The sequence below is a fragment of the Bidens hawaiensis genome, unplaced genomic scaffold (genome assembly GCF_021521415.1).
Source record: "Bidens hawaiensis isolate Kalapana, Puna unplaced genomic scaffold, B.hawaiensis_p1.1 tig00011192_1, whole genome shotgun sequence".
Classification (NCBI taxonomy): Eukaryota; Viridiplantae; Streptophyta; class Magnoliopsida; order Asterales; family Asteraceae; genus Bidens; species Bidens hawaiensis.
The window spans coordinates 611734-679692 of record NW_027491870.1 but is presented as its reverse complement, the minus strand read 5'-3'; the positions used below and the strand labels follow the sequence as shown (position 1 = coordinate 679692).

Here is a 67959-nt window from a genome sequence, read left to right as displayed (position 1 = left end):
GCCAATAATTTTCCTAAACCCTCTACTTGGTTTCCTTTTGTCCACAATATTATTCACTAGAGAGCAAAAGACTGCATTACTACTACAATTTTACACTTCCTAATCAACATGGTTGTCAATAGCGGCTATAGCTCGTTATCACAACTACTCATCAGGTTTGGTCTTCCTTTATATCGTTAAACATGAAATGACGGACGCTATTTCATGACTAACGCTACTTAGCATATAGGTAGCTTGTTGGCATTGACAACTATGATAATCAACAATATACACAATCAAACAGACTTCTATATTCACCCATAGCTGCTTACATCACACCATAGGCATAAACACTTAGGTAACCAAATAATTAAGTTTAACTAAAGACTCAATTAGCACACAAAATGTATAGCATTAGCATACTTCATCAAAATCAAATTATTCATCATCATCACCCAAAGAGTCAACTTGCCGCAACTCACAATTACATGAAACACAGTTACATGAAAATATATCAAAAATAAAATATCAAAATAGTACTAAAATTTCACTATTATTAGTTACGTTAAGGCAAAATAGTACTAAATTTTCACACTACATAATCAATAATATACACAATATTGATCAACGACTGCATACAGCAAGCCATTAGCATAAACACTTACGCAGCCAAATAATTAGTTTAAACTAATGACTCAATTAGCAAACAAAATGTATATTATCCTTCATCAAAATCAAATTATTCATCATCATCCAAACATAACAACAAAATATCAAAAGCACAATTCAGGCTTCTTACTGAACCAAACAATTAACGGCTACATGAGCCATTAAGACGTGCTTTTTTAGTGAACCGAACACACTTAATGCTGACTGACACAGAGACCAGACAACTCCTCACTAGAGGAAGATAAATGCCACTACATTTCAACAATACACACCACTAAACAGTCTTCTATGTTCATCATTAGCTACATACAACAAGCCCTAGGTCTAAAGTATTTATCAATCAGCAAATGAAACTCACGATAACATGAAAAGATATCAAAAGTTATTAACAATAAATAATCAAAAGCACAATTCAGGCTTCTTAGTTTCTTAGTACCTTTTGTCAATACTATTAACTAGAAAGAGGCAAAATAGTACTAAATTTTCACACTACATAATCAACAATATACACAGTATCAAACATCATCATCATCGTACTCACTAAATCCCACCAATAGCAAAGCTATGGTAGGGTCTAAAGAGAATAAGATGTAGACAACTTTACCTCTACCCCGTAGAAACAGAGAGGCTACTTCCGGTGAGACTCCCAGCTCAATAGTAGTTTTGCATCAAGCCTTGGACATAAGGCACATAGCACTCAACCATCGGAACACCAGCTGATCGGTGCATGTACCCTTGTCTTTCGGCCATCAATGATACACAATAATAAACAATCTTCAATACAACAAGCTATGCAAGCAATCTCGTTGGTATCTCGGTTATCGATCCTCATGTAAAATATTGTTCAAAATATCGGTACCGATATTATTGACCGATATTTCACCGATTTATCACCGATATTTCCGATACCAGTGTTTTAAGTCTTAGTTTTCAACTTTTAGTGTTGAATGTCAGTGTTTTGAGTCTTAATCAGTTCCTACTTGCGACAATTGTTAGTGTTTTGCAAGTTGCATAAGGATAATTTGTTAATAGTAAAGGAATATACTGAATTGAAAGTGCTAAAGTGCTATATATATAAATTATGAATGACATTAAAATTACCGATATCTCAAATATCAGTCCTCAACTGATATCATAAATAAGTTTAACTAAAGACTCAATTACCAAATAAAATGTATAGTATTAGCATACTTCTTACTTCAGGTATAGTTTTCTTTGGTTATAACACATCTCTCAAACCCTTAACCAAAACTTCTTACTTCCGATTCATCCTCAACGCATTAGTCAATGTTTTTCCATGATTCCACCATTTCATAATCGTTTTTAGTTTGTTCGTTCTCTCTTGAGTAACTGGGTATTTTAGGCCCTTTTGAGTAACTGGGTTTGATCGTGGTTGGATTTCTGTTCTTAAATAATAGTCTTTTTACATCGACTTTTTTTTAACATTGACTGAATACACGACGTCAAAACGGGAATCTCAAGTTTGATTATACGTTTTTTTTTATTTATTGTTGATTTGTTTTATACAAGATTTTTTGAAATTTTGTTGAACATTATTATTTTTTTTTTCAAAATTTAATTGGAGCTTTCAAAAGCTTTTGTTAATAATACCTCTTTTTTTTTTTTGTATGAAGATGGCAATTTGAATCTTTTATGATAATGCCCCTATAATCTGTTTGGATGTGTTCAATAAGATTTTTTTTTATGGTAAATTAGAATTTTAATATTTATCTGCTAAAATTACATCAAAGTCCATTTCAGATACAGGTTTGACTTTGGAATTCAAACAACTATCAAGATGTATTGAATTCTAGATCCAGTTGGAAAACAAAAGGTTAGGTCGGAATTATGAATTTGTTAATGTGTGTAGATTTTGAAAGTTATGAAGTTTAAAATTTTAACTGATTGTAACTTGGCTGCTATGTGTATTATTTGAATTTGTTTCTGTCAACATCTTTCTATGATTGTTATTAATTTTTTTTTTTATAATTTCTGCTGTCAAGCTATTAAATTTACTAGCATAGATAATGAATACCGCTAATACTGATTGTTTATGCTAAGATTATTTCAAAATTCATGCAAGGCCAAATGACTAATTAGTTATGTTTTGGACATTAACATTTTTATTTCTTGATTTAAAATTGTCAATATTATTCATCCGTATTTTTTTAAATTCCATTACGGCAGTGGTGGTGCTTTATAGTTTATACTTTATAATGCAGACGAGGGGAAGAAGCATGATCAAGAAATTGAAAGCATAACGGACTTTGGCTACAAATTCTAATAAGGTATGTTATGCATCATGTGTAAAATGAACCTTTATTAAAACAACCCGTTTAGATCCGAGCTCGGCATGACCCGGAAGTATTTTGGTCAGACTCCAACCTTTTTTGTAATGAGTATTGATTAGCAAAAAAATTATTCATTTTAAGTAGGATTCTATTCTCTCTAAATTGTGATCATATTTTTGAATTAATATTCTTTGTTTCTAATAAGGAAAATGAGTGTTGTTTTGTTTACTTGATGTTTTTATTGCCGAGAGGGAAAATAACTTCTTTGCATCATGTGTAAAATGAGTTCTTTAAGAAAAAAATTCTTGATTTGTGATTATTTATATTATTCTTTTGCGCAATATAAATCTTGGTCTGCAAAGCAAATCAGATTATTGGTTTACAATTTGTTGGTCCCATTTTTTGTTTCTCTTAAAGTTATAGTAACATTTTCTCTTCTCATATCTTATAAATAATACACATATAAGAATGCTTTCTAAAAAGGGAAAATGAAGCAGTCAAGTATATAGAGGTCCAATTTTCACTTTGAAATCACAAGTTGTGGTCCAGCTTTCCAAATGACAAGTTTTTCCTATGGATTAAAACATGCTTTCTCATTTTAGTTGGTCTTTAAATAGGTAATGGCAACAACCACTTAACACACCAAAACAGATTAACAGTAGCTTTAAATTGCTCTTTATATGGATAGTAGGCATGTAAACCAACCGAATGTTCAGTGAACTATTTGTGAACTGTTCGGCAGAAAGTTCGTTTATGATCGTTTACTTAATAAACGAACAAACATGAACAAAAAACTTGTGTTCATTGCATTAATCGAACGAAGATGAAAACTTTTTTCATTTGTTCATTTATGTTCGTAAAAGTTCGTTTATGTTCTTTCATTTGTGCTAATTTATGCCCTCTTATTTATGTTCGTTTACGTATTAATAAAAAAAATACATATTGTCTGGATGAGTTATCTACTTAATGATTTTATATTTGTTTGTTTGTGTTCATTTATGTTCGAATATGTTTGTTTGTGTTCGTCAACAAACTTGACCTCTCAGGTAGTTTGACTTTTGTGTTATATTTTAACCAAAGTTGGAAGATCAAGCTAATAATGGGCTTGGAAATTCATAAGAGGAATGCATTACAGACAAACCTAATACTACCATACATTGCTTTTGTCAGGTAATTTTTTTTTCCATAGGTAGATAATTTACTTATACCTATACTTATACGCACATGAATGGTCATATGAAATATGAAATTGGTATCGAGACACTTCTTCAGGTTAAATTATGATTAACATTATATAAATGGCTATGATTTAGTTGGAGTCCTTAATGTTTTCCAACTTTGATTATCTGTTTAGCTGTTTGTATAGGGGAATTGCAAATTCAATTGCTGATGATCAATTTACAAAATTTTAGTCTTATAACAGATTTAAAAATGAATCGGTTTTTAAATTTATTTTCTTTCGTATGGTGTTCTTCTTTCTTCAACTTTCCATTCATGTTTGCTAATTACCATGATTCAATTGCAGTCATTAATTAATGTTTGCTAATTTCATTATCTATTTTACTGTTTGTAATTGATTTTCAATTTGGAATTACTACGTGTTGCTGCTATGTTAGTGTTTACAATTTAAATTTTGAACATAATATTTATATCTTGCTTACTTTTATGTTTATATAAATCATTATCCTACAGATTTAACTTCTACTAAACAATGTTTTCATTGTTAATCTGTATTTTATGTCAACAATTCATTTTTATTGAGGTCAACATACTTTGTCACCTACATTAATCAGCAAAAGTCAGATACTTTTTTCACGTCTATCAAATATTTAGAAATGTTAAGTTTTTTTAATCCTTGATTTTTCTATCTATACTTTCAATTATATAACTTTGCCATTATTATGAAATTCTATGATGACTTTAGCTCTGTTTAAATTTTCTTTTTTTGCAAGGTTACACAAGAACCAAATTATCATCTCATTGAATATGTAAAGAAGGCAAAAATGTAGGTACTTTGTTGGTTTCACAAGTTGATCATTGAAAGAAATCGCTAGCATTGGTGTTTAGAAGGGATGTGGATGTGAAAAGTTTGTTTTGGTAATTGTGGAAACAAATTTCAATGGTTTATTTGGATGTTTAGATGTTTTGTATTGATACACGTTGCACTTTGTTGTGCTGAATGTTGGTTTGGTTTGGTTTGGTTTTAAATGCTTTTATGTTAATCGATTTGGTATTTTAGCTTTTCATTACGAATGAGTTATTTTTTTTTAATCTAGCTTCTCATAACCTAAATCGTCAATTTATGAAATTTTCTTTCTCAGCCCGTATGTCACACGGGTATATAGCCTAGTAAGATATAAAAAAAATACACATCACATTGTGGTTAGGGAAGCAAACGAGCCGAGTCGAACGAGCTTGTTTTTGACTTACGAGAGATCGAGCCGAGTCGAACAAGCTTGTCCCTTTATATCTCAACTCGATTTTTTCAATTTTTCACTTCAGCTCCTTCTCATAAGCTACAAGTTAGGGTTCACTCGCAACTTTCAAGTTCCGCATCTTTAGTTCTTTAAGTTCCGGTTTTGACAAATTATACCTTTATAGTTATTATGAAATACAAAAACAACCAAAGTTAATTAATAATTAGTTTTACACAATTAAATTGGGTTAAATATTAACACTTTTTTAAAAAATATATAAAAAAAACTCATCATTCTCACATAAAGCATTTTCTGATAACTTCTTTTAAACAAGTATATGAAGATAATAAAATGAGACAAGTAAAGCGTGAGGTGATGGATCATCAAATTGAAATTGTAAGCTGGCGAATCGAAGATGTACAATTAGAATAAGATTATGGGATTGAAAACTTATACATGAATAGAGAATGGATAGAAGACTTATAGGACTACCCAACGTTGGGGCATTTAAGTGCACTTAGCTGAGGTGGTAGACGCATGCCAGGAGTATAGCATTGGGGCTACATGTATTTGGATGAGATGCACATCACCACAAACGCCCTAAATGCATCTATGGTGGGTCACAATGTATATAAAGTATACCTTTTTTTATTTAATCAAACCTTTTCATAGTTTTGTTAAAATAACTAAGTTTAATAAATAATAAGTAATTAAGAGTTTTAACCCAAAAATTAAAATAATAAATCACATGAATAAAATGGCTTAAATAAATAATAACTTATTACAAAATTAAGTAAAATTCAAATATTGTGCTTATGAAATTTTGATTGAACACTTATTATTACTACATAATAAAGCCTTATTTTTTAAGCTTTCTTCCTTTTTGATCTCGTGACAACATTTCGTTATTTTTTCAAGCCAACAATCATTTGTTTGGGCCTATTTTTGCTATACACAAAACCTTTAATCATAACTAAAACAGTTGGATTTGAAAGTTACTTTTTTGTATATTTAAAAAGGCTAAAAATTGGGAGGATGGGTTTTGCTGATGTGGGACTCATCATTTTTAGAGTTCCTTTTTGCCTGTTTCTCTTGTTTGATCAAATTTTGGTTGTGGATGATTTTAATACTTAATAAATCATTCTAATTCGTTACAATCTTGTTTATGTCACCTTAATATTTGTATCAATATCAAGAGGATCGCTCAACCTTTTTAGGAACAAAAATTGGGATTTATAAGTCCCAACCGGGGTTGTTTTTGGAAAAAGAAAATATTATTCTCTTAAAGTTTTAACACGTGTGACCACTATGCCACGCATTTATGCATACGAATTCTGAAAAGGCACATAATCACACATATTTGTGTTGGAGTGAGTCTCGTTACACCAAGTTAGAGAGACGGACCATGACTCACTCCTTCGGGATAGCGGATGTATAGCCGTCACAATCAACGGTTGCATGATTATTGGTTATTTGATGGGGAAAATCGACTAATGTTGTTGGTAGTGTGGTAGAAGCAATTTCAACAGAAAGATCCGGGATATTGGAAGTTGAGTAAGTTGTGACAGGGGTTGAAGAATCACACGTAACTAAACCCTAAAACAGTTGAAGACGCCTTAAAAATACAGTTACCACGAGTTATCTTATTGTTTTATACAATAAAATAGTCGCTAGTGTAAAAATTGTTTTGACTTTATGCATAATAGTTGTAATGACAACAATCAATTAGGATCATATTTTAATCAAATTAGTTACTAAGACTAAGCTTATTATACATAAAAATATATTTAATTTCAAAATTAAAAGTATATCCGGGTTATTCGGGTTGATCCGAAACTTACAAATCAAACCCGAGAACCAACCCAAATTATTTCGGTTCGGGTTCGGGTTAGTCTTTTCTCGGGTTCGGGTTTTTCGGGTCGGGTTAGTTCGGGTTCGGGTACGTGTTTTCTCGGGCTGGGTTTCGGGTAAAAGTGACAGCCCTAGATATGACCGGAGACCATGGGCATTAAAGTGAAAATTTGGCTAGAGACGATAAGGTCTCAAGTTCTAATCCGATTCCAACCGGAGTTTTAGTGTAGTTTGTCTTTGGGCGACGGGTTTTCCCCATAACAGAAGATGGTGGGTTGGGACACTCAGCGTTGTCTGCAATCGCGAACGTATTGAGTCGATCATCTTTAATAACCATTAGGTTATCTTGAATAGTTAAGCTTTATTTGTTGATCGTGAAGGGAAAAAAAAGGACACTATGAAGACAACAAGAATATAGACATGGACAGAGAGAACATGGAGAACCAATGTATGTGGTTATTGAAGAAACACTAAGTGACCCCGGGCAGATTATGGATAATCTGGGGGCTAGATAATGTTTCCCACGAAGGTTAGGTCCAGCAGAGTAAGTTGTACTTTAGGGAACCTGCAAAACAGACACCGTAAGCTCGTCACTGAGAAGGGGGGGGTTCCTCCTTGTGACCACCCTCCGGCGTGAGAATCAGTCTATATTGCTCTTTGAATATAAAAGTATATGAATACTATTAGAGCAATTATCAAGTAAGTTATACGAGATAGTAGATGATCTTACCATTCCAAGATATTGGAGTATTTATAGCCGAAGGTAGGTTTTCTAGAAGGTACAGCCGGCTGAATAGTATTCCTGTTCAACCAACAGTGGATTACGCACAGGCCATACTGGTTGGTGGGTAGGTTACAGCCAACAGTAATAAAGTCGGCTGCACTATTCCACCAACTGTAGACCATGCACGTCCCCCTGACTGTGGATTGTACGCAGGCCATGCTGGTTGGTGAATAGGTTACGGCCAACAGTAATACTATTCCACCAACTGTAGGCTGCGCCTGCTCCACAGTGAGGGTTGGTGAGTAGGCAGCGGCTAATAGTGACAAACAGTACTAGAGGGTGCTCCTCCTCGCACTGTTGTCGGTGAGCTGTCACCCTGTGATTGGCTCATGGGCTGTTCTGGTCAGATCGTCTGTCCTATCCATACCTTGGTAGGTATGGTACAAAAGATCTTTCAGAATCAGACTGGCTCATTTGGGCGGGATTGTTCCCGCCTTGCTCATGCCTTCATGTGACTGCTGAAGTAGCTAGTCTTGTACGTGTAGCCCTGCTGTCTGCGGGTAGCCTTCCCTGATGGCTTGTATCCGCAACTGCGGGAACAGGCGGGGTACTTCACCATTGGGAGGCTTTCCCTGCGTGTACAGCTTGCGTACTGCGCGTAAGATTCTATGAGCATGGTGGGTCCTGCGGGAGCAGATGGCCTTTGCGCAGACAACCCTGTTCAAGGTGAGTCTTGCGGGACCAACTGGTCTCTGCTGGGACCTACCTCTTCAAGTCCCCCCAGTCCAATGTTCTTCTCATGCGTGTTTAATAAAGTGAGGTGAACTTTTGGACTTAAGCAAAGGGTTTTGAAAAGGGTTTTGTAAGGTTTTCCATGGGAAGTCCTTGTCACTTGCAGAAATGCCCGAGTTTTCTGCTTGGTCTTTGGGTATGATGCGGGTAGGTCTGTAACCTCCTCGCAAGTCAGGAGCATTGAGTCCCAGTTGTATGTATTTTCCATGAGGTTTTGGTAGTTTCGAACATAGTGATCAATTATGTTAAGACCACCAATTCCATCTTGGAGCTTCAAACAACGTAGTTCTCGACGCTCCCGCTATGCGGGGATGTTATTTCCGTTTCCGCAAGCATTGCCCAGAAGATCCTTCTTGGTTTCAATTCCCAGCGGAGCGCTAGGTATGTGAAGGGTTTTGCCTTAACACTGTACCTGCGCTCGTCTTACGGTTACTTTACTTCCAAGGTATTCCTGGCGTTAATTCCCTGCGGGTGCTAGGTATGTGAAGGATTTCGCCTTAACACTGTACCCGCATCCGTCTTACGGTTACTTGTTTGCCAAGGTAAGGGGGGATTTTCCCGCTTACTTTTTAATATTTTCGAATTTTGAATTTTGAAATTCGAAGAGTTGGTGAAAAGATAAGAACAGTCCAAACCTCTGAAACGTCGCGCGACAGTTTCTTCTGACTGTGTCAGGACGTGCAGGAAGTTATGGTGACGTGACAGAACATGGTCATTCCAGTCTATTTTTCAGGCGCGTGGGCGTGATTTTTCTGGCGCGTGGCCGCGAAATTACTGGCACACGTCCTTTCAACAGCTGTTGCCAGCCTGCTTTTTGCCACGTGTCATAGTTTCATTGCACCTTTGATTTCTCTCTCCTCCGTATTAAATTCACCGCATTAATTGCGATTACTATATAAAGGGGAAGAGAGTTATCTGTAATTCACACTTTCACCTTTCTTCTTCTTCTCAAGTAATTTCCGGCAAATTTTTCTGTTCAGTAAAGCCTTACTCTGAAATCTTTTTCTTTTTTCCACCATGTCTTCTCATGATACTGATGATCAGAAGACTGCTGGCGAATGCCAGTGTTCTCTTCCTGTCGATCTGTACCAGTATATCGTCAGGAAGTTCATGCTCGAGTCTCTCGAGCCTGAGTTTCCTGAACCCCACCATACTGTGTACGATGCCCCTAGTGGCAAGATCGGGGTTTATGCTGCATTCTTTGTCTACGGAAACCTTAGGTTTCCGTTGACAAAGTTTGTGTACCGTGTCCTGGAGAGGCACGGTGTGCACCTGACAGAGGTGCACCCCATGGCCATTGCCAAGGTCCGGCACTTTGAGTGGGTGTGCCGGATACTGGGCCTTGAGCCCTTTGTTGACCGTCTGATGACCTTCTACACTTGGAGGTGCATCCAGGGGTGGTACACTCTTACAACCCGTATAAAGGGTTTAAAGATTTGTACCACCGAGCGGAGTCTTCGCTCATGGAGAAGAGAGTTCTTCTTCATATCCGCTCGCGCCGTCCCCATCGCCATGAAGTTTAAGAATGGCCAGGCGCTTCCGAACCTTCCCGCCCTTAACTACGAGGAGGCGGAATGGTTTTCGAAGATATCCCGGGTCCAGTCCCCGGTTTTCCGTTTTCCGGAGTCGGCGATGGTGATGCTGGGGATGAGCCGGGTGTGGAAGGCGGCGAATGCGGATAAGGTTCCGATCGTCCTTGAATATGGTTCGAACTCTACCCCTTATGGTATGTCTTGTTTCTTTTTTGCTGGCTACGATTTTTTCTAACTTTCTTGTTGATTTCAGAGGGTAACGATCTTCAGTCGCTCCTGAATCCGCGGGAGGAAGATGGTCCTGCGCGGATGGGTACTCGTGCTCTGGACGAGAACGAGTTGCCCATCCTCGAGCAGACTGCGGGTCGGTTTGTGGAGGTTTACCCGCCAGGCCAAGAGATCCTGAGCCACCGTCGGCCAGGTAAGCCTATCTTCTACCCTGAACCTCTCAAAGCTGTGCCTGCTGCTGGAGTTCATGACATTTCTTCTTCTGAGGAATCCGCAGAAGGTCCTCCACTGGTGCGGAAGAGAAAGGCTGCCGTCGCGAAGGGCAAGGAGAAGGTGGCCTCTACGGCCGACCCGGTAGTCCTATCTGACTCGGAGTCAGATAATGCAGAGGTGGCGGGGAAGCCCGGTGGTGAAGAGACCACCGCTCCGGAGGCTGCAGGTGTCACCTCCGAGGAGGCAGCGGCAACGACGGTTACCGGTGGCAAGAGGCCGGCTCCATCGGGTTCGCCCCCGCTCGTCCGTGCGTTCAAGCTCAAGAAACCCCGTAAGTACCCCCATAATTCTTGTCTAGATTTGTTGTTTAAAATAAATTTTTCTAACACTTTTGCTTGTGTAGGTGTGGATGTTGACGCATTCCAGGGTGGAGTTGGAGCAAGTATTCCCCCGCCAATGACGGTAGGCTCGGTCAGCCTTCCCGAGGCATCGACCCAGGCGTCTACGCCTGCTTCCGCTGGTTCCAGCCTTCCTGAGGCTGTTCCAGCTGAGAAGGTGTCTCCGCCGGCCGTGAGTGCAATTTTTACAGCATCTTTCACGGAGCCGGCGGTTACTGTTGCTGAGGAGGTGGCGCCAACCATGGCTACCACAGCGGCTGCCACTATACCTGCGCCACCGGCACCGACGGCCGGACCTTCAGGTATGCGCCAGGCTTCCCGCCGATCTATGCCACCTTCCCGTCTGCCTGACCTGTTGGATGGATTTCCTTTAGGTTCAGGTGATGGGTTTGGCGGCTATCGGCCTGTTATTGACCCTACAGGTACGTAGGGTTCTTTTTCCTTTACATATTTTTATCATCTTTTCCTAACTGCCTTTGTTTCTTTTGCAGTGTCGGATTCCAATGAAGTGTATGTTCCAAGATGGAACATACGCCGAGGAACAACCCTTCGCACCCCTGTGGAGTGCGTGGACTGGGCTCGCCACGCTGCTCCTCATGGTGCGTTGGGGGAAGCCATGGCTAGCTACCAAGAGGGTAGGCTAACCAATGAGCTTCGGGTTCTCCAGGCCCGAACGCAGCCCCGCGTCGAGCTGCTTTGTCGTGAAAACGACAAGTTAAAAGCAGCTCGCGCCAAAGATATATCTGAAGCGCGGGCTCTTCGGGAGGAGAACCGGCAGTTGGCCGCTGCCGCAGCCGAGAAGGAGAAGGCATTCAAGGCCCTTGAGGTTGAAGTCCAGGCGCGACTCGAGGCCCGCTCCAAGGCTGCCCAAGCTGTGAATGAACAGCTTCGGCTGGCCAAGGAGACTGCGCGAAACTCAACTGAGAGGGCTGCCAAGGCTGAAGCTGTTGCTGAGCCACTTCGCGAAGAGAATGAGCAGCTTAAATGCAAATTAAAGGCTCTTCAGCATGCTCATGACGCCTTGGCAATGGAAGATGCCAAGAAGCTGCAGGAGATCCTTGACCAGAGGGGGGTGCTTGACCGTACTGAAAGGAAACTCAAAAGCGTCGAAGAAGCTGCCGCCAAGGAAGTTCAACTTGCCAACCTTGATAAAAGCGGAGCCGAACGTGCTTGTAAAGAAAGTCAAGCTACCCTCCAATGGTTGCTTCGAGAAGCGTTGCCTCAGGTATCCTCTTTTTCTTTACGCTTTCTGCTCGTAATTAGAAAATGTTCTAAGTATTCTTTTGTAGGTTGTGCGTCAGGTCCTCTCAGAGACCTCTTACGACGATGCAATGAGCGCAGCCCTCAACGCTTCTCATGAGGATGGGCAGAAGACTGGCTTCCTGCTTGGTCTAGGGTTTGCTGAGAGAGGCTTTCCGCCCTCCAACTTCCCTTTATTCAATGTTAATACTGAAGCTGCTTATGACCAAGCTGTGAATCAGTATGCTGCCTTCCCGCATCCAGTGGTGGAGAAGGTGAATGAAGTCGCTGCTGCTGATGATGGGCTAAACATCCTTAAGGCTTTCCTTGGGCAGCCGCGCTCTGATGGTGCTGGCCCAAGCGGAGGTGGCCCTGAAGCCTGATCCTGAAGATCCCTTCCCGCTGCTAGGATAGACTTAGCTTTGTATAGATTTCTTTTAGGCGGGTAGTTACCCAGCCCTTGTAATTGATTGTGAAATATTAATCTCTTTGCGTATAAGATTGTTATTTCCTTGGGTTCTTTGCTTTATAAACTTATGACTTGCATACTTAGTTTAAATTAGCAATTTCCCAAGTGCTTAGAATAAGAACCTTTGAACGTGGTTGATAATGGGTTAAAGTTTCGCCTCCTCCTGGGTAAAACCGTCACTTGCACTTGGTAGGATGGCTAATCTTTACCCTTTATCTGACCTGCGTGTAGGTTTTTCAAAATTTCTAAGGCATTAAGTTAAACCTTTGAACGTGGTTGATAATGGACTAAAGTTTTCGCTCCCTCTTTCGTGATTGTGCGGGTGTAACCGTCACTTGCACTTACTAGGATGGCTTTAACTTTAGACCTATATCTGACCTGCGTGTAGGTTTTTCTTGTCCTTTTTTTTTTTAGTGTTCATAAGTTAACCTTATAACGTGGTAGACGGTAAGTTAAGTTTGGCTTCCTTGTTCGTGATTGTGCGGGTAATACCGTCACTTGCACTTCCAAGGATGGCTAAACTTTACCTACATCTGACCTGCGTGTAGGTTTTCCTTAGGAACTTTAACATTTTGGCGTTGTGTTTATGCGGGTATTGCCGCCTTCCACACGCAACTACTTCTTCCCGTAAGGGAAGTTCATAGGTTACAAGCTATCAATACATCGTGAAAGGAGAATCATTTCCATTAGAAGTGGCTCTAGGCCTTTTCTTTACAAGTTGGAATTGATCTACATATAACATTTGCGTAATTGAGCTCCATTCCATGTTCTAGGGATGGGAGTGCCATCGAGCCTTTCGAGCCGGTACGCGCCCTTTCCCAGAACTTCTTTGATGATGTATGGCCCTTCCCAAATCGGGGCCAACTTTCCTGGGCGTTGTTGGTTCGAAGCCTCGTTGTTACGCAGTATGTAGTCTCCTTCCTTGAAGTTGCAGAGTTTTACCCGCGTGTTGTAGTACTTTTGCATTTGTCGTTTGTAGTTTTCTTCACGCACGGCGGCTAAGTCTCTGCGCTCTTCGGTTAGCATAAGGTCTAACCGTCTTTCCGCATCATTGTCTTCTGGTTGGATTAAGACCCTTGGTGAGGGTAAACCGATTTCGACTGGGATCATGGCTTCAGTGCCATAAGTGAGACTGAACGGGGTTTCTCCCGTACTGGTCTTCTTCAGCGTTCTGTTTGCCCAAAGGACGTGCGGAAGCTCGTCCACCCAGCCGGATCTGTGTTCCAAGAGTCTTTTCTTGATGCCTTCGACGATGCTCTTGTTTGCTCTTTCTACCTCACCGTTACCTTGCGGGTGTGCCACTGAGGTAAAGGTGTGGGTGATTTGAAGTTCTTTCAGCCACTGCTGTAGCTTCTTGTCAGCAAAGTTGGTGCCATTGTCGCTTACCAAATTCTGTGGAAGTCCAAAACGACAAATAATAAATTCCCAAATAAATTTTTTGATATGCTTTGCGGTTGTTTGGGCTAAAGGTTTCGCTTCTATCCATTTGGTGAAGTAGTCAATGGCCACCACTAGGAACTGAACATTCCCAGCTGCTGTTGGAAATGGGCCTGTCACGTCAATGGCCCACTTCTGAAATGGCCATGAGGAAGTGACAGGAACAAGTTCATTTTTCGGGCGATGCGTGTTGGGTGCGTAAAGCTGACAAGATCTGCATTTTCTGATGTATGCCAACGCGTCCATATGCATACCCGGCCAGAAGTATCCCGCGTTGTTTAGCTTGGCTACCACAGCGCGGGGGCCTGCGTGTACTCCACAGATGCCTTCGTGAACCTCCCTTAGGAGGTAGTCAGCATCTTGGTTGTCCACGCATCTTAACAATGGGCCAAGAAAGTTACGTCTGTAAAGGGTGTCATTGACCAGCTGATAATTCAGTGCTTTACAGCGTAGTTTTCTTGCCTGTGACTTCGACTCTGGTAACGTTCCTGCTTCAAGGTATTTTATTATTGGGGTCATCCATGTTTCTGTACCGGTTTGGATGACACAAATTTCCTTGTGCGGGACTGATGGTGTTTCGAGGAGTTCCACGCGGATGTCCTTACCCAAGTGGGTGAAGGCCAGTGATGCAAGCTTGCTTAACGCATCCGCAGATTTGTTTTCGCTGCGCTTGACATGTATCACTTTACAATTATTAAAATCGCGCATGATGGCTTTGGCCTGGGCAAGGTACAGGGCCATTGTGTCATTTACAGCCGTGTACGTCCCGTTTATTTGGTTTGCCACTAGCATGGAATCTACATGGGCTTCCAAATTTTTTACACCCATTTTACGCGCAATCCTCAATCCGGCCAGGAATGCTTCATATTCTGCTTCGTTATTCGTACTTGGGAAATCCAGCCGAATAGCATAAGTATATTCCTGGCCTGCTGGGTTTGTTAATTTTAACCCTGCGCCTGAACCCTCGTTACTAGCTGCTCCATCAGTATAGAGTCGCCAGACCTCATCGATTTCGTGTGTTGGGGAGGGTTGAACCTCCTCCTGGCACTCTTTCTCCCGCGCAGCGGGGACTTCGGCAATAAAATCAGCCAGGACCTGGCCTTTAATGGCTGGTCTCGGCTTGTATTGAATCGCATATTCTCCCAATTCAATTGCCCATTTGGTTACCGGAAATAACATCCCCGCATAGCGGGAGCGTCGAGAACTACGTTGTTTGAAGCTCCAAGATGGAATTGGTGGTCTTAACATAATTGATCACTATGTTCGAAGCTACCAAAACCTCATGGAAAATACATACAACTGGGACTCAATGCTCCTGACTTGCGAGGAGGTTACAGACCTACCCGCATCATACCCAAAGACCAAGCAGAAAACTCGGGCATTTCTGCAAGTGACAAGGACTTCCCATGGAAAACCTTACAAAACCCTTTTCAAAACCCTTTGCTTAAGTCCAAAAGTTCACCTCACTTTATTAAACACGCATGAGAAGAACATTGGACTGGGGGGACTTGAAGAGGTAGGTCCCAGCAGAGACCAGTTGGTCCCGCAAGACTCACCTTGAACAGGGTTGTCTGCGCAAAGGCCATCTGCTCCCGCAGGACCCACCATGCTCATAGAATCTTACGCGCAGTACGCAAGCTGTACACGCAGGGAAAGCCTCCCAATGGTGAAGTACCCCGCCTGTTCCCGCAGTTGCGGATACAAGCCATCAGGGAAGGCTACCCGCAGACAGCAGGGCTACACGTACAAGACTAGCTACTTCAGCAGTCACATGAAGGCATGAGCAAGGCGGGAACAATCCCGCCCAAATGAGCCAGTCTGATTCTGAAAGATCTTTTGTACCATACCTACCAAGGTATGGATAGGACAGACGATCTGACCAGAACAGCCCATGAGCCAATCACAGGGTGACAGCTCACCGACAACAGTGCGAGGAGGAGCACCCTCTAGTACTGTTTGTCACTATTAGCCGCTGCCTACTCACCAACCCTCACTGTGGAGCAGGCGCAGCCTACAGTTGGTGGAATAGTATTACTGTTGGCCGTAACCTATTCACCAACCAGCATGGCCTGCGTACAATCCACAGTCAGGGGGACGTGCATGGTCTACAGTTGGTGGAATAGTGCAGCCGACTTTATTACTGTTGGCTGTAACCTACCCACCAACCAGTATGGCCTGTGCGTAATCCACTGTTGGTTGAACAGGAATACTATTCAGCCGGCTGTACCTTCTAGAAAACCTACCTTCGGCTATAAATACTCCAATATCTTGGAATGGTAAGATCATCTACTATCTCGTATAACTTACTTGATAATTGCTCTAATAGTATTCATATACTTTTATATTCAAAGAGCAATATAGACTGATTCTCACGCCGGAGGGTGGTCACAAGGAGGAACCCCCCCCTTCTCAGTGACGAGCTTACGGTGTCTGTTTTGCAGGTTCCCTAAAGTACAACTTACTCTGCTGGACCTAACCTTCGTGGGAAACATTATCTAGCCCCCAGATTATCCATAATCTGCCCGGGGTCACTTAGTGTTTCTTCAGTTATATATCTAGGTTTTCAGACATGTAATAAATTAAACGTCATATAAACTACAAATAACAAAGTTTATTCTTTACACACTTATTTTCTATTGAGTAATTATGCTAAGGATAAATTGTACACGTGGCTTCACCAGAGTATACGAGGCGGTGGTCCACGGTGGCGCAAGACGTTCCAAGTCTACGTGGTAGGGTTCACCAATTATGTAAAGACAAAGACCATGCATTGCACAATTATTATCCGCACATGCAACTTAATTCTACAAACGGCTACACCCTTCAATTGTTAAATAATCAATATATAAAACTTTTTTTAAACCTAGACGTTAACAATTACTTAATTATTTTATACGAGTGTTTATTCTAAGTATTACGTTTTTTTTTCTTTTTTTTTTATTATTCGTTTCTAATATTTATATATATCTTTTTGAATTTTAATTTTATTTATTGTTAGAAAGTTAATAACATATTTAGGATTTGATGATGAAAGGTGATGGTCGGTTAATTTGTATATGTTTTAGTTCGTTTACTGTTTAGTTTTAACTGTATATTCTAGAACTATCGATACTTTATACGTGTATTATTGGATATCAGGTCACAGGTGTTAAAGTGCTCAATTTAGACCTGTTGTGACACGGAATGAAAACTTGGGATGTCCAGCACGCGAAACTAGACATATTATGATTTTTGCTGGTATCAAGTCCCATCGCGATACGCGATGGGCTTGGCTGAAGGCCCATCGTGTACCGCGATGGGTTAAAATTTACATGTTGACTTTCTGGTCCATCGCGATACGCGATGGACCAGTGAAGACCCAATCGCGTATCGCGATGGGGGGGGGGGTGCAGACGGGAAATTTAAGGTTAAATAATATTTTTCATTCTAAACAACCCTAACTCGGTTTTGACGAAGCAAAGGCGATTCCAGCAGTCTATAGAGGCGATTTTGACCATCATAGCTTGTGCCAAGACCTTCCGCATGATCCATATCCTCCGTATCGAAGATTTGATGATGTCAAGGCTCAGCTAATCTCCTAGAATCGCACCCGGGATGTATAGTTTGTAATCTTTACAGTTTTTCTCGAACACTTGTGTATAATTATTGATGATTTATATATGATTATTGATGTTTGGTAATTCTGTGTGTTCGGTCGGTTTAGGTTTACGTTAGTCTGAACGATTTGTTACCAGTTGCTAGATAATTAATCGTATAACTGTTTGGTTTGATTGAATACGATAAAACATACAATTGTCCTTAACTGAGTCACACTGGCAAAAACTGTTTGATAACCAGTGCCGTGTGTAAAGTAATTGTAGATGTCTAAGGTTTTGTCAGATTGATCAGTTTTTAGTTAATCGTTAATAATTAATCTGTTAGGTTGCATGAGATAACTATTGGTTGCTTACTTGAATTCCCGGGAGTGATTTGCTTTGTTAATTGCTTAATACTTGTTTACTTGTTCGTTGCTTAGTTCTCTAAATTTCAATTTAAATTGCTTGTGTGATCAACACTAAAAAAACCAGTTACTTCATAATAGTAAATCTGTACACGAATTACATTGACCACATACTCCTGGTGGATACGATACCTTACTTATCCTATCTAGGTAGTTTAATTAGGTTTTTGATTGACTCAAACGACGGTCATCAAAAGGCTTCCATGAATAAATGAAATGTTATACCCCGGTTTAAAAGCTATTTGAGTTTGATAAGACTCATGACCGATTTATTTTTTTTACTATAAAATTGTTTCTTAATTATAAATAATATTGTTTTTAAAATCGGATACTATTTTTTAGTATATTCCTCTTTTATAAGATTTTCATATAAATATTTAGTGAGATTAATTTTAACATTAATGAGATGTTATAACTTTTTTAAGGGTTATTGGGTTTAGTGAGACTCATACCTATGAACCCGGATCAAATGGAAGATAAACCTCCATTTACAATTAAGAGAATCTTGTAGCTTGAGAAAATTTAAGAAGATTACGTTTATATATATTTATTATGGTATTTCATTAATAGTATTTGAATCTAAAACACTTTTATGATGAAATATTTGTCATTTAATGTAACCTTTTTACAAACTTAATTTGCATATACACATATTGACATATAATGTACAATTTAATATTTTATTATACTAATTATAGTTGGTTTTAATAACTGGCATGTTGTGGAAGGTGGCATAATTATTTGAAAAAGAAGAAAAATACATAAATGAATGAACGGCTGTCAAGTGGAACTTTGGTTTAGAACCAAGTTTACAATCCACACTACCCCTCCTGGTCGTCTGAAACATATCAATCATTCAACAACGTATAGAATATATGTTATTCCCATGCCTTTAATTACTACAAAAACCATAATGTTGGGTTTTTAATAGGAAGAAAAGGATCTACACAACCAATTGCAAAACTAGTAGCGATGCTAAAGTGTAATGTTGAAACGGGGAGTGCGGATCAATGATAATAACTATTAGTGATGCTAATCGCGTGTGTTGATAGTGAATGTGTTGAATGTAAAGAATGCCCTTGCGTTGGTGGTTGGAGTTTGATTTATAGTCTATTTAGAGTCGACGGTGGTCTCTGCTTTAACTATTAACTGTTCATATTCTATTTTAATGTTGGAGGTGTTCCGCTTTTGTTAACAGTCGTGTACTTTATCATAACTCTATGTTGTCAGGCCCTTGGGACTTGCTTTCCGTCTAGAAAAGCTCCATATTCAATTTGTCATTTGAGAGAGGTCCGGTTTGTTTTGTGACTTTTTTCAGACTTGTCTTGGTCGAGCATGCTTTCAGATCCGTATCATGAGGCCAGGTTCTTGGGTGGCATTCGTCATCATGTAACATGGAATCATGTTGAGTGTTGACACTTAAGACGATATATGATTTGACATTTCGACTAGATGCAAACATAATAATCCGAAGTGAAATTTGTAAAGAATAAACTAATGTCACAGGCTAAGGGTCGTTATCCTTGTAGTTATATATTATTTGAGATCTAAATATCATTTTATTAAACTTACAATTATAAATACCCCTAGCTAGAGTTTTCGCTACACACTTCAAATCGATTGTGCACATAACATGAGATAAGTTGGCTATGAAGTATGTTGAAAATACTGATCGACATGACTTTTTTTCTTCTTCTTCATTTGACTATATTTCTCTAATCATTATCTATTTTCTTTGACAATAAGATGCATTCTTGTTTAAAAATGAAAAACCCTTAAAAGCGAAAGTTATACCATGGTTTTAAGCCATAAGTACAACCAATCCCGATCGTATCAAACATATCGTAACTACCTACACAATATGGTTAACTATACTCTCGAATCACTTTCATTTAGACCAACATGTTATCAGTCTGTCAGATTGAGCTAACATAAACTAACATTTTTTCTTTTTATCGCAAAACCTCCTTTCTTATTTATTCAGTATTCTAGCCCTCTTATATGTTTATTCCAGTCTCCGTATTTTATTAACTCTACAAATTTCCATATTTCCATATTATATTTTAAGTTATTTTTAACGATATTCAGTTTCTTACAACAAATCCGACCCGTTAACAAAGTTTTCAATTAAATAAATTTCCCAATAACAAAAAATCTTTAACAAAACTATGAGATTAACATAAACTTTATAAATAATAATAACTAGATTTTTACGCGCTGGTTAGTAAAATCGGACGGTGGTAGTACCTAAACGTTGCAGATCCCAAACGTTGAGCGGGTAAATAGACTCGAATTCGGTCGATTTCGGTGACGTGTGTTAATGACTGTAACTAAAACCAAATATAAAACAAAAAAAATATAAAACTTGAGGTGAACCGACGGGGTGACGTCGGTTGGTAAAAATAGAGCGTTGGTAAAACCCGACCGTTGTTGATCCGGAATCTAAAACAAAAAAACGACAAGAAAATTTGACGTCCGGTCGGTTACGCTACGTTCGTTACGACCGTTGTCGATCCCGAAACTAAGACAAAAAAATTGACGAGTCGGGTCGGTTCGAGGTGCACTTGGATCAAGCTTGTAACTCCAAGTTTGAGAATGAGTTGCACTATGATGTCAATGTTTCGGGTACGTTGAGCTACGGAATGATTAATGGGGTTTCGGGTATTTCGGCTCAAGATTTGTTTATGTGGTTTTCGGTTAAGGAGATCCGGGTCGATGTCCCGAGTTCCGGGTTGATTTATTTTGATGTGGGTGTGGTTCATAAGCAGTATTCTTTGGCTTCGTTTGATACACCCAGGGAGTGTTTGGCTAGTTCAACTGTGGTGGTGAATGATAATAAGGTAATAAAATTTGATTTTTAGCGTTGACTTTTTTTTTAATTTGGGTTTTTTGGTGGTGGGTTAATGAAAGATTGGGTTTTGGGATGTGGGTTTGTGAGTTTTTGATTAACGATTGGAATTTGAAAGTACCCTTTTGATTTTCTTGATCATAGTTGATAAGATAAAGATGTGATTTTTAGCGTTGACTTTTTTTAAGTTTTGGGTTTTTGGTTGTGGCTTTTGATTGGATGTTAAAAGATCGGATTTTGGGATATGAGTTTGTGAGTTTTTGGTTAAAGATTGGATTTTGAAAGTATCCCTTTGATTTTCTTGATTAGAATTGATAAGGTAAAGAATGATCTGGATTGTTGACGTTTTTCGGATTTTATGTTTTCGTTGTTGGGTTTTTTGATTGGAAGCTGAAAGTTTGGATTTTGGAATCTGGGTTGTGATGTGTGATTGATTTTGAAAATGGGGTTTGAATCTTTTATTAAAGATTTGATTTTTAAAGTACTCTTTTGATTTTCTTGATTATAATCGATGTTGAAACTTGGTATATTTGGTTTTGATATCTGGGTTGTGATATTTGATCAATTTTTGAAAATGGGTTATTAATTTTGTAGTATGCTTTTGATTTTCTTGATTATAATCGATGTTGAAACTTGGTATATTTGGTTTTGATATCTGGATTGTGATATTTAATCAATTTTTGAAAATGGGTTATTAATTTTGTTGTATGTTTTTGATTTTCTTGATTATAATTGATATTAAACCTTGAAGAATTTCTAATATTGTGCTGATATGCAGAAAATATAAAGAAAATTCGGACACCATGAAAAACATTTGATGGCGGATTTATGAATTTGAAGTTGTGGGTACATAAAGATTCATCAAAATGGCACAATATCTCAATCAAGTTATGGGTATTTCCATTCCTTGTATGTATATGTGATTGTATATGTATATGAATTTTTAGAGTCTGAAAAGGGTCTCGGATTATCATTTGATCGAAATAAACGATGAAATGAAGAACACAATGCAGAAGAAATTAAATTAAACGAATATCTGTTGAAGCAATGATCATAGGTTTAGTTGATGAATCATGATCAAGAACATAGAATCATTGGCTCATGGGTGAATTCTGTTTTTGTAATATCAAGCATTAATAAGAAATACTTTGGATATTTGTGTAGTTTACACTTTTGACATTTATACATGTTTGTTAGGTTTGTTCTTGTGATTTATGTGGTGAAGAGGTAGGTCCCAGCAGAGCCCAGTTGGACCCGAAAGACTCACCTTGAAGAGGGACGTCTGCGCAACGACCAACTGCTTCCGCAGGACCCACCATGCTCAGAGAAAACCTTACGCGCAGTACGCCAGCTGTTCCCGCAGGGAAAGCCTTCCAATGGTAAAGTACCCCGCTTGTTCCCGCAGTTGCGGATACAAGCCATCAGGGAAGGCTACCCGCACTGATAGCAAGGCTACACGCACAAGGCACTAACTCGATACTTCAGTAATGTCACCTGAAGGAATGAGCAAGGCGGGAATACTCCCGCCCAAATGAGCCAGTCCATATGCTTCTGGAAGATCTTTTGTACTATACCTGCCAAGGTATAGGCAAACAGACGATCTGACCAAAACAGCCCATGAACCAATCACAGGGTGACAGCTCACCGACAACAGTACGAGGAGGAGCACTCTCTAGTACTGTTTGTCACTATTAGCCGCTGCCTACTCACCAACCTGTCATAGCACGTGCATAGCCTGCAGTTGGTGGAAAAGGAATAGTACACAGCCGGCCTTGTCACTATCGGCTGCAGCCTATCCACCAACCAGCATGGCTTGTGCGTAGCCCACTGTTGGTAGAACAGGAATACTATTCAGCCGGCTGTACCTTCTTGGAAACCTACCTTCGGCTATAAATACTCCAACACCTTGGAATGGTAAGGACATCATCTGATATCTCATTATCTTATCTTCTCTAGCAATCTCTTAATATACACTTATATTCAGAGCAATCTAGTCTGATTCTCACGCCGGAGGGTGGTCACAAGGAGGAACCCCCCATTCTCAGTGACGAGCTTACGGTGTCTGTTTTGCAGGTCACCTGAAGAACAACTTTCTTTGCTGGACCTCATCCTCGTGGGAAACATTACTTAACCCCCAAATTATCTGTAATCTGCCCGGGGTCGATTAGTGTTTCTTCATTGGCGCCATCCGTGCATAAAAGCTAGAACTAATTCTTAGTTTTTTCAAAATTTCTGAAGAAATGGTTAACGTTACTCCGGTCCCAAGGCCAGTAAGTGACCAAGAAATCCCGGTGACCACAACCCCAGCAACTGGGGGGAACACCGGCGGTTATACAAATTTTACGAACACTACCCCGGTTACCCAAGCCGGGACAAGTGCAGTAAACAATATTTCACTGGGGTTCACTGATGCCCAGTTGGAAAAACAGACGAGGGTCCCTCGCCAAACACTCGATCAAGTTAAGGCGTGGGCCGAAGCACGGCAGAAAGAGTTCCAAGCTGAGTTGGATGAACGCTTGCGTTCACTTTAACAGGCTGACGAATTCGGCAGTACTCGCCAACATCTCAACATGAATAGTGAGTGCGAGTACTCGGACGATGAGCGGGAAGAATCCGATACCGACGCAAACCCTCGCCATAAGGCAAAAGGGAAGCGTAAGGAAACGGACTTCCAACCGACAAGGAATTTTGGAGAAACCTTTAAACCAACAAACGCGGGGAGAAACCCACGTGACTTCTCCAAAACCTTTAGACCAACTGCTGCAAATGCAGGAAAGTCCAAGTTTGCAAGGGACATTGCGGAAGCAATCGCCCCGAGAAGTGCCAAACAAATGTCCAACATCGGCACTTATGATGGTCTATCCGACCCAGACGACCACTTGAACAGATTCATTGCGGGGGCAACCGTCAGTAACTGGACGGAACCCACGTGGTGTTATATGTTCCAGATGACTCTGGTTGGAGCGGCCAGGACATGGTTCGATCGTTTATCGGTCCACTACATCTATGATTGGGCGGACTTTCAGAACAAGTTCAGCCAACACTTCAGCCAACAGAGGAAATATACTGAAGAACAGTGGACGATCCTCAACTGCGTTAGAAAGGAGGATGAATCTTTACTAGACTTCATCACTCGCTTCAACTCCAAAAAGCTGAGTCTGGGTAACATAAGTGAAGATCTTGTTCGCCGCCGCTTTCATCCAGGGCGTCGAATACCCAGAGCTTATCCGCACATTGACGGGTAAGGACGGCATGCCATCCACATGGGATGCCATCATGACGGCGGCCAAGCGCTTTGCCGAGACGGAGAAGCAACTGGGAAGGGATCTTCCCCAGAGTACACACCTCTACAAGCAAAGGACTAGAGAAAACAATGTTCGGATCGCCCGGCAGAACAAAAAGAGGAAGCTAGGTATTTGGCAGTCAATGGTAAACTTTGACACCTCATCCAGCTCTCGCCCTCTTGTTGGCGGAAGGGATAACACACACCCTTCAAGCCGAAAACACCGGTGGACGCCACTCACCAAAAGCGTCACGGAGATATTTGCCACCGAAAAACTACCATGGACAAAAGCTCCAATGATCCGGCAGCGACCTAATGCGGATCAAAGCAAATCCTGTGACTTCCACGGGACAAAAGGGCATAGTACGGAGGAGTGTACATCCTTGAAGGATATTGTTGAAACATTCGTCAAGGATGGAAGATTTGCACACCTTGTGGCATCAATCAAGAAGGGAGGAAGGAATGATAACCGGTACAGAGGCAACGGACGAAAGCCCGTTGACATCAGCATCAACATGGTTCATGGCAACATCAGAGGAAGAAAAAGGCGAGCGATAGAACCATGCGCGTGGAAGGAAGCTGAGGTGCGCTTCCCGCGAGTGCCAGGAGGACCCAGCAAAGAAGGCCCTATCGTCATCAAAAGCCAGCTGGGGCACTACATCACTTCTCGCACTCTTCCTGACAACGGCGCCTCGTCAACGGTGATGTACAGGCAGTTCTTCAACAAGCTAGATGACGAAGACAAGGAACGCCTGGAAACGATCTACGCCTCGATGGAAGGGTTCGACGGCAGCACAAACACCCCCCTGGGTATCCTATCTTTCCCCGTCACTCTTACGGACGGGAATCACTCACGCACAGAAGACGTGGATTTTGTCGTGATGAGGAAGCCACACCACACATACGACATTCTCTTCGGAAGAGACGGGATGGCAAGATTCAACGCCGTGGTATCCTCAGTCCACGGCATGATGGGATGGCCAACAGCTGAGGGTGTAGCGATGATCACCGGCATTCCCCAGGTATGCATCGCATCTGTCTCATCTAAACCCAAACCAAAGATGGCTAAACCAACCATCACCGAACCGGAAAGATGGGCCTTCAACGGCAAATACCCTGACCAGGCCGTTACCATTGGCCCAACAGTTGTTGATCCCACACGCACCTTACTCAAACGCTTACTACAGAAAAACGCTGACATCTTCGCGTGGACACCAGCTGACATGACTGGTGTACCCCGAAGTAAGGCAGAGCATAAGCTCAAGTGCGATCCGGCTGTTACGCCAGTCGTACAAAAGCGCAGAGTAATGGGGCCAGAACAAATTAACGCGTGTAGAACCCAAGTCAAGGAACTCCTTGACGCAGGCATCGTACGCGTTAGCAGATATCAAACATGGGTTGCAAATCCCGTTATGGTACCGAAGAATAACAAACAATGGCGCATGTACATAGATTTCAAGGACTTAAACAAAGCATGCCCCAAAGATTGTTATCCGTTACCCGAAATTGATCTTAAGGTGGATTCGTTAGCACCGTTTCGCCTTAAATGCTTCCTGGATGCGTATAAGGGGTACCATCAAATCCACATGGCCGTTGATGATCAGGACAAAACCGCTTTTCGGACGCCCGATGGCACATTTTGTTACCAAATGATGCCATTTGGACTTAAGAATGCCGGGTCCACATACCAACGCCTGATGGACAACCAGTTTCATGCCCAAATTGGGAGGAACTTGGAAGTCTACATGGATGACTTGGTCATCAAAAGCCCTGACGCAGAAGCGATGTTGAAAGACATCGAAGAAACTTTCAACACGCTCAGGAAGATAAACATGAAGCTCAACTCGAGCAAGTGTTCCTTTGGAATGGAAGAAGGGAAGTTCTTGGGGGTCATCGTTACTAAAGATGGCTTCAGAGCGAACCCTGAAAAGGTCGAAGCCATTATCAAAATGGAATCACCTACTACCATCAAACAGGCTCAGACACTGAATGGACGACTAGTCGCACTTAATCGCTTTTTGGCAAACCACGCGGATAAGTCGTTTCCTTTCGTGTCAACGTTGAGAAACTGTCTAAAGAAAACGCACTTCCGCTGGACACCAGAAGCGGAAGCAGCTTTTCAGGAGATTCGGTCACGCTTGATCGAACTCCCAACGCTTACAGCACCAAAAGCGGGGGAGGAGTTAATCCTATACCTTTCCGCAACAGATAGAGCAACCGGGGCGGTCCTGCTAGTTGAACGGAAAAGCATCCAGATGCCAATCTATTATGTCAGCCGTATCCTAACAGACGTAGAAACCCGGTACTCTACCCTCGAGAAGTTAGTCTTAGCACTTATACACGCTTCACGCAGGTTAAGACGATATTTCCAGGGTCACCCAATCACCATTCTCTCCAATTTCAAACTTGCAAACGTTCTACGCAAACCCGAGTTATCGGGACGCCTAGCCAAATGGGCAATTGAGTTGGGGGAATACGCGATAAAGTATAAGCCAAGACCAGCCATAAAAGGCCAGGTTTTGGCCGACTTTATTGCGGAAGTGCCTGCATCGCGGGAAAAAGAGTGCCAGGAAGAGGCTCAACCCTCTCCGGCACAGGACATCAATGATTTCTGGCGACTCTACACTGATGGAGCAGCAAGTAACGAGGGTTCAGGCGCAGGGCTGAAACTAACCAACCCAGCAGGCCAAGAATACACTTACGCTATTCGACTGGATTTTCCAAGTACAAATAACGAAGCCGAGAAGCATTCTTGGCCGGGCTGAGAATTGCGCGTAAGATGGGAGTGAAACACTTGGAAGCCCACGTGGATTCCATGTTAGTAGCTAACCAAATCAACGGAACGTACACGGCCGTGAACGACACAATGGCCCTGTACCTCGCACAAGCAAAAACCCTCATGCGCGATTTTAACGATTGCAAAGTCATACACGTCAAGCGTAGTGAAAACAAATCTGCGGATGCGTTAAGCAAGCTTGCATCATTAGCCTTCACCCACTTGGGAAAGGACATCCGCATTGAACTCCTCGAGGCACCTTCGGTCCCGCACAAGGAAATTTGTGTCATCCAAACCGGCACAGAAACGTGGATGACACCAATAACAAAATACCTTGCGGCAGGTACACTACCAGAGTAAAAAACACAGGCAAGAAAACTACGCTGTAAAGCACTGAATTATCAACTCATCGATGACATCCTTTACAGACGTAACTTTCTTGGCCCACTCTTAAGATGTGTGGACAACCAAGATGCTGACTACCTCCTAAGGGAAGTACAAGAAGGCATCTGTGGAATACACGCAGGTCCACGCGCTGTTGTTGCTAAGCTAAACAACGCGGGATACTTTTGGCCGGGGATGCATACGGATGCGCTGGCATACATCAGAAAATGCAGGTCTTGTCAGCTCTACGCACCCAACACGCATCGCCCGAAGAATGAACTTGTTCCAGTCACCTCTTCATGGCCATTTCAGAAGTGGGCCATCGATGTGACAGGCCCATTTCCTACAGCAGCAGGAAATGTTCAGTTCCTAGTGGTAGCCATCGACTACTTCACCAAGTGGATAGAAGCAAAACCCTTAGCCCAAAAAACCGCGAAACATATCAAAAAATTTATTTGGGAATTTATTATTTGTCGTTTTGGACTTCCACAGAATTTGGTGAGCGATAACGGCACCAACTTTGCTGACAAGAAGCTACAAAAGTGGCTGGAAGAATTTCAAATCACCCACACTTTTACCTCAGTGGCGCACCAGCAGGGTAATGGTGAGGTAGAAAGAGCAAATAAGAGCATCGTCGAAGGCATAAAGAAAAGACTCTTGGAACACAGATCCGGCTGGGTGGACGAGCTTCCGCACGTCCTTTGGGCAAACAGAACGCTGAAAAAGGCCAGTACGGGAGAAACCCCGTTCAGTCTCACTTATGGCACTGAAGCCATGGTCCCTGTCGAAATTGGTTTACCCTCACCAAGGGTCTTGATTCAGCCAGAAGACAATGATGCGGAAAGACGGTTAGACCTTATGCTAACCGAGGAACGCAGAGACTTAGCCGCAGTGCGTGAAGAGAACTACAAGCGACAAATGCAAAAGTACTACAACACGCGGGTAAAACTCTGGAACTTCAATGTAGGAGACTACATACTGCGTAACAACGAAGCTTCGAACCAACAACGCCCAGGAAAACTGGCCCCGGTCTGGGAGGGGCCATACATCATCAAAGAAGTTCTGGGAAAGGGCGCGTACCGGCTCGAAAGGCTCGATGGCACTCCCATCCCAAGAACATGGAATGGAGCTCAATTACGCAAATGTTACATGTAGATCAATTCCAAACTTGTAAAGAAAAGGCCTAGAGCCACTTCTAATGGAAATGATTCTCCTTTCACAATGTGTTGATAGCCTTACCTGTATACTTATGAACTTCCCACACTGATGTGCCGGTATTCACCGCATAAATATGGGAAGAAGTAAGTCGTTACGTGTGGAAGGCGGCAAAACCCGCATAAACACAACGGTAAAAATTTCAAAAGTTTAAGGAAAACCTCCACGCAGGTCAGATGTAGGCAAAGTTTAACCATCCTACTAAGTTCAAGTGACGGTCTTACCCGCACAATCACGAAAAAGGAGGCAAAACTTCAACCTATTATCTACCACGTTCAAAGGTTAACTTATTCTAAACACTTAGAAAATTTCAAAGGAAAAGATGAGGAAAACTTCCACGCAGGTCAGATATAAGTAAAGTTAAGCCATCCTACTAAGTGTAAGTGACGGCCATACCCGCACAATCATGAAAGAGGAAGCGAAACAAACTTATAATTTGCCACGTTAAAAAGTTAACTTATCTAAGTACTAAAGAAATTGCTAAGTCAAATCAAAACATGCGTAAAATAAACAAGGCAAGGAATTAACACAATCTTTATTCCATCAAATTCAAATATTACAAAGATTGCTGGGTGCATACCCGCATACAAAAGAAGCTATACAAAAATAAAAATCTACTCTAATGGTGGAAAGGGATCTTCAGGATCAAGCTTCAGGACCACTTCCACTTGGACCCGCACCATCAGTAGAGCGTGGTGGTTCAAGGAAAGCTTTAAGGATAGCTAGCCCATCATCAGCAGCAGCGACTTCGTTTACCTTCTCCACCACCGGATGCGGGAAGGCGGCATACTGATTCACTGCTTGGTCATAAACAGCTTCAGTATCCACATCATACAAATGGAAGTTGGAAGGCGGGATGCCTTTCTCAACAAACCCTAGACCAAGCAGGAAGCCGGCCTTTTCCCCATCCTCATGAGAAGCGTTGAGGGCTGCGCTCATAGCATCGTCATAAGACGTATCCGTGAAGACCCGATGCACAACCTACAAAAAGAAAAAATACAAGTATCAAAACCTTTTCTATTCACAAAGAAGCGTAAAGACATTATGAAGTTAAGCTTACCTGAGACAACGCTTCTCGAAGAAGCCATTCCTTGGCAACCAGAGCTTCTTGGAGGGCGGCTTGAGCTTGGTTACGGGCGCGTTCGGCTTCACTTTTGTTGAGGTTGGCAAGCAACACTTCTTTAGCCGCAGCCTCTTCAACGCCCTTTAGCTTCCGCTCAGTCTGGTCAAGCACCCCCCTCTGGTCCAGGATCTCTTGGAGCTTCTTCGCGTCTTCCATCGCCAAGGCATCATGAGCCTGTTGGAGCGCCTCTAGTTTAGCTTTAAGTTCCTCATTCTCGAGGCGTAGAGGCTCAGCAACAGCTTCAGCCTTGGTGGCCCTTTCAGTTGCGTTCCGAGCAGTTTCCTTAGCCAGCCGAAGCTGTTCGTTAACAGCTTGGGCAGCCTTGGAACGGGCCTCGAGACAGGCCTGAACTTCAACTTCAAGGGCCTTGAACGCCTTCTCCTTCTCCGTAGCAGCCGCGGAGAGCCTCCTATTCTCCTCCCGAACAGCCCGCGCCTGAGCTACTTCTTGGATACGAGCTGCTTTTAACTTGTCGTTTTCACGACAAAGCAACTCGACGCGCGGCTGCATCCGGGCCAGGAGAACCCGAAGCTCATTGGTTAGCCTACCCTCCTGGTAGCTAGCCATGGCTTCCCCCAACGCACCACTGGAAGCTGCGTGACGAGCCCACTCCACGCACTCCACAGGTGTGCGAAGGGTTGTTCCTCGGCGGATGTTCCATCGTGGAACATACACTTCATTGGAATCCGACACTGCAAAAAACAAAAAGCAGTTAGGAAAAGATGATATAAAAAAAAAGAGGCCAAAAGAACCCTACGCACCTGTAGGGTCAACAACAGGCCGATAGCCGCCAAACCCATCACCTGAACCCAAAGGAAATCCGTCCAAGAGGTCAGGTAGATGGGAAGGAGGCAGAGGTTGGCGAGAAGCCCCATGCATACCTGAAGGATTGGCCGTCGTTGCCGATGACGGAGGAGGCATGGTAAAGGCCGTCGCGGTGGTAGAAACCAACGGAGGTGAACTCACCGTAGGTGAACTCACAACCTTGGTCGCCGCTGCGGAGTCCGCAGAAAAAGTAACCGCCGGCTCAGTGAAAGATGCGGTAAATATGGCACTGACAGCCGGCGGGGATGTCATCACAGTTGGAACAGTTGGCTCAACTGGGTGAGCAACTGAACCAACTGAAACAGGCGCAGCCGCCTGAGTCGTCGCCTCAGGTAGGCTGACCAAGCCTACCGTCATGGGTCCGGAGGTACTCCTCCCCGCTCCACCCTGGAATGCGGTAGCATCCACGCCTGCACAAAGAAGATAAGTATTAATGATGGAAAGCTATGAAGTTAAAAATAAAGTTTGTACTTACGGGTTTTCTTAAGCCTAAAAGTGCGAACAGGCGGGGATGAACCCGATGGAGCCGGCCTCTTCACGCCGCTCACCGTTGTCATCCTGGGCTCTCCGGAGGTGACAGTCGTCGCAGCCTCCGGAGCAGTGGTCTTATCACCACCGGGGTTCCCCGCCACCTCCTCGCTCTCGGTCTCTGAATCAGACCAAGGCACCGTATCGGCAGTGGAGGCCACCTTCGCCTTCCCCTTCCCGCCGGCAGCCTTCTTCTTCCGCACCAACGGAGGACCATCTGCGGATTCCTCATCAGAACACAAGATTAGAGGAATTCCAGCAGAGGTTTCAGCATTAAGGGGTCGAGGGTTGAATAACGCCTTACCTGGCCGCCTGGCGTTCAGGATCTCGTGGCCTGGCGGGTAGACCTCCACGAACCGATCCGCCGTCTGTTCAAGGATGGGCAACTCGTCCTCATCTAGAGCACGAGTACCCATCCGAGCGGGACTATCAGCCTCCCGCGGATACAGGAGAGACTGCAAGTCGTTCCCCTCTGAAATAAAAGAGAAAAAAACAGTTAGAAGACAAACCTATATAAACAAAGAAGACAGAGCGTACCGTAAGGGACAGAGTTCAAACCGTATTCAAGGACGATCGGGATCTTTTGCGCATCCGCATCCTTCCACACCCGGCTCATCCCGAGCATCACCATCCCGGACTCCGCAAAGCAGTAAACCGGAGATTGGACTCGGGAAATCTTTGAAAACCATTCCGCCTCCTGGTAGTTGGAGGCGTGAAGGCTGGGAGTGCTTGCCCATTCTTGAACTTCATGGTAAGGGGGATGGCGCGAGCGGAGATATAAAAGAACTCCCGCTTCCATGAACGAAGACTGCACTCGGTTGCGCAAATCTTCAAACCCTTGATCCGGGTTATCAGAGTATACCACCCCTGGATGCACCTCCAAGAGTAGAAGGTCATCAGGCGGTCGACGAAGGGCTCAACGCCCAGAATCCGGCACACCCACTCGAAGTGGCGAATCTTCGCGATCGCCATCGGGTGTACCTCGGTCAGGTGTACACCGTGCCTCTCCAGAACACGGTACACAAACTTCGTCAAGGGGAACCTAAGATTCCCATAGACAAAGAATGCGGCATATACCCCGATCTTGCCTCTGGGGGCATCATACACCGTCTGGTGAGGTTCAGGAAACTCAGGCTCGAAAGACTCGAGCATGAACTTCCTGACGTTGTACTGATATAGATCGACAGGCAGAGCACACTGGCACTCGCCAGCAGTACTCTTGTCATCCTTGTCGGACGTGGATGACGGGTTCTCGGCGTACACCCCAGCCTCCTGGGCTGTAGCCTCAAGATCGTAAGCAGAAGACATCTTGCAGGTATGAAAGAAGAGAACGATTTCAAGAGAATGCTCGACTGAAAAGGTGAGTATTCGCCGGAAATCGTTTTGAAGATGAAGAGAAAAATGAAAGTGTGGATTACAAAGGACCCTCTCCCCCTTTATATACTAATCGCAATTAATGCGATGAATTTAATGCGGAAGAGAGAGAAATCGCAGGTGCAATGAAACTATGACACGTGGCAATAAGCAAGCTGGCAACAGCTGTTGAAAGGACGCGTGCCAGTAATTTCGCGGCCACGCGCCCGAAAATTCGCGCCCACGCGCCTGAAAAAGCGCCTGGAATGACCATATACTGTCACGTCGCCATAACTTCCTGCACGTCCTGACACTGTCAGAAGAAACCGTCGGACGACGTTTCAATAGTTTGGACTGTTCTTATCCTTTCACCAACTCTTCGAATTTTAAAATTTCAAAAAGATTCAAAAGCGGGAAAATACCCCTTACCTTGGCAACCAAGTAACTATAAGACAGGTGCGAGTAAAGTGTTAAGGCAAAACCCTTCACATACTTAGCACCCGCAAGGAATTGATGCCAGGAATACCTTGGAAGTAAAGTAACCGTAAGACGAGTGCGGGTACAGTGTCAAGGCAAAACCCTTCACATACTTAGCGCTCCGCAGGGAATTCAAACCAAGAAGGATCTTCTGGGCCATGCTTGCGGAAACGGGAATAACATCCCCGCATAGCGGGAACGTCGAGAGCTATATTGTTTGAAACTCCAAGATGGAATTGGTGGTTTTAACATAATTGATCACTATGTTCAAAACTACCAAAACCCCATGGAGAATCTACACAAGTGGGACTCAACGCTCCTGACTTGCGAGGAGGTTACAGACCTACCCGCTTCATACCCAAAGATCAAGCAGAAAAGTCGGGAATTTCTGCGTGACATTAGGAAAACCGCGGGAAGAATCCCCACGGAAAACCTTAAAACTAAAAACCCCTTTTCAAAACCCCTTGCTAAAGTCCAAAAGTTCACCTCACTTATTAATAATTCATGAGAAGAACATTGGACTGGGGGGACTTGAAGAGGTAGGTCCCAGCAGAGCCCAGTTGGACCCGCAAGACTCACCTTGAAGAGGGACGTCTGCGCAACGACCAACTGCTTCCGCAGGACCCACCATGCTCAGAGAAGACCTTACGCGCAGTACGCCAGCTGTTCCCGCAGGGAAAGCCTCCCAATGGTAAAGTACCCCGCTTGTTCCCGCAGTTGCGGATACAAGCCATCAGAGAAGGCTACCCGCACTGATAGCAAGGCTACACGCACAAGGCACTAACTCGATACTTCAGTAATGTCACCTGAAGGAATGAGCAAGGCGGGAATACTCCCGCCCAAATGAGCCAGTCCATATGCTTCTGGAAGATCTTTTGTACTATACCTGCCAAGGTAAGGCAAACAGACGATCTGACCAAAACAGCCCATGAACCAATCACAGGGTGACAGCTCACCGACAACAGTACGAGGAGGAGCACCCTCTAGTACTGTTTGTCACTATTAGTCGCTGCCTACTCACCAACCTGTCATAGCACGTGCATAGCCTGCAGTTGGTGGAAAAGGAATAGTACACAGCCGGCCTTGTCACTATCGGCTGCAGCCTATCCACCAACCAGCATGGCTTGTGCGTAGCCCACTGTTGGTAGAACAGGAATACTATTCAGCCGGCTGTTCCTTCTTGGAAACCTACCTTCGGCTATAAATACTCCAACACTTTGGAATGGTAAGGACATCATCTGATATCTCATTATCTTATCTTCTCTAGCAATCTCTTAATATACACTTATATTCAGAGCAATCTAGTCTGATTCTCACGCCGGAGGGTGGTCACAAGGAGGAACCCCCCTTCTCAGTGACGAGCTTACGGTGTCTATTTTGCAGGTCACCTGAAGAACAACTTTCTTTGTTGGACCTCATCCTCGTGGGAAACATTACTTAACCCCCAGATTATTTGTAATCTGCCCGGGGTCGATTAGTGTTTCTTCATGTGGTGATGATAATATGTCATAAAGTGTTAAAAGTTGGCAAGATCTTTGGAGAGTTTTGAGGCATGAAATAGTCAAATCTAGAACATGATAGTGATGCCTATTAGATGTGTGTATAAAATTATGTAGAAAAATGTTGTTGCGATGTAGAAATTGACCTTGATTGGTGGGTAGTTGGTAGGATTATTCACTTACTGCAAAGTTGTTTTTTTTGTTTTTTTTTTGTTTTTAATTTTGAATGAAATAGAAAATGATGTTTATGTATTTAGCTTTGATTTACCGTCTTGGTGTTGTTTTATTTTTATGTATTTGGATTGGCTTGCCAAACAGGTATCTCTACATGATAAAAACATGTTTTACTAAAGGTACACCGTATAATTTATATTTTTTAAATACTTAAAGTTAGTAAGCTAGGGCGTTAGGCTACATTATTTCTCCTTTTTGATACATGAAACATACAAAATTATATTAATCGTATCGTTTCTGACATGTTAAACACGATAAGATCCATTTTAATTTTAACAATTTATAGTTCCTTGAAAAAAAAACCTTCTGCAAACTAGGTGCGTCATAAGGCTTGCCTCAAGGGACCGGAAGATGCTTATCTAGGCAAAACCAACACTCACTTCCTTTGATGGGTATATGGTTTTATTGAAAAACTGGAAAACATTCAAACATATGCCATAGTGTATGATGTTGTCACCTTATTAACACATTTAATAAGAAACATCTACTTGAATTAAACCTGTACTCCTCATGGTTTAGTAAAAATGTATTGAGATTTCTTATGTATTTACTATTTAGAACTCAATAGTTGATTTATGTGAGTTTGGTTTCTGGTCTCATTCATAGTCTCACTCAAAGTCCATAGATAACGTAGAGGGATGTACAGATGAACTTAGGCCCAAGACCAAGCCTAGAAACTTTAGCCCGCTAGATGCATTTAAACTTTTCACTAAGACCATGTGTTGTGGACTTGTGGTTTTGAAGAGGTAGGTCCCAGCAGAGCCCAGTTGGACCCGCAAGACTCACCTTAAACAGGGACGTCTGCGCAGAAACCAACTGGATCCGCAGGACCAACCATGCTCAGAGACGTGACGTCCTTACGCGCAGTACGCAAGCTGGTCCCGCAGGAAATGCCTCCCAATGGTGAAGGACTCCGCCTATCCCCGCAGCCTCGGATACAAGCCATTAGGGAAGGCCACCCGCGCAGCAAGGCTACACGCACAAGGCACTTAGCTCTCAATCGTTCAGTGTCACCTGAAGGAATGAGCGAAGCCGGGAACAATCCCGCACAAGGGCGGGAGGGGGAATACTCCCGCCCAAATAAGCCAGTCCGTACGATACGGGAAGATCTTCTGTACTGTACCTGACGAGGTATGGGAAAAAGATCTGACTAAAGATACGACAGCTTATAGACAACAGTATGGCGAGCAGCATGCTCCTACACTGTATGTCACTATTAGCCGCCGCCTACTCACCAACTCTTGTCATACCACGTGCGTAGCTGACAGTTGGTGGAAAAGGAATAGTATACAGCAGGCCTGGTCGCTAACAGCCGCTACCTACCCACCAACTACCAGCAGGGCACGTGCGTAGGCTACTGTTGGTGGAACAGGAACACTGTTGCAGCCGGCCATACCTCCTTGGAAACCTACCTTCGGCTATAAATACCACAAATGGTATGACCATCTCATCTTATCATATCTTATCACATTATCATCATATTATACCTGATATCTGCTCTAGCAATCTCTTAATATACTTTTATATTTAAAGAGCAATCTAGTCTGATTCTCACGCCGGAGGGTGGTCACAAGGAGGAACCCCCCCCCCCCTTCTCAGTGACGAGCTCACGGTGTCTGTTTTGCAGGTTATCAGAAGAACCATCTTCTCAGGGTCTAACCCCTCGTGGGAAACATCTATCTAACCCCCAGGTTACCAGTAATCTGTCCGGGGTCTGGTTAGTGTTTCTTCATTGGCGCCATCCGTGCATAAAGCTAGAACTACATTTTTCTCCAGTTTTTTCAAACTTCTACAAAGATGGTTAGAGAAATTCCGGTAACCACAACCCCAGCTACTGGGGGGAATACCGGTAACACAGTTTTTACAAACACTACCCCGGTTACCCAAGCCGGGGCAAGTGAAGTAAATTTTACGAACACTACCCCAGTTACTCATGCTGGGGCAAGTGCAGTAAATGATCGCCTACTGGGATCCACTGATACCCAGGTTGAGAGACGAAGACTCCCCCGCCAAACTCTCGATGAAGTCAAGGCATGGGCGGAAGCACGACAAAAGGAATTCCAGGCCGAGTTGAACGAACGCTTGCGTTCCGTACAACAGGCCGACGAATTCGAATACTGGGAGGATGACTCGGAGGAATCCGACTCCGACGCGAACCCTCGCCATAGGGCAAAAGGGAAGCGTAAGGAAATGGAATCCCAACCGAAAAGGCATTTTGGACAAGCCTTCAAACCAAAAACCACAGATGGAAGTCCACGAGACTTCTCCAAAACGTTCAGACCAAACGTTGCAAATGCAGGAACGTCCAAGTTTGCAATGGACATTGCGGAAGCAATCGCCCCAAAGAGTGCCAAACAAATGCCTAACATAGGCACATATGACGGTATATCTGATCCAGACGATCATTTGAACAGGTTCATAGCGGGGGCAACCGTCAGCAATTGGACGGAACCCACGTGGTGCTACATGTTCCAAATGACGCTTGTTGGGGCTGCTAGAGCTTGGTTTGATCGTCTCCCGGTCAACCACATCTACGACTGGGCAGACTTCCAGCAGAAGTTTGGCCAACACTTCAGCCAGCAACGGAAGTATACCGAGGAGCAATGGACAATCCTCAAATGCATACGAGAAGAAGATGAATCTCTGCCAAACTTCATCACTCGCTTCAACTCAAAGAAGCTAAGTTTGGGCAATATCAGTGAAGATCTTGTTCGCGCTGCCTTCATCCAGGGCGCACATGACCCAGAGCTCATCCGCACCCTAACGGGTAAAGATGGCATGCCATCCACATGGGATGCCATCATGACAGCAGCAAAACGCTATGCGGAAACGGAGAAGCAACTGGGTAGAGATCCCCCACAGAGCACAAACCTCTACACTCAGAAGACGAGAGAAGACAATGTCCTCACCGCCCGATTAAATAAAAAGCGGAAGCTAGGCATTTGGCAGTCAAGGGTAAACTTTGACACCTCATCCGGCTTGCAACATCGATTGGGCGGAAAGGATAATGTACAGCCGCACCGAAACTCCAGATGGACGCCACTCACCAAAAGCGTCACTGAGATATTCGCCACTGAAGAGCTCCCGTGGCCAAAGCCTCCAATAATCCGACATCGTCACGATGCTGATCGGAGCAAATACTGTGACTTTCACAAGACAAAAGGCCACAACACTGAAGAATGCATAGACGTAAAAGACATGGTTGAAGCATTTGTCAGAGATGGGACGCTCGCGCACCTCGTGGCGCAATAAAGGCTGAGCAGGCGGGTGCGTGTAGAACCCCAGCTGGGGAAAACACGAATAAAAATTCCAGCTTCAATATCGAGACTACATGCTGCGTAAAGAACGAGATCCCGAACCAGGTGCGTATCGGCTCGATGGCACTCCCATCCCAACAACATGGAAGGGAGCTCATTTACACAGTTTGCATGTAAATCAATTCCAATTTGTAAAGAAAAGGCCAAGAGCCACTTCTAATGGAAATGATTCTCTTTAGAACATCGAAGCTGATGATTTTACTTTTCCGAACACTAATATGACGATATTCACATTATGTGAAGTCGTTGCGTGGGAAGGCGGTTCTACCCGCACAAACCCAATAATGTGAAAAAAACCTTCACGCAGGTCAGTTGAAGGAGAGGTTCAGCACCCAAAAATGAAAGTGCCGGTCTATCCGCACGAATCATAATGGGGAAACTGAACAATAACCTATCAACAACCGCGCGTCGAACGGTTAAACTATGCAACACTGGTAACGGCATTCACATTACGTGAAGTCGTTGCGTGGGAAGGCGGTCCTACCCGCACAAACCCAATAACAGGAAAAAACCTTCACGCAGGTCAGTTGAAGGGGAAAGGTTCAGCACCCAAAAATGAAAGTGCCGGTCTATCAGCGCGAATCATAATAAGGAAACTGAACACTAACCTATTGACAACCACGCGTCGAACGGTTCAAAACAAAATTCTCAAAAGGATGAGGAAAACCTACACGCAGGTCAGATATGGGTAAAGTTTTGCCATCCTACTAAGTGCAAGTGACGGTTCTACCCGCACAATCACGAAAGAGGAAGCAAAACTTCACACCTATTATCAACCACGTTCAAAGGTTAACTTATCCTCAAAGGATGAGGAAAACCTACACGCAGGTCAGATATGGGTAAAGTTTTGCCATCCTACTAAGTGCAAGTGACGGTTCTACCCGCACAATCACGAAAGAGGAAGCAAAACTTCACACCTATTATCAACCACGTTCAAAGGTTAACTTATCCTCAAAGGATGAGGAAAACCTACACGCAGGTCAGATATGGGTAAAGTTTTGCCATCCTACTAAGTGCAAGTGACGGTTCTACCCGCACAATCACGAAAGAGGAAGCAAAACTTCACACCTATTATCAACCACGTTCAAAGGTTAACTTATCCTCAAAAGATGAGGAAAACCTACACGCAGGTCAGATGAAGGTTAAAGTTTAGCCATCCTACTAAGTGCAAGTGACGGTTCTACCCGCACAATCACGAAAGAGGAAGCAAAACTTTAACCCATTATCAACCACGTTCAACAGGTTAACTTATTCTACACTTGGAAAATTGCTAATTTAAACTAAGTATGCAAGTCATAAGTTTATAAAGCAAGAAACCCAAAGAAGGAAGTAACAATCTTATACGCAAAAAGATTTGTATTTCACAAACGAATTATTACAAGAATGGCCGGGTAACTACCCGCCTACGAAAAGAAAATAAATACATCTGTACAAGACTATTCTAGCAATGGGAAGGGATCTTCAGGATCAAGCTTCAGGGCCGCTTCCACTTGGACCCGCTCCATCAGAAGAACGGGGCGGTTCGAGGAAGGCTTTAAGGATAGCTAACCCATCATCAGCAGCAGCTACTTGGTTCACCTTCTCCACCACTGGATGCGGGAAGGCGGCGTATTGATTTACTGCTTGGTCGTATATGGCTTCAGTATCAACATTGTACAAAGGGAAGTTGGAAGGCGGGAAGCCTTTCTCAACGAACCCTAGACCAAGCAGGAAGCCGGCCCGTTCCCCATCCTCGTGAGAAGCGTTGAGGGATGCGCTCATGGCATCATCGTAAGTAGTCTCTGAGAAGACCCGATGCACAACCTACAAAGAAAATATACAAGTGTCAAACACCTTTTCTATGTACAAAGGAAAGCGTGAAGACGCAAAGCTAAACATACCTGAGGCAACGCCTCTCGAAGAAGCCATTCCTTGGCAACCAGAGCTTCTTGGAGGGCGGCTTGAGCTTGGGTGCAGGCACGTTCGGCTGCGCTTTTGTTAAGGTTGGCAAGTAGCACTTCCTTTGCAGCAGCCTCTTCAACGCCCTTAAGCTTCCGCTCGGTTTGATCAAGCACGCCCCTCTGGTCCAGGATTTCTTGAAGCTTCTTGGCATCCTCCATCGCCAAGGCATCATGAGCACGTTGGAGAGCCTCCAATTTGGCCTTGAGCTCCTCGTTCTCCACGCGTAAAGGCTCAGCAACGGCTTCAGCCTTGGTGGCCCTCTCGGTTGCGTTCCTCGCAGTCTCCTTAGCCAGCCGAAGCTGTTCGTTAACAGCTTGGGCAGCCTTGGAGCGGGCCTCGAGTCGCGCTTGAACCTCAACCTCGAGGGCCTTGAAGGCCTTCTCCTTCTCCGCAGCAGCTGCGGCCAACTTTTGGTTCTCCTCCCGAAGAGCCCGCGCTTGAGATACGTCTTTGGCGCGAGCTGCTTTTAACTTGTCGTTTTCACGACAAAGCAGCTCGACGCGTGGCTGCATCCGGGCCTGGAGAACCCGAAGCTCATTGGTTAGCCTACCCTCCTGGTAGCTAGCCATGGCTTCCCCCAACGCACCATGGGGAGCAGCGTGGCGAGCCCATTCCACGCACTCCACAGGGGTACGAAGGGTTGTTCCTCGGCGTATGTTCCATCGCGGAACATACACTTCATTGGAATCCGACACTGCAAGAACAAAAAAGCAGTTAGGAAAAGATGATAAAAAATAAACGTGAAAAAGGGCCAAAGGAACCCTACGCACCTGTAGGGTCTATAACAGGCCGATAGCCGCCGAACCCATCACCTGAACCCAAAGGAAACCCATCCAAAAGGTCAGGCAGATGGGAAGGTGGCAAAGATTGGCGAGTACTCCCATGCGTACCTGATGGGCCGGCCGTCGGTGCCGGTGGCGGGGGCATGGTGGCAGCCGCCGCAGTCGCTGCCACAGAATCCGCAGCAATCGTAACCGCCGGCTCGGTGAAAGATGCTGTAAAAATCGCACTTACCACCGGCGGTGACGTCATCTCGGCTGGAACAGTCGGCTCAAGGGACTGAGCAACTGATCCAGCGGAAGCAGGCGCAGGCGCCTGGGTCGTCGCCTCAGGTAGGCTGACCGAGCCTACCGTCATTGGCGGAGAGGTACTCCTCTGCGCTCCACCCTAGAATGCGTCAACATCCACGCCTGCACAAGAAGATAAGGGTTAATAAATTTATGAAGTATGATAAATCTACAAAAACAAGGATGTTTGTACTTACGGGTTTTCTTGAGCCTGAACGTACGGACGGGCGGGGACGAGCCCGATGGAGCCGGTCTCTTGATGCCGGTCACCGTCGTCGTCAATGGTTCTCCGGAGGTAACAGTCGTAGCCTCCGGAACAGTGGTCTTCTCACCACCAGGGTTCCCCGCCACCTCTTCACTATCTGACTCGCTGTCAGATAGGACCACTGGATCGGCTGTGGAGGCCACCTTCTCCTTCCCTTTCCCACCGGCAGCCTTCCTCTTCCGCACCAGCGGAGGACCATCTGCGGATTCCTCAGAAGAAGACAGGATGTCAGGAATTCCAGCAGCGGGTACAGCATTGAGGGGTTGAGGATAGAGTATCGCCTTACCTGGCCGCCGTTGGCTCAGGATCTCGTGGCCCAGCGGATAGACCTCCACAAACCGATCCGCCGTTTGCTCCAGGATGGGCAACTCATTCTCGTCAAGAGCACGAGTACCCACCCGCACGGGACCGTCAGCTTCCCGCGGGTACAGGAGCGACTCCAAATTGTTCCCCTCTGAAAGAAAAGCAGTTAGAAGACAAACTCATATCAGCAAAAAAGACAAGACATACCATAAGGAATAGAGTTCAAACCGTATTCGAGAAGGATGGGAGACCGGGACGCATCCTTCCATACCCGGCTCATCCCCAGCATCACCATCCCGGACTCCGCAAACCGGTAAACCGGAGATTGGACCCGGGATATCTTCGCGAACCATTCCGCCTCCTGGTAGCTGGAAGCATGAAGGCTCGGAAGCGCTTGCCCTTTCTTAAACTTCATGGCAATGGGGATGGCGCGGGCAGAAACGTAGAAGAACTCCCGCTTCCACGATCGGAGACTGCGCTCGGTCACGCAGATCTTCAAACCCTTAATACGGGTTGTCAGGGTGTACCACCCCTGGATGCACCTCCAAGTATAGAAGGTCATCATGCGGTCCACATAGGGCTCAATGCCCAGAATCCGGCACACCCACTCGAAGTGCCGGATCTTGGCAATCGCCATCGGATGCAACTCGGTTAGGTGCACGCCGTGCCTCTCCAGGACACGGTACACAAACTTTGTCAATGGGAACCTAAGGTTTCCATAAACAAAGAATGCAGCATATACCCCGATCTTGCCACTGGGGGCATCGTACACAGTCTGGTGGGGTTCAGGAAACTCAGGCTCAAGAGACTCAAGCATGAATTTCCTGACGACGTACTGGTACTGATCGACAGGTAGAGCACACTGGCACTCGCCAGCAGTACTCCTATCGTCGGCTACAGCTTCAGCATCATGGGAAGACATATTGCAGAGAGAAGAAAACGATTTCGGGAAAATGCTTGCCTGAAAAGGGGAGTATTTGCCGGAAATCGCTAAAGAAGAGAAGGGTGAAAGTGTGGATTACAAAGAACCATCTCCCCCTTTATATAGTAATCGCAATTAATGCGGTGAATTTAATGCGGAGGAGAGAGAAATCGAAGGTGCAATGAAACTATGACACGTGGCAAAAAGCAAGCTGGAAACAGCTGTTGAAAGGACGTGTGCCAGTAATTTCGCGGCCACGCGCCCGAAAATCGCGCCCACGCGCCTGAAAAGCGTCTGGAATGACCATGTACTGTCACGTCACCATAACTTCCTGCACGTCCTGACACAGTCAGAAGAAACCGTCGCACGACGTTTCAGAGGTTTGGACTGTTCCTATCTTTCCACCAACCCTTCGAATTTCAAAATTCAAATTTTGAAAATATTAAAAAGTAAGCGGGAAAATACCCCTTACCTTGGCAAACAAGTAACCGTAAGACGGATGCGGGTACAGTGTAAAGGCAAAACCCTTCACGTACCTAGCACCCGCAGGGAATTGAAGCCAAGTAAAACCTTGGCAAACAAGCAACCGTAAGACGGATGCGGGTACAGCGTAAAGGCAAAACCCTTCACATACCTAGCACCCGCAGGGAAGTGAAGCCAAGTAAATTTTGGCGAACAAGTAACCGTAAGACGGATGCGGGTACAGTGTAAAGGCAAAACCCTTCACATACCTAGCACCCGCAGGGAATTGAAGCCAAATATTCCTCGGCAACCAAGTAACTATAAGACGGGTGCGGGTACAGTGTAAAGGCAAAACCCTTCACATACCTAGCACCCGCAGGGAATTGACGCCAGGAATACCTTGGAAGTAAAGTAACCGTAAGACGAGCGCTGGTACAGTGTTAAGGCAAAACCCTTCACATACCTAGCGCTCCGCTGGGAATTGAAACCAAGAAGGATCTTCTGGGCAATGCTTGCGGAAGCGGAAATAACATCCCCGCATAGCGGGAACGTCGAGAACTACGTTGTTTGAAGCTCCATGATGGAATTGGTGGTTTTAGCATAATTGATCACTATGTTCAAAACTACCAAAACCTCATGGAGAGTCCACACAAGTGGGACTCAACGCTCCTGACTTGCGAGGAGGTTACAGACCTACCCGCATCATACCCAAAGACCAAGCAGGAAACTCGGGAATTTCTGCAAGTGACAAGGACTTCCGCGGGAAGAATCCCCATGGAAAACCTTAAAAAATCCTTTTCAAAACCTTTGCTTAAGTCCAAAAGTTCACCTCACTTTATTAAACACGCATGAGAAGAACATTGGACTGGGGGGACTTGAAGAGGTAGGTCCCAGCAGAGCCCAGTTGGACCCTCAAGACTCACCTTAAACAGGGACGTCTGCGCAGAAACCAACTGGATCCGCAGGACCAACCATGCTCAGAGACGTGACGTCCTTACGCGCAGTACGCAAGCTGGTCCCGCAGGAAATGCCTCCCAATGGTGAAGGACTCCGCCTGTCCCCGCAGCCTCGGATACAAGCCATTAGGGAAGGCCACCCGCGCAGCAAGGCTACACGCACAAGGCACTTAGCTCTCAATCGTTCAGTGTCACCTGAAGGAATGAGCGAAGCCGGGAACAATCCCGCTCAAGGGCGGGAGGGGGAATACTCCCGCCCAAATAAGCCAGTCCGTACGATACGGGAAGATCTTCTGTACTGTACCTGACGAGGTATGGGAAAAAGATCTGACTAAAGATACGACAGCTTATAGACAACAGTATGGCGAGCAGCATGCTCCTACACTGTATGTCACTATTAGCCGCCGCCTACTAACCAACTCTTGTCATACCACGTGCGTAGCTGACAGTTGGTGGAAAAGGAATAGTATACAGCAGGCCTGGTCGCTAACAGCCGCTACCTACCCACCAACTACCAGCAGGGCACGTGCGTAGGCTACTGTTGGTGGAACAGGAACACTGTTGCAGCCGGCCATACCTCCTTGGAAACCTACCTTCGGCTATAAATACCACAAATGGTATGACCATCTCATCTTATCTTATCTTATCACATTATCATCATATTATACCTGATATCTGCTCTAGCAATCTCTTAATATACTTTTATATTTAAAGAGCAATCTAGTCTGATTCTCACGCCGGAGGGTGGTCACAAGGAGGAACCCCCCCTTCTCAGTGACGAGCTCACGGTGTCTGTTTTGCAGGTTATCAGAAGAACCATCTTCTCAGGGTCTAACCCCTCGTGGGAAACATCTATCTAACCCCCAGGTTACCAGTAATCTGTCCGGGGTCTGGTTAGTGTTTCTTCAGGTTTAGTTAATTAAAACATCATGTCACTATTACGTAGACAATGGACTTTAAGTAATAAACTCTTTAACAAAGACATTGTGTTTTAACAAGATATTAAGGCGATTGGTTGATATGGGGTGGACCCCATCTTTTTGAGCCCTCTTGGGCGTTATTGGGATGGGGAGCAGGGGGTAAAATGTTTGGCGCCGGGGGGGGGGGGTGTCGTGGTTTGATGGCAGGTTAATGGGTGAGGTGGCATGGTACCATTGGCGCCCCTACCACAACACACAGTCTAGTGATTTATTGGTAGTCAATAATATCTACATGAGTTTTTATATCTACATGAATTCAATAAAAACGCCAAGAGGCCTTTGTCGATGGGCATTACTGAATTTCTCAACAAGTGGTGAGGATTAAGCCTCATTGCGAGTATTTAAATGGTTTAGAATTATGATGTATGTGTCACCATAAGCAAATATGGATAATTTTGGAATCGTGTGCTTAAGAGAAAGGAAAATGAATACTCCCAGTTTGTGTTTAAGACCGTCACCTTAAGTTCAATATTGTTTAGGTTATGACTTATAAATCAGAAGGGAAGTTGATATATAAATTTCAACTAAAAATCGCCCGTCTAGTAACTAGTGTTTGTATTCCGGTTCTAGCTCCTGGCTAGTTTTCTGTTTATGTTTTAATTATGATTTTGACTTATTTTTTTGAATTTGCTGACTTCAAGTTAATTACTTAATTAGTTATAGAGTCTCAAGTTAAAATTCTATTTTAAATCCCCCAAAGAGTTTGAGCGATTAGTGTTAGTTTCATGGGTTTTGTTTGGGCCTCAAGTTCGTGGTTATCTAGAGCCTGTTTGTGTAGTTTGTTGGCACACACTAATAAAATGAATATTCATATGGTTTTTATTAGAACCACAAACTCAAACCCATATTTATCATATTTCTAAATTTATATCGTTGTTCATCTTGAAATAGAATTCTCAACCACTTAAAGCAACATAATATTTACATACATTGATAGTGTTAAGTATTAACCTACCATTTAGTAAATATTTATAAATTCACATGTATTTATGTTTCTTAAATTCAATAATTTCACTTATCCTACTCTTAACTCATACTAATTTTATATACAACCGATTAGACTTCTAAATTTTAAGTATATTTTTAGTACCCATTTGGCCATTTACTCCCATCTAATCTTTATGTTGTTTTACCTCATAATTTATTAATTCATATTAGCTATATCTAGTTTAATTCAATGTACGGTAATGCTTTGTTCTTTTTTGTATATGTATTATGAGTTAATTACATGAATTCTCCATGAGATTTACTTATATTACAACTTTGTTCCTAATTTTCTGAAGTTGTAATATAGGAAAATCATAAGGAGCATCTGTATAAACATCCTTGTAATAAAGTCTAATAGTTAAAAAAGGTTATGACCTTAGGTGTAATTTAATAAAAACATAGATGTTTCTAAAAGGCTTTAGGACCTTAAGTATAATTTAAATAAAAACACAATTGTCGAAATGTCATTTTTGATGGATTTATAGATTGGGAATGAACAATTCTACTCATGGCTTATGCGGTTGTTCTCATTAGAGGTGGAGAAAAGTTGTGTGGTTGTGACGGGTTATTCATGGAGTCCAATTTTATATGGGAGATGACGTATTATGTTGGAATCTTAACGTGGCGGATTCGTTTTATGTTAAGAGTATAAAGTGGCGCCTTGCAAACGAGTGTGATGTAGTGCGTGAATTTGTGTTTAAGTGGAATAATTGGGTACCAAAAAAGGTTAATTTGGTGGCATGGAGAACGAATTTAGATTACCTACCGAATCAGGTTGTGTTGGCGCCATGTAACATTGTCGTTTCCACGGTTACAAGTGCTCTCTATGGGGATCATATTGAATTGGCGGAGCATGTTTTTGTGTCGTGTGGTCTTGCCCAAGTTCTATGGCATGCTATTTCTTTTTGGTATCGAGTCCCCATGATCGACGATTTTGGATCCAAGATCTTCTCGAGTTATACAAGTTTTTCTTTTTTACAAAAGAACAAGGCTAAAGTTTTTTATGCAATAATAATGTTTAATACGCTGTGGAGGTCATGTAAGGCTCAGAACGAGGTTGTTCATGATGGGTAGGTAATCGGTTGGTTAACTTGGGGGAGTTGATTAATTAAGGTGGTTAGCTTCCTTTCGGTACGAAATAGATAGAAACTTTCTTATGTGATATGCAATAATTGTATGTTATTGTTGGTCTTTCGAAAAAAATTGTCAATTCAAAAGATTAGAGATATCTTATATAACAAACATTGAACATTCACTTTAAACATGTTTAACTGTGTAGTTTTCATCTCCTCCATAACTAACTAAGCTTAAATATGTTGCTTACGGTGATACAATTCTTATTGTTGGAATATTTATCATGCAGGATATAGCAGTATTATTACATTAAAAAAATAAAAACATCTTAATATATCCTATTTGCCTTAAGAAACTCATTAATTTCAAACATTCACATATACAAACACATTTATTTTTTCTTAACGAAAATAAGAAGAAAATCTATTATAAAGTCTTGTTATTTCCATATAAATAAACATAAAAAAATCCTAGTTAATGTTTGAGTCAACAAGAAGAAAATCTATTATAAAGTCTTGTTATTTCCATATAAATAAACAAACAAATCCTAGTTAATGTTTTGAGGCAAGTGTTAATAAAAAGCCACGTTCACATGTTTGAGGTAACAAGTGTTGTTAACTAAACCACGTGTACAACTACTTCTCAACATGCAAAGGCAACATTTAATGTCTTTACGAAGAATTTTACTGCCCGTGAATCAAATTTTCCAATTTAACCAAAATAACTCGAACAACATTTTATTTTTTTATTTTTTTATTTAAAAACCATTTGATATTAAGAACAAAACATAAATTAATTAAAATTTACACCGGGACAATTGCAGACTAACGGCAGATAGACGGGCAACAAGCTGCGCCGCTACCCCCTTCTGAATAGCAAACTCTACCCTACTAAACACAACGTTCCCTTTAGCATGGGCGGAGTTACTGCTGACCACCTGCTGAACCCGCTTAAGGAACTGAACCGCGTCAGGGCCGAGAGCGCCAAAGGTGTCGAAAGCAAACGGTATGAACACGTGCTGATTCTCAAGGCAAGCTTTCTCGAGCTTTGCTACTTTACCCGCCTCTGCCTTGTTTATCGCATGACCCACCACAAACCCATGGTCCCGTAGCCCAACGAGGGGGGACACACCTGTCAAATCAACGCTCGCTTGCTCCCCTTTTTTCCATCCAAAAACAAGAGTGTCAGCGGGTCGTAGGGTTGATCTCCCATCTAAAGGGTCGGTTAAGAAGTTCACCGGGGCTTCCTTTTTTGCCGAGATCTCGGCCCGCTTAAGGACGTCGTAAAACACATCAAGAACTAGATCATGTCGATAATTAAAGCCTGGTAATTCTTTGCAATGGACTGCATGCTCCCCAAAAGAATCCAAACAAGCCTTTCGGCATACGGGGCACAGGTCATCCACCGGGAAAAGGGGTACCATCAACCGGTATTTGAGGATGGCCCGATATTCCACTGGCGACATACATTGACCTAAACCTTTAATGGGAACAACTGACAGGAAATCCTAAGCGTGAGAGGCACGTAAACACTCAAACACGGCTCGCTGCTGCGGGGACAAGGCGAACTTCTCTTCAACTGTCTTGACGATTTCACCATATAAGGCATTCGCCAAAATTTTCTGGGCTTTAGGAGGGGCGGTGTCTTTAAAGTCAAAACCGCCAAGATCAAGATCAGGAAGAGAATTAAGCAGGGTATCCAATGCACCCCTGTAATCAGAGTCAAACAGCCCACCCCCACACTCCCGTAGGATGTGGTCTTGAAGAACCCAAGATTGGGCCCTTGAAGCCACAAAAGCGTAGGAAGAGGCATCCTCAGCCGAGCAAATCCCAAGACCCACAAAACGGGTTGGGAGGGAAGCTAACCTCCATTGGAGGTCCCCAAAAAAGGCACCACCACAAACAACAATGTCCTCGATCGCTTTCCGAAGACCCGTGTCAAAAACAGAGACGGCTCCTCCGACATAGGAAGGCTGACACGTCCTAAGCCCAAACAGAAGTTTAGCGACCCCCATACACGAACGAAGCAGGAGGAGTTCACTTTGAGGGTCACGAAGGCCTTTGAGGCATTCCATCAGCTCAACCGCACGTTTTGCTCTTTTGAGGGCCAAGCCACTAATAAACTCCTCGTTTCTACTGACAGCACTACCCAAAAGTTTCACACCATGACACCATGCACCGGCCTACCAATCTCCCGTGGAAATAAACCCTCTTGAGTCTTCGCGCCATCACATGTAGGCTAAAAAACTTCAGTTTTTTTTATGTTGAGAATGAGGCCCAAAGAGGGGCCCTCCACTCTGATGATGTCTAAAGCCTTGGCAACCTGAGTAGCGTCTCCAATAAGGGTCCCATCATCCAGGTACCAGGCGTGAAAAAGAAGCTTACAGCAATCTCTGATCCGGCGGACAAGGGGGTGTAAAACAAGGGCAAACAGGAGAGGCCCTAAGGGATCCCCTTGCTGAACCCCTGTGGAAGACCAAATATTATCATTTCTCACATAAAGCCTAGCTGGCTGCCCGTATAAAAAATCAACCCAAGCAGAGATGGATGGACACATTTTCCTTACCTCATTTAAAAGAGCAGAGATGGATGAACACATTTTATTAAACTAAAATAAAATTACTTCATCTTATTATTGTCGTGTCTTCACCAGCGAGATAAAAATAAACTAGCAATAAGCTATAATAAAAACAACACAAGACAATTATACAAAATCAAAGTTACACAAAAGAGAATGCAACTTGCCACAACCTTCGTGTCGTTGTATCAGGTAATAACAACCAAGTGTTTTTTTGGAAATAAATTATTATTATTATTATTATTATTATTATTATGGGCAATGATGATTTCAAAATCTGAAAAGCTGAATTCCCTGCTTTACTTTTATTAATTTCTTGTTAAAAGTCTATTAATTTTTAAAAAAATTCAGAAATTAATTAATTTATTTTATTTTCACTTATAAATTTATTTTAATGAGAAAGATTAAAAATGTGAGGAACACAGGCCGAAAACTGGGGTTGTCATTTTTATGTGGCTATATTTAATACATATATTTGTGGTTCATGGGATTTTGTTGTGTTGCTGGAACATGACTTCGGTGGCCCATAAAGAAAAATAAAAGAAGCATTTTGATAGACGCGTTGAGATGGAATTTTCTTAAAATAACAAATTTTTCTACCTTAAAATCCTTCAAACCTTATACTGACATACGCTGACGAAGCTTACACGCGAGGGTCAGGGGCCAAACTAAAAGTGTATTATAAAAATTATAAAAGAAGGGGGTTCAATTTTTTGGTTAAAAATGGATAAATTTACACTACGTATAAAAAATTTTGAACGAAAAACAAGTAAATTTACACTTTTGCGCAATAATAACAAGGGGGCAAGGCCAACCCTGGTCCTAATGATCCTTCGCCACTGCTTGCATAAACAGGTGCGCCAACACCATATTCTCTGCTACCTAGACCTGACTATTTAGAGCATTCTCAATCCGTTTTCTAAAATAATGTGAGGGAGATTTGTAAATTATATGATATGATTATGAGTGATTGTGAGTAGTGAAGAGATAAAATATTATATAAGAAAGTTAAATTTGAGGATTCACTGTACATACCATATAATTTTTTAATATTTTTTTGAAAGTGGTTGTGAGTAAAAGAGTGAAAAAAATGTAATAATATAGATATAAAAAGTATTATTTAACTAAATGGAAGAAAGAAAATACAGTGATATTTATTATATTTATATGATATATATGGATATACGATAGGAAATGCTCTTAGAACTCATTTACCTTCACCGTTAAAACACATGACGTCTTTTACTTAATCTATAACTTTCTTAAATTTTGGACTCTTTAGACAAAAGTCACAACACTATAAAAATTTTGAAGTAATATATTTGATAACCCCCCAAAAAAACTTTATAATATACAAACCGAGCGTTACACAATAGGAAATACAGTACCATTTACCAAAATACAACTTTGCATCCTATGAAAAATTCAATAACGAATAAGAACAAATCAAGGGTAAGAGATAATGACACGGGTGCAAGTTTCTACACTCTTGTCATAATCTTTCGGAAACGTTGTCACAAACTAAACATAGCAAATAATATTACGCCACGAAGACTTATATAATTTCTTTTTAAAAACACCTTGTCACATTTAAATACTTCTTACTTCTTACAACCACTGAAAAATAAATATAACATTCACAAATTATTAAAACTTTATTAAATTAAATAATAACTTCACTTTATCTTATATCTTATCCTCGCCGGAAAACCCAACCATTCTCGCCGGCGTAAACTCCGGCGACCCACAAATGGCATCAATTCCATATCTTTCAGTATCACCGTCACTCAATTCACCTATACAATCACTAACCCACAAACCCATATTAACAAAACCCGTTAATTTAATAAACCTTGGGTTTCCGGCACCGGCGATTCGGAGCTCCGGCGGGGCATTTGCGTGTTCTACGTCGTACCCGTTTATCGGAAAAGTGGGTTTGCATAGACGAGAAGGTAACTTTAATATACTGTCGTACGGTGCCAACCCTAATTCGGGATCGGTGGTTGCCGTTAAAGCTGACGTGGCGCAGGTTCTCTCGGCGGCGCTGCCGTTTGTGGTGGCGCTCACGGCGGTTGCTGCCCTGACTCAGCCGTTAACCTTCACATGGTAATAATAATGATAATAATATTAATATTAATACTCGTATTAATAATATTATTGTTAGTATTTTATTATTTACATTTATCAATGCCAAGATCATGACACATGTATTACATAAATTAGATTTCTTGAATCTAGATGAGTAGATGTTACATAGAATACTTGTTACACAAGTTAAAAATAATCACTTAAAATTAAAAAATTAAGTTAATATAATTTGTTTAATGACTTAATCCAATTAACATTACCATGTTCGCATGCATGACCGATCAGTGAACGTTAATAAAAAATGTATGCATGTATTACTATGGAGGTTTATGTATTGTTTTTGTTGTCCTTGTTCTTTTAAGGTTAAAAGCTCATTGCTTTATGTTATATGTATAACCCTTTTGTAGAATTGTTACACAAATAATCATTAAAATACTCTGCATGTCATATTGTCAGTTATAACTAGTAATAGTTAATAAACCCTACTAATAACTAGTAGTAATTGTGAATGAGCTTTAGCTGAACTCATATCGGAGATTTGGAGGGGAAGTGAAGATTTGGGCTGGAGCCCGCAGTGGACCTTCGTCGGAACAGGATATGATGGACAGTGGCGAAGCTTGGACACGAATGTGTGTGTGTGGAGGGGGGGGGGGGGGCTCAAAATGTATTTAAAAATTCATAGACGAGGGGGTCCGGGCTCAAATTTTTTGTCGAAAATAGTAAATTTACACTACGTACAAATTTTCGGACGAAAAACGGCCAAATTTACACTGCTTCGCGAAAATAAAGGGGGGGGGGGAGATCCCTGAGACCCTGACCCTCAATATCCTTCGCCATTGATGGTGGGCATGGACTACCCAACCCTGTCTGCGATCGTGGGCGTATGGGATTGCCTTTTGCCATTAGGTTATCCCGGGTGGCTGAGCTTATTCGTTGGTCGCTCAAAAAAAAAAAAAAAACTAGTAATAATTACAGTCAACATAATTTGATTGAATCTTTGTTAAATATTTGCAGGGTATCAAAGGAACTTTATGCACCTGCACTTGGCGGGATCATGTTATCAATTGGTATTAAACTTTCCATAGAAGATTTCACTCTTGCTTTCAAAAGGTCAATATTATTCACTACATTACTCGTTTTCGACTCGATGAAATCAAAATTTAAACAATTGACATCAACATTTTTGACTTTTTTTGCAGGCCTTTACCATTATCTATGGGTTTTCTTGCACAGTATGCACTGAAACCGGCTCTCGGGGTATTAGTGGCCAGATTATTCGGTGTGGCTCCTGTGTTTTATGCAGGGTTCGTGTTAATGTCGTGTGTATCGGGTGCTCAATTATCTAGCTATGCTAGCTTCTTGAGTGAAGGCGATGTGGCTTTAAGCATATTATTAACCAGTTCAAGTACTATCGCCTCGGTTCTTGTTACTCCTCTTTTAACCGGTCTTCTTATCGGTTCGGTTGTCCCCGTTGACGCTATTGCAATGGCTAAATCAATCTTACAGGTATTAACTATTAATATTAATCAAATTAGTATTGAAAATTGGTATAAACTTGTTTTACCTGTTTGTAGGTTGTGCTTGTACCGGTGACGCTCGGTTTAGTACTGAACACATATGCAAAACCAGTTGTTGCGGTTCTACAACCCGTGATGCCATTTGTGGCAATGTTTTGTACTTCAATTTGTATCGGAAGCCCGTTGGCGATTAACCGAGCCCAAATTCTCTCTGCCGAAGGGCTTAAACTGCTTTGGCCCATTTTGACTTTTCACGTGGTATCGTTTGTCGCGGGTTACTGGATATCCAAAATCCCGTTCTGCAGGTAATGTTTTTTGTTATATGATTGTTTAGTTAGGATAACCAAGTTAACTGAACCGTAACCGATTAACTGAAAATTGTGGCTCGGTTTTAGCTATAATGTGTGTCATAACCGACTTAACCGAACCAAACAATTAAATGATGGTTCGGTTAAGCCATAACCGATTAACCAAAAATTGTGGGTTGATTTTGTTCTAACGTTTGCCATAACCGAATTAACCGACCTAACCGAGATGGTTCGCTTAAGCGGTTAAGCCATAACTAATTAACCAAATATTGTGGGCTGATTTGGTTATTTTGTTTGTCATAACCGAATTAACTGAACCGTAACCGAATTGAGCAACTTAACCAAACCGAACTATTAACTAATAAACTGAAAATTGCGGGTCGGTTTTGGTTATAGCGTGTGGCATAACCGAATTAACTGAACCGAACATTTAACTGAAGGTTCGTGAAGCCACAAACGGTTAACGGAAAATCGTGGGTCGTCGCTTTTGATTATAATGTTTTATTATAACCGAATTAACCGAACAAATAACTGATGGTATTGTAACCAGGCAAGAGGAAAAAGTAAGCAGGACAAGTTCGCTCTGCACGGGAATGCAAAGCTCGACATTGGCGGGACTTCTAGCGACACAATTCTTGGGTAGCAGTCAAGCGGTCCCGGCGGCGTGTTCGGTTGTTGCAATGGCGATAATGGGACTATGTTTGGCTTCATTTTGGGGCAATGGTTATAGAATTAGAGACTTAGGATATCTTGTTACACCGCAAACTGATTCGACCGTTAGCCCGTGATAAAAATAAGTACTTTATAACGTTTTTGGGTCGTGTATTGATACGACGACGTAGGAGGTTAGTGTAGTACCTGTGTATAATGTTTACATATAAATCAATTTAATGTGTTCAATGTTTTTGGGCAGCTGGGTTTAAATCTAAAGAGTATGTGTGTTTAAGAAATAAAATAATGAATCAAATAGGATTAAAAATTTATTAGGGGAATGAAAATGAATATTTACTTATTTAGAAGTTGCAGATAAATAGATAATGGGTAAGTTATTCCTTTGGGTTTAATAAGACTTTGTCACTTTCTGTTTTTTGTTTTTAATAAAGTGTATGTCCAGGCCCAATTTCAGACCATTGTGATAACTCAAAGGTATGCACATCTTGATTTATAAACTTATAATACACAAGATGTTGCCTCCTTTTGGTCCGCACTCCGCATTACATACAAGTTTTTTATGTGATTATACGTTTCTCTATTTAAAGCTGATTACGTAACGAACATCTATAATATATATAAACGAAAACATAAAAATCATATGTGTCGCGATGTGGTCGTTCCTTCTTTTTTTTGGAGTCACCAGATTTACTTGATTTTTAAATGGAGGCTTATTATGCATTCGACCTGAATTTACGGGTATGGGTCTTATCAAACCCAGATATTTGTTAAACGAGTCATAACATCTCATTAAATTAAAAACTAATATCACCAAATATTAAAAATAAAAATTCAAAAAATAAATAAATATTAAAAACAAATAATATAAAACAACCCGTAATACGGGTTAGTTTTTAATTTAATGAGATGTTATGACTCGTTTAACAAATATCTTGGTTTGATAAGACCCATACCCGTAAATTCGGGTCAAATGCATGAGAAACCTCCATTTAAAAATCAAACAAATCTGGTGACTCCAAAAAAAAAGGAGGAACGACCACATCGCAACGGGCATAAATTACGATAAAATATCATTAGTTGCAGTACGTAGCACATGTGTATCCGGCCCATTCAACGCGATATGTATTTTATGTGATTGTGATTGTAGATGTGTAGGATTTATTTTTGGTTTCACTACCTCTTAAAATAGGTAATAATGTTGTGACATAGATGTCACTGGTTTCACTACATACACAAATATGTAACGACAATTAGTTGTATATCATATTTGTCAAGTTTTGATCGGTTTGGTGCAGCTCCAAGCAAAGTTAATGAGCGGTTTTCGTTAACGGCATGGAATATGTCATTAAAAAGGATCTTATAACAAGATCCTAGAACCTAAGGACATAATTACCATCACTAGGTTACACCAACTGAACCATTTTTATCTTATCATTTTGATCTATTCTTTTTAAATTTTTTTTCTTAAAATGAATCAAGATTGATGTATTTTTGTCATTGAAGGTTTTGTCACTTCGAATTATTTAAATTCATCAACAAGAGATACTGAAAATTGCTTGAATGATTTTCATATTATGCTAGGTATATAGTTTTGATAGTCTGCTCTGTTTGTTATTGTAAAGACATAGATTGGGTGAAGTTGAACCATTATTTAACTTTATATCACACGACATACACAATTTTACATGAAACAAAAAGATATCCCGTCGCTTCAGGTAATTCGCCACACAAGATGCATAGATTCGAGTATAAGTTTATTTTCCCTTTTTAGTAGTGCTTCCAAAGTTAGAATCCTATCCATTTTGGCTCTCTAATAGAATATGTATCAATTTTATTTGCAAATATTATTCCCACCGCATTTAATGAGTCTTAGTAGAACCCAAGTTCAATCAAGCTCAAGCTTGGTTGAACTAAACTCGTTTGCAACTCAGTAACTTGTTTATTATAACATACAATAAGTTCCTTGAGTTTCACGAGCTTAATCAAACCCACTATATGAAACCTCATCCAAACTCATTTAAACATGATTAGATTAAAACTTATAATGAACTGATATCTGATAGCACAATTTGAGTACACTTTTAATGACTCAACTAGTAAAATAAAATAGAATTATAAACTTTGAAGTCCATTGTATAAAATAACAATCTGTTCTAACTTCACATAATAACCCGATTTTTTGTTAGTGCCAAGTTGAAATTGAATAATTGATGATGAAAAATGATAGTATTTTGTATTGGCACGATGATAAAAGTATATTTGGTGAAAAGTAACAACTTGGCAATGATGTTAAAAATTCAAAAAACAAATTATGTGTAATTATACAGATGTGTATATATCATTATATGTATGCATTATTACATCAATTTCCACATGGTTCTAAAAGTAAGCAAGTTGTTTAAGAATCTATCCCATACCCCATCCCTTCTTTCTCGCTTGCTAATTGTCATTTATGGACCATACACTTTAAAAAAATGCAAATAAAAGATTAAGAAATTCTATAAAAATATATAATTGGTGGATTCATGATTTTTTGTCAGTAGACGACGAATACAAGTCACTTAGGAAACAGGTCAGGTCAGGTCGGGTGAAATGCAATAAGACGCCTATATATAAATAACGAATACATAAAATGCTCAGAATCAACACAGTTTACTAATTAAAGATTACACTAAATTAAATTAAAGGAAAAGTTGTGAAAAGAACTTGATACGAAAAGTGAACTTATGGGAAAGAAACAAAGAAATGATTTTGATTATATACCAAGATGGGACTTGATTGAATTGATGGAAACCTAAGTAGTTTGGTGTTCAATCATTAATCTTTAAATTACATTATCAACTAATTTGACTAACATTCAAGTTATGATTTGAATTTAACCTTTTTTTTTTAACGACAAACTGATCTTGAGAAAGAACGTACACCTCTTTACTCGACTCCATGTTACCACAATACCACTTTCAAGTTGTGCTTGTATAGGTGACAATAGTTAAGTACTGAACACATCATGTGAGCTTAACTGGATTTAAGATCCATAATACTACAACTCGATTTTGATAGAGATGGAGTAATTTATTAAAAACATTAATTGCATTTATAGATCTTTAAAGATAAGATAAACTAGGTGCACCACCCGTGAATTAATAACCTATGATCCTAATGATGTGTAGACGGATGCACAAAGTCTAATCCGAGCAACTATAGCTTATGACAACTAGGTTCAAGCGTTCGTAATTAATTATCAAGACACTCGCTTTCCATTGATTTATTGTTGAATGCAATTTTCATAAAACGGTCTGATCAATTAGCAAGAAGCTAGAAACAACCAAAAACTCAAAAGTACATAAACACAAGAGCAAGATTAAAAACGAAGATTACGCTAATCTTCCCAATTCTAAAGACAAAAGATTCGCTTTATGTTTAATTTAAGGGACACTATAATTAAAGTTTTTTTACATCGATTCAGCTAATTACAGCATGATACCAAGGTGTTATATTACAAGAAAATAACGACATTGAATAACAAGAGTGTCAAACCCGTGAACATGACCATAAGACCATTTATTTCTGCACATGCAATCCTTATTTAATTCTCTTAAAAGTTCATGCTCAAAACATGTATCTTTAAATGAACATTTTAATTTATAAGCTTTGAGATGGAAACTATTTTGTTTCAAGATTATAAACCAACTAAAAAATTATGATGTTTATATATTAACATAAATATGTAATCATGTAAAGATCAAGCATACACATTCACAAAGACTCAACAAAAAGCAATTAATACCAAGTTGGCATCTTTATATTCTACCAATTTGAACTATGATTTGTTCTTGAAAAAGATAACCATTTAAAAGCTTAACTCATGAAAGTAAACCAACTCCAAGTATATTCTTCTTCACATATATATTATTAAACATACACCATATATATAAGATTATAAGTTCAACATCTATAATTATATGTATACATAATACATATACATATACATATATCAATATATATATACCTGTTTGTGTGTGTGTATTTAGATGGTAGAGTAGAAATCTACCAAAGTTCTCATAACCTCAACTTGTGTAGCAAGACACTTAATATAATCAGCAGTTTCATCCAACAACCCGCATGCATCCATGGTTGAAGAACCCGGCACAAGCTTCCTCAGCTTCACTTCTTGACCCGAATCACCAATCGGGTCAACAAATTCTCTTGTGGATCCTGCATGAACATGGCGAGGATGATGACGTGGACGAGTATTTTTAAGATCCACCCTTTTTTTTCTTGCTACCAGCCGTCGATTACGAATCTTTCGTAAAATCGCACGGCTCCAAGCTCTTCGTGATCCGGTTACATGAGCCATTGATGCGTAGGCTGCGATCTTGACCCGACGAGATCTTTGGATCTGGGAGTGGTTAAAATTGGATCTTTTTGAGTTTAAGTTGTTTAGATTGCGAAGAAAGCGATATGCGAGGCGGATCTTGAGAGAATTAGGGTTTATGGATGGTGGAGACATGGAATCAAGATTATTAGGGTTGTTGGAAAGGGGGGAAAGATAGAAAGATTTTTGTTCCGACACAAATAGGATGAAGTACAAAAACTTAAGAAAGAAAGAAAGATTATATGTTGTACTTTGTTTCTGACACAAAATCTACACAGTAGAGAGAGAGAGAGAGAGAGAGAGAGAGAGAGAGAGAGAATGAAGAAAGTAGAAGAGAGAATATGAGAAATGGGTGGAGAGAAATAAGGAAATGTATGTGTGTGTGTGTGTGTGTGTGTGTGTGTGAGAAAGAGACTTGGGAATCAATCTTTATGGAGTGATATATTATTCATGTTAATAGATAATAACCATATAATATGTTTATAAAAAAGGAAAATGCTAACAAAGTAATATTTAGTGGATGCTAGAATTTGTTTTCTTTAATGAGAAATTTCTTTTAATCTATATGTCACTTAATCTTTAATTCAAAACCTCCTTTTTTATACCATGTATTTAAAGAATTTATCTTTGTCGTCGGGACTACCTAACTGGTTCTCATATAATTTGTTTACATAGTAAAAAAAAAATCAATGTTTACACATAACCGGACAAGTCGAATTAGAAATTGGATACATAATTGGTTCGGTTATGTATATTTTAATCGTTTTAAGTTGAATCGAGTGGTTGCCTGTTGGGTAGAATTTATTTTTATTTTTGTTAATTTGTGACCTTAGGCATTATATTTTATTTATTTAAGTTTTTAAGATTATAAATAAGTATCAAACATTAGAATTTAATATTTTGCTATAAATTAGATGTGTATATTTTTTCATAAAATTTGTGAAGCCATCTAGTTGCTAAATACGATCCGACCAGTAAATCAACAACTAAATTTGGTTCGACCAGTAAATCAATAATACAACGGTTTAATGTTCAATAAGGTTCTAAAAACAATTATAAAAACAAAAAACATATCTAAATTCCAAAAAATAATGGTTGGTTTAAGTGTAAGGCCCCGTTACCGGTAGCTCTACTTTCGTGTTGGATTTACTCATAAACACAGTTCTAAATATCAGAGTTAATTAAAACTTTACGCGGAATATAAAACTTTCATAAAACATTACATAATTCATAACTTGTCTCAAAACATCCTTTGTCTTTCAACATTAAAGCATTAAAATTAAAACATCATAAGTCTTCAGATGCCAGACTCTTATTCTTCTGCCATGTGTCCCCACTCAAGCCAGCTGTCTCATCCTACTCACCTGCGTGCATACTAAAAGTCAGCTACGCTGAGTGAGTTCTAGTTAATCATACATTTACACAATAACTTATATTCTTTCATTCATACTTTCTTACTTTCACATCTTACGTTATAAAGAGCATTACGCCCTACATTCCTCGAGTATTATTAGGGCTCGGTACCCTCCTTCCTCGAGTATTATTAGGGCTCGGTACCCTCCTTCCTCGAGTATTATTAGGGCTCGGTATCCTCTTTCCTTGAATATTAGTAGGGTTCGGTTCCCTAGTTCTCGAATATTAGTAGGGTTCGATTCCCTCTTCGTTACCATACAACCATACAACCATCCTTTCCTTCTTTTATTAACTTTATCACATTCATACACATAAGCATATATATCATACTTACCTTATACTTAGCGTTACAACCTGACAATACGTGCAATATCCGAAGATCGTTCACGTACCGTCAAGCCATCATTCATACATATCACATCATTCACATAAGGCATACACTTATCTCTTAGGATAAGCGTATTAACAAACATATTGAGTATGCACATAGCCCCGAAAACATAACACATAATTGGGGCTAGAAACTCACCTGACACGGTTACGTTCACCGTTAATCGTAATCCTTTTCTTCAGTTGTGCACGGCTGACTGTATAGCAAGTATACGTATCAATTAACTATCACTACTCATATCATCTTTCTAGTCTTAACTACTACCCACAACGAACGGGGGTCCGGGGGCAGCGCCCCTGGCAGCGGGGTCTAGGGGCGGCAGCCCCTAGCAAGGTCCAAGGGGCAGAGCCCCTGGCTGGGTTAGAGCTGCCAGGTCAGCTTGGAAAAATTTTATTTACATTAACTGTCTTAACACATTTTCCATTAGGTTTTTAATTTATTTTCTAAGCGAACTTAACTTTAGGCGAAGTTAAACCTTAAGCGAACTTAGCTTTAGGCGAAGTTATCAGTAGGCGAACTTGGCCTTAGGCGAAGTTATCAGTTAGGCGAACTTGGCCTTAGGCGAAGTTACCAGTTAGGCGAACTTGGCCTTAGGCGAAGTTACCAGTTAGGCGAACTTGGCCGTAGGCGAAGTTAAGCTTTGAAGGCGAAGTTATGCTTTGAAGGCGAAGTTGTCCAGGTTAGCTACGGGTTTGGTTTTTATCAAGCATTTTGGCGATTTTAATACCCTTGTTATGGTTCGACATCACCCCCTACGTTCCCTAACCATTTTCGTTCGTATATATATCCCGTATATACTATAAAGCTTGGACCTTTAAGGTAAAAACGTTCAATACTACGTAAACTTTAAAGGTCAAGAACATACCTTTTATACGTTCTGTGTGGTCGCGGTTTGCTTGGTTATCTCTTATATTGAAGATCTAATAATGGTCGGCTTGATTCTTGGTCTCGGATGTCTCTCTCTCTCGGCCGAATATGGTGTAGTGTATGTGTGTGTTTTTGAGTGTGTAGAGATTATGATGGAAATGAAATGAGGGTTTAGGGTTTTAGGTTGGTTTAACGGATATTTATATCCCTTAAAGCCCATGGACCTAAGGTCCATTCTCATTTAACCCATCTTAATTAATCTAAGTCCATGATCCGTTCTTTACTTGACATTAATTAATTAATAACGCGAAATCAATAAACGTAACTTTCTTTATTTAACATTATAAATTTTAGGATGTTACGTTAAGAAGAAAGGAAAAAAAAAGCTAGGAGAGATAAAAGGGATAAGTTGATGTGTTTAAGTATTATTACTTTTAATTATCTTTCTATAGAAATAGTAAAAAGTGTCCTTATATTTGTCAATTGTTATTTTATAAGAAATACATTATATATTATTTTCTTGATACGTGTTACTCTTTAACATGTTAATAAGAATAATTTTATGTAATTATTGCACTATACAATAAATTAAGTGTATTTTTATTAATAAATAAACGTCATACTTTGACAAAACTAAGTAATATATTGTTATAGCATTAAGTAGTGCCCCCTTTTATTGACTATTTATATTTTATACCATTACCTTTGTTGGTTTAAAGTTTTGTTTTTTATTTTTTTTTGTTTTTTTTTTAACTATAAAAACAATTTAGCATTATTAATATCGTGATAATTGTAGGCACATCTTAAAATTTCATCATATAAATGCTAAACAATTATTGATAAAAATGTAATCAAATTTATTAAAGGAATGCAAAACGCTAGTTTCTATGTTACCTGAAATTCAATGTTTTAACTACAAAGAAAAGGGGATGACATGTACGTGCAACAAGTTGAAAAATGGGTAAATAAAAGGTTGATTAAGCTTTTATAATAACATTGGGGGTGCTATGTATTTTTTTGTTATACATGTATTTTAGTGGTATGGACGTATATGAGAATCGTGAAAAATATTTGGTCTGAAAACAAAAAATAATTGGGGCTAAAATTAGTTGAGAACAAAAATATGACACAAACCTGCAAAATTTATAAGTTCAGAGTTAATATGCGTGATGCATTATGATAAATTTTGAGTGGAATCCGTTAACATGTTTAGCTAAACTAATCAATATTGGGTTGAGACGTTTATATTTTTATATATATATATATATATATACATATAAATTTTTGAACGGCTAAAATTTTGCAATTTATAAGGTTTGAACTCATGTCCTCCTATTTCACAACATATATAACCGTCTTATCATCCAACTAAAGTAGGAATAACTTATATTTATACTTTTAGGGGCTGTTTGAGATTCTTTAAGAAAACTCCTTATAAGTTATCAATAACTTAACAAGTTAAAAAAGTTTAACTTGTTAATTTTTTCCTCTAATATCATAAGTTACAATTTGATGAAAACAAGCAATCCCAAACACCCCTTGATGTTCTACTGTAACAAAATTAAATTTGTTGAGTATTTTATAGTAAGATTGACAAAAATGGAATTCTATGATTTTAGTTATAACTTTGTAGTATAAAATTGTAATTTAGATCAATGCATATATTAAATTAAATATATATAAATGAAACTTTTAAAAGTTCTCTGGTTGTTTCCTACATTTTATCAAGCCATCAAATTGTTTTATTTATAAATGAAGGTTTTAATGCATTTGACCCGAATTCATTGGTATGGGTCTCACCAAACCCAGATAATTTTTAAACGGATTATAGCATATCATTATATTAAAAATTAATATCACCAAATATTTGATATGAAATTCCTATAAAATATGAATATACTAAAAATAATATGCAATTTAATAAAAAACTTATTTATAATTAACAAACAATTTTATAGTAAAAAAGGTAATCGGGTCATGAGTCTCACCAAACCCAAATATTTTTAGACGGGTTATAACATTATATTTATTTGTGAAACTCTTCCATTATTATTAATTTTCTTACAATAAATAAAATTAAAATAAAAAATATATATAAATATTATAACAAAAAATGAAAACAACTCACAGTGGACTAAAATCTAATTCTAATGTTAAAAAAACACATTTTTTTTCTGGAACTCACAATTTAAATTAAAGATAAGATAATATTAAATGAATATTAGTGGACATTAATAATACAGCATTGGTCACGTTCTTTAGGGGTGTAGGGTTCAAATATCTTGATTTACTTCTAAAACAAGGTTGAAAATATCAATCTGGATATTATCCAAAATAAAAAAGGTTGTCACTGTTGCAATTTCAATATATTTGTATGTTTCTATTCAGAACCAAGTAATATTAATGAAGCATTTTTAAGCCTTTATTTTTAGATATAATCGACAATAAGTCAAATTTGATACTGATAATTTTACTTTTATAGTCGATTATAGTGTCCTAAATACTTGTTCAGCAATCCCTGAAATCTGGTTTTAATTAAATCTGTCTTAAAACTGATTTAAAATGTTAAATACTCAACTACATTAAAACTAGGGGTGACAATCTTGACCCATGCCCTTTCAAATGAGTCAATTTGAGTTATTTTAAAAGTTAAATTGGTTGGTTTGGGTAAAAGGTTTTAACTAAATTGGTCAAAATGAGTCATTTGAAATTTCATCATTTTATTTTCGGGTCAAAATGGGTCGACAAGTTCAAAGAAATTGGTCGATGTGGGTTAGTGTCCTAAGGAAATGTGACAGGTTTCGGATCGGAACGAGTTTTCGTACAAGATAGGTTTCGGCACGAAACGGGTTTCAGATTGGAACGGGTTCGGTTCGGGTTTCAAGCCAACACGAGTTTTCACCCGTAACGTGTTGGGTTTGGTTTCTTTTGTTTCTTTCTGGTCGATTCCGGGCTCGTTTTTATTCGTTTTTTCAGTTTTGTTATTGTTCGGTTTGAATTCTTTTAGCTTCGTTTTTTATTGATTTTTTCAATTTCGATTGATGTGGTCCGGTTATGGCTTTTTGTTTATTTGTTTAATTTTCGTCGATTCTTTCGGTTTCGGTTCGATTCTAGTTGAGTTTTTTTTTATGGAACGAAGACAACGTAGGAAACATTTTAATGTTTTTACTTTTTTTGTTTATGATTTATATTTTGAGTTATAATTTTTTTATTATTAATTTTGAATATTTTTTGAGGGTTTTTGATCTTAATAGAAAACCCCTCAAAAAATTTTAAAAAAAATAATTAAAAAAATCATAACTTAAAATATATATATATATATATATATATATATATATATATATATATAACAAAAAATCTAAAAAAACTAAAATGTTTCCGCCGTTATTCTCGTTCACAAAAAAAAAAAATCCGGTTCGACCCAAACCAAAACAACATTTTTTTTAATTGACCCGTTTTGACCCAAACTCATTCTAACTCATACTCATTTTGACCCATGACTCATTATAACCCATGACTCGTTCGATCCAACCCAACCCATTTGCCACCTCTAAATTTAAAACTAACATGTAATATTAGTACTTTTGACATTTCAACAACTTCAACATATTATTCGTTAATATGTTTAACATTTAATGCTAATTCCTATCTTGTTTCAAATTATAAAATAAGTTTGTCGTAAATCAAATCTATTTAATAATCATTATAAAATTGGATAACTTCGTACAATACATATAGAACATCTAAACTCCCATCACTCATCATGCTCCCGCTTGGGTACGTTCTGTCATCTTTATCTTTGTGAGTTAGAATATGTAACAATCCAACCATGATATATACCTTAGTTAATTAAGTGCATATGAACTTATTAAAAATGTCATTAGATTTGACATTTTGTTTTAAAAGGCTACCTAATTAATTTACTCGCTCAGGGCATAAAGTCCCATCTCTCACCTACCTTCTAAAGGATAAGAGCTAGAACACGAGTTATAAAAAGGATGATTTTTGTAAGTAACCACTAACCATGATGTTTAAGCAGCACGATGTTGATTCATGTATTTTCAAAGTTTTATAAGTCACAAGTGGACTTTACAATCCGACCTACTATGATTCAACTAATTAACTGAGGTAAAAGTTATTAGATATTATATATTTATCTAAGGTTTATGATAAAGATGTTACAATAAATCTTGCATATATAACATATTCTATTAATATGGATAATTTTTGTGTTTGATGTGAATTTTAGTGAAGGTTTTTTTTTATTTTATCTAAAACACTTATTGTGAACACAAATGATAAATTGAATGGCCTTACTAAAGTTATAAACGAAAATATGGTTAGAAAAAGGTCATTTATATGATCGTCTGTTTCATTCTCCCGTCTATTCCATTGCCCATACCAAACAGTCGTTTGTTGTATATCACATTTTCATGTTCTACGTTCAAACATAACAAATTTTAAATTCAGAAAATATGCCTTGATGTGAATTTTAGTGAAAGGTTTTTATCTGAAACACTTATTGTGAACACGAATGATAAATTGAATGGCCTTACTCAAGTAATAAACGAAAATAAACTTGCATAGACATAATGGTTAGACAAAAGTCATTTAATTATATGACTCGTCTCTATTGTCCATTCCATTGCCCATACCAAATAGTTGCTTGTTGTAGCTCTGTGTGCGTTCAAACACAACAAATTTTAAATTCATTTTTTCACCAGAAAGATGCTAAAGATTAATCACTGTATAAGAGTAAAATTCAAGGATGATTAGCGCACGCCGCACGCTTAAGCCATGATTAAACCATACTTCCAACACTTTGCTCATGTGTTGTTCAAACACTTCCACTCACAATTACAAACTTAGCTTAAGTTGATTTTGAATGATATGGCCAATGGACATCCATCCTAAACTTCCAAGATTAGTTTTCAAGGTTTAGTTAGAATCTATAGATATATACTTATATTGTCTTAACATATCGTCTATAACAAAAAAAAAAAAAAACAGTTAAATGGGTGTCCTCGGATCATGGTCAATATGTAGTGTGCATGGTCGTGCCTCCTGTACCAAGTAAAACTTGCTTTTAACAAGTACTTATTTATTTTTTTAAAATTGATACTCATCGTCAATAAAAACACCTATTAAAAACCAAAAAAGCTATACTTTAAAGACATGCATGAACGATCTTGAAATACATCTATCAAATAGAGAGAAGATTATACATCTACTAGTATACTAAAGACAACAAAAGTATCTTGGAAACACTTTTTTTCCTTTAAAAAATTCAAAATAAAAATATACTCTTTCCATATGATATTTTCCCCTACGTGTGTTGGATTTAAATAATTTATTGAAGAGGTAGGTCCCAGCAGAGCCCAGTTGGACCCGCAAGACTCACCTTGAACAGGGACGTCTGCGCAATGACCAACTGCTCCAGCAGGACCCACCATGCTCAAAGAACCTTAAGCGCAGTACGACAGCTGTACCCGCAGGGAAAGCCTCCCAATGGTGAAGTACCCCGCCTGTTCCCGCAGCTGCGGATACAAGCCATCAGGGAAGGCTACCCGCACTAACAGCAAGGCTACACGCACAAGGCATTCGTTCAGTAGTCACATGAAGGAATGAGCAAGGCGGGAACACTCCCGCCTAAATGAGCCAGTCCGTATGCTTCTGGAAGGTCTTTCGTACTATACCTACCAAGGTATGGGCGGAACAGACAGTTTGACCAGAGCAGCCCATGAGCTAATCACAGGGTGACAGCTCACCGACAACAATACGAGGAGGAGCACCCTCTAGTACTGTTTGTCACTATTAGCCGCTGCCTACTCACCAACCCTTACGATAGGACGTGCGCAGCCTACAGTTGGTGGAACAGTGCGTAGCCGGCAGTAAAGGAACAGTATACAGCCGACCTTATTACTGTTGGCCGTAACCTATCCACCAACCAGCATGGCCTGTGCGTAGTCCACTGTTGGTAGAACAGGAATACTATTCAGCCGGCTGTACCTGCTTGGAAACCTACCTTCGGCTATAAATACTCCAACATCTTGGATTGGTAAGAACATCATCTGATATCTCAATCTTATCTAGCAATCTCTTAATATACACTTATATTCAGAGCAATCTAGTCTGATTCTCACGCCGGAGGGTGGTCACAAGGAGGAACCCCCCCTTCTCAGTGACGAGCTTACGGTGTCTGTTTTGCAGGTCTCTAGAAGAACAACCTTCTCAGCTGGACCTCATCCCCGTGGGAAACATTACTTAACCCCCAGATTATCTATAATCTGTCCAGGGTTCACTTAGTGTTTCTTCATTTATGAATATATAGATATTGAGATTTCTAAACTTTGGTTGGATTTAAATAATTTATGAATATTTGGAAAAGAATATATATTTATATTATTGAGTAATGATAAAAAGAGATGCATAGAGTGTGGAAAGTGGAAACTTAATATTGGAGAAATGTGGTTGGTGGAAGAAGTCATGAAAAGTGAAGGGTTAGATGTGACGTGGCAACCACCATATGGCCGCACATGGCTTCCATTGACAACTTTTGGTGGGCACAGTCTTCCGTTAATCTATGGTGGCTCCGTGGAGGCGTCACGACTTTGTTTACGGCTGACACCAATCCAAGATGGTTTTACGTTTGAGGGCATTTACAATAACAAACTCATACAAAAAAAACACATC

The 67959-nt window shown here is 40.8% G+C and overlaps 3 protein-coding genes across 3 annotated transcripts; 2 read left to right on the top strand and 1 right to left on the bottom strand.

The window, feature by feature from the left end:
• The first annotated feature begins 7627 nt into the window (after positions 1-7627).
• LOC143537456 (uncharacterized) lies at positions 7628-21244 on the top strand. The gene is made up of 2 exons (XM_077031227.1): positions 7628-7655; positions 20766-21244. The coding sequence occupies exons 1-2, from the start codon at positions 7628-7630 to the stop codon at positions 21098-21100; spliced, it is 363 nt and encodes a 120-aa protein (XP_076887342.1). The 3' UTR covers positions 21101-21244.
• A 30063-nt stretch (positions 21245-51307) lies between these two features.
• On the top strand, positions 51308-54528 carry LOC143537488 (putative sodium/metabolite cotransporter BASS3, chloroplastic). The gene is made up of 5 exons (XM_077031246.1): positions 51308-51741; positions 52738-52833; positions 52923-53229; positions 53298-53545; positions 54099-54528. Exons 1-5 carry the CDS (start codon positions 51386-51388, stop codon positions 54334-54336), a joined length of 1245 nt encoding a protein of 414 aa, XP_076887361.1. The 5' UTR covers positions 51308-51385; the 3' UTR covers positions 54337-54528.
• Positions 54529-58213: 3685 nt separating this feature from the next.
• Positions 58214-59009, bottom strand: LOC143537487 (transcription factor IBH1-like). The gene has a single exon (XM_077031245.1). The coding sequence runs from the start codon at positions 58728-58730 to the stop codon at positions 58248-58250; it is 483 nt and encodes a 160-aa protein (XP_076887360.1). The 5' UTR covers positions 58731-59009; the 3' UTR covers positions 58214-58247.
• Positions 59010-67959: the final 8950 nt, after the last annotated feature.

What these genes read in the sequence shown, in the direction of transcription:
- LOC143537487 (XM_077031245.1), bottom strand. Translation starts at nt 58,730, where the DNA reads ATGTCTCCACCATCCATAAACCCTAATTCTCTCAAGATCCGCCTCGCA.
- LOC143537488 (XM_077031246.1), top strand. Translation starts at nt 51,386, where the DNA reads ATGGCATCAATTCCATATCTTTCAGTATCACCGTCACTCAATTCACCT. An exon ending in TTCACTCTTGCTTTCAAAAG is followed by an intron (nt 52,834 to 52,922) that starts GTCAATATTATT and finishes CTTTTTTTGCAG; the next exon opens with GCCTTTACCATTATCTATGG. An exon ending in TGGCTAAATCAATCTTACAG is followed by an intron (nt 53,230 to 53,297) that starts GTATTAACTATT and finishes ACCTGTTTGTAG; the next exon opens with GTTGTGCTTGTACCGGTGAC.
- LOC143537456 (XM_077031227.1), top strand. Translation starts at nt 7,628, where the DNA reads ATGGACAGAGAGAACATGGAGAACCAAT. An exon ending in AGAGAACATGGAGAACCAAT is followed by an intron (nt 7,656 to 20,765) that starts GTATGTGGTTAT and finishes CCCGAAACTAAG; the next exon opens with ACAAAAAAATTGACGAGTCG.